We start from the raw sequence: 60,948 nt of genomic DNA on the forward strand, positions 1-60,948 counted from the left end.
AGGGACGGGGTCCCGGAGCCGAGGAATGCAGGCGCCTCCACAAGCCGGAAAAGGCAGAAAGGAAGGCAGCTTGCCAACGCCTTGATTTTTATCTTGAGACCTACCTGGACTTCTGACTTCTAGCACCATAAGTTAATAAGTATATGTTCTAAGACATTAAGTTTGTGGCAATGTGTTACAGCAACACTGGGGAACTAGTACACTGTGCCAAACCTTGGGCAAAGTGTTTTATGTCCAATTATCTCTAATTCTGACAAACAATGCAAGAAAAGCATAATCACCCCATTTATATAAAGGGAGAAACTGAGGTTCTAGATGGTAAGGGACTTGCTAAGGTGTCAGTTAGTAAAGTGAGGGGCTGAAATGCAGTCCAGGTCCGCTTGGCTCCCAAACCCCTATCTCTTCTCTAGTCAGGACTGACCACGTGACATCAAACCCCGAACAACCTCAGCTCCGTGTCCAGATAAGCTCAGACTCGGCTGTGAGACTGGCTCCACGGAAAGAGAGCAATACACACACAGTCAATTACCATTTAAAAATAGCTCCCTGTCCAAATGGCCAAATTAAAGTATTATTTTAGTCTAATTGGTCCCCATCTATTCACTACATAGGATTCTTCGGACAGACGTGTAGAGGGGCCAAAGGGTGACTTGTGAATGGGGCCTAAAAGCCTGACGGAAAGCACTGTGAATCAATGAGCAAGCTAGTGCTCTGGTCTGGCTTGCTATGGTTGAGTTGGAAATGCTCTTTGTTTTTACTTTTATCATTAATTACTGTGGATAATGCTTTTTCTTGTTATTTTCATAATTAATTACCAAATGTTGCTAGTAGCCAGCAACTTTTCATACATTGCTTAAACACACGGAGATAAGAAATCAGAACCATAACTGGAGTGTGCGTTCATGGATTACTAAAATACTCACATAAGAATTACACACTAATTCAACTACAACAAAAAAATTTACACTGAAGAGCTTATTATATACTATTCCTTCCCTTTTTGAGAAACACTTTAGCAGAAGCCTAGCATGGTTACCATGGCAACTATAATGCAAAATTGTCAGTAACTTTATGAATTGCAAATTCCTCTAAGGGTGTTGGGGATTTTTTTCCTACTTCCATTTTTAACCATCTCATATGCATTATTCCAGCAATATGTTAAACAAGGTTTTTGAGAACTCATGCATCATTCTGAAACAAGCCATGTTTTAAACTCTCAAATTCCATTATTCTAACAAGATCAGGCTAAACAGAGAACACCCGATTTACTGAATTTTAAATTGTCCATTGTTTTAAAGTGAGTTCTTAACACATTTACCACCTGCACCTTTTCCGAAGAGGAGCCAGTGAGACAAATAAATGAAATCACTGTTTTCTTCATCATTGTCTGAATCTCTCTGAGAATGGTCAAAGGGAGTAGCCCCAGGTTAAAATGAAAACCAGACAAAACCCCTCAATCCCACCAGGTGATGTTTTCTCCAAGTGACTTCCACTGCATTTTCATTAAGCCTTTAGTCGAATGAAGGGTCGATTTTCAGTGTTTTCCTTTCTCAATCCCATCTTCTCTCATGATCACATGACAATGAGCCAGAGAAGGTCCCTGCTAACCAGTTTCCCCAGCACAGATGGTATGCGTTGGGAGGCCAGGAACTTGCATGGTGGCCCAAACTATCCTACGACCATGTGAGTGCCTTTTAATTTACAAGTGCTTGTAAAGAGAGGTGGGTTTACCCTAATAACCACAACTGGTTCAGGGGCTAGCATGGCCATTTCCTAGCTAGGTGACTTTGGATATGTCACTTATGCTCCACGGGCTTCAACTTTCTCATCTATAACACAGGGATCTTTATTATTGCCCATCCATTTCACAAGTCTGTTGCAAGGGTCACATGAGACAATGCATTGGCAAAGTTACTTTGTCCTATTAACATAGTCCTATCGAGTCTTCTGAAAATTTCCTTCAGATTATCAATACTATGAATCTCCAAAATATGAATATTCTTTATTTTCGGGATTTGGTACCAAGAAGACAGGTGCTGATTCATGGTTGGTGTGTCTCGGGGTTTAGAAAATAAATTGAAATAAAGACAGGAACAGAGTAGAATTGAATCCTTATTTTATGAAGGAAGACCTAAACTATTGCCTCTTCTCAGTTTCTAGTTGGGGAGACCTATATACTTGCAAAACTGCACAGCAAACGACCGCATGCAAGGCGCATCTCTAAGGCCGGTGTCCACCCGTGTGTGCTTAACGAGCTCAGGGAGCAAGGGCATTTTGAGAAGACAAGAGAGTCTCCTGGTTTGCTCCTTTCTGTGCTGTTTCATAGCAAATTCCTGAGGTCAGGAGATCAATAGTTGTTTTTCTGTCCTTGGACAGTAGCCTCAACAAAGATGCAAGCATGGCAGGAAGCCCGAGAGACATAAAATTATCACATGCAGAGTAATCAGAGAAGTACGGTGGAGAAGCTCCGAAAGACTGAAACCCTGCTTTGTTTCCAAGTCCTTTCTGTTTATTCATTTATTCCTTTATTGGTGCACTCAGCAAACATTTACTGAAAGCCAACTCTACTGTGCTCAGAAAAATAAAGGAAAGCATCAGACATGTTTTCACTCATGAAGAGCTCTCTGATTTACTGGAGGGAGATTACACGCCCCTCCCTTCTAGTCCTGACTGCATCTAAGGGCTATGGGAACACAGAAATGGCAAAGACTAACCACAAATGGGGCAGCAACGTCCCAGGGAACGTGTGGTTGGAGCTGCACCGATTAGGAGATCTCCAGATGGAGACGAGGTGGCAGGGATTGTGCAGAGTAGAGAGCACAAGGAAAGGCTCCGAATGGTGAGACTGGAATGTCGGCAATGGGCTCCGAATGAGCAGAGCATGCCAAAAATGGGAACTAATGGCCAAAGAACCTTGAAAAATGGGTTCAGGGTTCAACTCACCAAGATGCTGTGTGTGTATAAGCAATGAGGAGACCTGAACATTTTAAATAAGGGAGAGGATCTGGGTTTTAGGCAGGCCCCTTAAAGAGTAGTGGAGTTGACCAAAACAAGTGCAAGTGGTCAAAGTCACTGACACGTCCAACACAGTGGACCTGAAACCCTGTGGCTTCAAGGGCACGGGACACCTGCAAGAGGAAGGCAGAATCCACCCGACTCCACAACTCCCTGAAGAGTGAGGAGAAGCTGGAAAACGATCAGCATTACCTCAGAAGGTGAGCGCACAGATTACACAGTATTCCTACCTTCCCCAGCTTGGCCATCATACAAAAATGTGGTCGATTCCCTTCACTCCGAGTAACTCACACCAGATGCTGAGGCCCTTGTACTCTTCCACAGCTTCAGCCCCCAGGATCATTTCTTTCCAGAGGTCAGGCATATGGAGTTCATTAAATCCCATACACCAACATCTCAACTGTGTAAAACTTTATGTTTGCAACACAATTTAACGTTGAACTTGATTTACAAAGCATCGCATATTTTTAGTCGTGGGATGACAGACTGTTCCTCCGTGAGCATAAAACATGGTTTGGGCCAATAAGGAGGACCTTTGACCAGAAGCTGGAATTGGAAATCTGGGCTTATGCTAATCATCTGTAAAAGGCCTCACGTCTTAGAGAAGGTCTAGCTGACCACCCTGTTCTGCAGATGAGGAAACCGAGACCCAGGGAGTTAAATGAGAGGCTGGGAACTGGGTCTCCTGGTGTTCAGTCCTATGACCTTTCTTCTCTTTCCCCTTTCTCCCTGAAGTTCAAAATACAAAAAAATAGAAAAGAAAAAAAGAGGAAGGGGCCTTTCTCAGACATGATGAAATTCCTTCAAATGTGAAAAAAATTACCCATGTATAATGTATTGGCACCTTTATCTCCTAGCACAAAAATGAGAGAAAAATCTATGACATTTGCTTGAAAATTATTTGCCTTCTGTTTGCTTAGCATAAAGTTATGTAGTATATCACACATGGCTCTGGAGTCAGATCTGGAAGATTAAACAATTTGTTCAAAGTCACTTGGCTGGTAAGGGTAAATCGAGGTTCCTTCATCTGTAAAATGGGCATAATAATATATAACTCAAAGTTGAGTGTTTTATTTAATTAACCGTTGAGAGAAATGCTTAAAAGACAGTGGCTATTATCATATTTTAGATATTTGGATTTGGAATCTATTAAAAATAGATTCCCTGGGAGACTCACCATGTATTGTTTCCCATGATGATGTCATTGTTCAAAATATGTAGCGCATTTTTCTTTTGGAACTGCCTTCAGAACTGGGTTTTGCATTTTAGGAGAAAATTATCCCTTTATGCCTCTATTTTGTCCAGAAGTGGTGTAACTGAGTGTTATCCATCTCACCACGGTTAGCTATGGAGCACCTTTGTCCATGTTTGAAAATAAAGACAAAAGCCCAAGTGTTGCCATGACTGAGGATATTTAAAAGAATTTGCTTCCTCTAGTGGGGGTGGGGTGAGGGGACACCTTTCCTACTTACTGGGGCAGGCCCAGAAACCTAGGGAAAGTCCTAAGTTACAGACCGGAACTCGGGTCCAGAGTTGAGAAGACAGAAAACAGGGGTGTTGATGACGGAAGGTCAGCCCTTGGGAGCCTAGAATTTTCTGGAACTTTTGAAAGAGAAATACTGCCTCTTGGAAGAAATTACACATGGATTCTCACGGGCAGAAAAGACCACTGTAGTGCCGGTGATGTTTGATTCTCACTCGGCGTGAGGGCTGGAGGGAGAAGGCTTGTGAGAGCCCTGAGCGTGTGTGCCCTTGAAAGCAAAGCAGCCTGCGGAAAATACAGGAGGAGCCTGGGCTATTCCCACCCTCACACGAAATGAGAATTAACTTACCCCCCCATCCCGTCCCCTTCCCCCTAAGCCACACACACACACACACACACACACACACACACACACACACAGTAGCCTCCCTGCCCCCCAAATTTTCAAAGTAGGGTTAGCATCTTGCCTCAAACAATGTGCACCTCAAATGTGTTCCCTCTTTGCGTTGTTATCATTATAACGCCATCATTACAATGCTGGTTAATCACGAATAAAACAATAAATGACAAACAAAAAGCCTCCTTTCCCTGGTGAGCATGAATAATTGCAGATGAATGCACCTTGTTTGGGCCCCTCACCATGTAACGTTATACGCTCTTATAAGCAGTACTGGAGGATGTTTTATTGCAAGAGATAATTTTTCTAATTGTCATGCTTAGTCCCTTCAGGCTCCAACCTCATCCTGAAGGCCCAACAAAGTCACCTAGAGGGAGCTGGCAGCTCTAGCTGGCAGTCATAACCCTAAAGTGAAAATGAGAAACCAAGCAGAAGAGGGCAGGGGTGTCTCTTTACCAGCTGCTGGGGGCAAAGGAGCGAGGAAAAGAAATCCCGGGGCTCCTCCGACAACGACAACGTAGCCTGCTCGTGGAAGGCTTTTCACAGGGGAAGTGCAGCAGGCTGGACGCAGCTGGATTCTGTTCCCTGCCTGCCCACCATCCCTCACGCAGCCAGGATCCCCCAGGCATATACTGGAGCATGTTTTGGCCCCACTGGGCTATGAGAATAGCCTTGTATCAGGGTATTAAAAAGTCTATCTACTGATATATTCCTGAAATAGTCATCTCTCACCCAGTTTAAGGGTCACTTCTTCCTCGGCTGTTGGTCTACCTTGTCCTTCTTATCACTCATTCCCTGTGCTGCGGCCTGGTGCTGTGGGGCCAGGATGGGGGCGCGGGGCAAGGGGTAAAGGGGCCAGGCCTGTTCACCGGTGACCTTGTCTTCTGTGAAGATGCCTTTTGTGTATGAGATGTTCAAATACTGGCTCCTTCTCCCATGAAGGACCTATGGGGGTTCATAAGAGACCCCCGCCTACTCACCCCCCTCCCACTAGCTGCAGCTCTGACACCACAGTGTCTCCGCCCCGGCCCTCCACAGTCCCCCCTCCACCCCCCCCAACCCCACACAACGCACTCTCAGGCTGCCTGAGCAGACCCCACATGGCCTCTTTTTGCAGGTTTGGTAGGAGCCAGTCCTCCAGGGCGGTGCCTTTCAGGATGGCTCAGACTTGCCACCTGCTTCGGCATCCGCTTAATCCATGAGAGACCTTGGGCGTCCGTGTCCTCTGCCTCCCTGGCAAAGCCCGGCAGCCTGGAGCCCTCTTGCTCTGCCCTCTACTTTTGCTCCGCGGTCAGAAGCAGCTCTAGGAGGCCACCTGCCTTTGGGCTGTTCCACGCAAGAGTCAGGATCCTGTCTCCAGGCCCCAAACGTTCAAACAGTTCACATCAAGCTCTTAAACACTTTTGAGTTGAGGTTTCTGAGTGTCTTTGCTCCGTGAATCGTGGTTCTATATCTCTGAGTGAACGATGACTCCAATCCAGCAGACCACCCTCCCCTCCCCCTCCCCCCAGGGATGGGGCTACCCCCTACCCTTCCTCCATACACTGGCTGCCCTGCATGGCAGGTGGCTCTAGCTAGAATTACATACAGATCATGTTTATCTTGAGACTATATCAGCCTTTGACTCAACTAAAAATTTCAAGCATAGCATCCTTCTCTGTCATCATTTTAGGCAATCTGTGGAGATAAATTTATGATTTCATATCTATAGCACATTCAGTATGGATTTTAAGGTTAATTTAAATATATAATTCTCACATGTACAAGTTTATACTCATAAACAGTATTTCCACAATACTCAAGTCAAAGATGGTTCCTATATATACAGCAAAATTCTTCTCTGATGAGTTCAATATAGTCCTAAAAACTTTATCAACCATGCATAGTGTATGGTACCGAATACATTCACAAATTCTTATGAAATGAATGAGTGGGTGGATGGATGGATAGATGGAGGGATGAGATATTTTTATTTTTTATTTTATTTTAATTTTTTTAATATATCTTTTTTTAAAGATTTTATTTATTTATTTTTAGAGAGGGAAGAGAGGGAGAAAGAGAGAGAGAGAGAAACATCAATGTATGGTTGCTGGGGGCTGTGGGCTGCAACCCAGGCATGTGCCCTGACTGGGAATCGAACATGCGATGCTTTGGTTTGCAGCCCGTGCTCAATCCACTGAGCTACGCCAGCCAGGCGGGATGAGATATTTTTAAAGCACCAAATCTAGGAAGGGGGCATGGAATTAGAGACGGATTTGGTTTCTTGTTCTTCAGTGTAATACTTGTGACCTTGAAAAATGCCGTTTAACCTCTCTGTATCTCAATTTCCTCATCTGTAAACAGATCTAATAATCCCTGAGACCTGCTGTGAGCATCAGATGAGATCATCTTGGAACTCTATCACTACCTGCTACCCTTAGCAGAGAGGTGTTAGTGGGGTGGGAGCAGAGGCGCTGCTGCCCTGAACAATTCCCACATTTCTGTGACTCCCATATACTACCTGCAAAATGGACATTGAAGGACTTTTCTCCAAGTTTCCTTGGAAGGCAGTGTATGCGGGGCAAAGAGGAGGTCATTTGATTTTAAGCAGCAGACCTAACCAGCTGCACAATCGTGGACCAGTCACAAAAATCTCTGTGCTACAAATGATCATGACTTCATAGGGTGGCTGTGAGAATCAAATGTCTTAAAGTAGGACACTGCCTAGTGCACAGACAACGGTACTCAGACTATACAATTATGAGAGTCAACAGTGTCCTGTGAGTTTCCAGGGGAAAGTACCATGGGGTTACCTCTCCCTTTATTGCCTAGATTCAGTCATTTCTGAATAAGCTTAGTTGCTATGGTTACCTTCCAAAGACACCACATTTGAAAATGTGTTGGGAGATGCGGATTGATGGCAGAAGGCTTTAGTGGAGGACACAAAGCAACTTCAGCAACTGAGACATTTTAATACATGTGAACTCTTTCCCTTGGAAACCAAAGCCACACTTTTGCCAAAATGGAAATGAACTCAGGACATGGAGTTTCAGAAGTTCCGTGTTTGGCCAGCCTCCTGCCCCCATCACTAGGACCTCAAAGACAGGTATACCTGGCCCTGCACCAACTCCTGAGCATCTCAGTTTCCTCCCGCAGGAGGATCTGGCCATCTGAAGGATGTCGGTTGCCAGACAGAATTCATCAGATTCACTTCCCAGATGCTATCGCTTCTGATGCCGAAAGAAAAATAGGTTGCCCAGAAATGGAGGTTGGAAAGGACGAGTATAGCTGAGAAATGCACAGTGACACGCAAAACAATAAAGGACTATTCTTGTTAAACTCATTAGCATATATATTTGACTATTCCAGGCGCCCTTACATCCCTCCAATCCCATTCTCAGTCCCTGGAGGGGCTAGCACTAATATCCCAGGCTAAACTGTCCCCCACAGCGGTGTTATAAATGGTATTCGATCTGTCAAAATCAGTCATGGCTCCAACAGCGAAGGAATAAAAGTTGGCCCGAACCTGCTTCCTGTTTCCAACTACAGCAAACCCAATACCCAATGGGGCCTCACGGGCAAGAGTATTGTATACTCAGTCGTATTCAAAAGGCTCTTTCTTCCTGGTCACTTTTTCCCAGACGTCCCAGGGAGCTGTCCTGCTCTTATTTGAAATTCAAACCAGAGGGAAGTCACCTCTAAAAATACCGGTTCCTACCTGTATTTTTACGATGATGCAGCGCCACCTAGGGGACATTTTTATTCATTTCTCACTATTCCTGCTATAAAATACCTTTTAAAATGTTGCAGTGTCCCACCCCCCCAAACCACCACCTCCCTGTATCAACCTGAGAAAGTTATAGAAGCATCTCTCCACACCCTTTTCAAGATTCCGCTCCAGACTGAAAACCCTGGCTGATTAGCTTATTACACAGTGTCCGCTGCCAAGCGGACATTGTGGTTCACATGTACAACCATCCCGGAAATCTTGCTTTACTATTATAAGAACTACCAATTACTAAGCACCTACTACACAACAAGGCATAAATACGCATTTCTAACATATGCAATAGTCATTTAAATGGGATAGTAGCACCCAGATTTTACAGACGAAGAAACCAAGGCTCTGGGACGTTGCGACTTACCCAAGATTTCAGAAGAGGGTTGTCTTAATTTTTCCACTGCAGAATGCTCTCTCTCTACCCTAGGTTGTGCCTCTATAGAAATGAGGCTACTCATTTTAATGACAGTAAGTCAGAAGATTCAAATAAGTATTGTCTTTCGAAGAAGCCACTTTGAAGTCTATACTGGCTTTCCAAGGACTAAGGCTCATAACAGTTCTGAGTGTTGGTTGTGGGCACTTCCTGCTGAGCCGTGAGCTCCACAACACTGCCCTGTACTTCAGGTGCACATGGCGTGTTCAACAGGAACGTGGTGGAGAGGCCACAGTGTCAAGCAGTGTGATTTCCTCAGGCTCCTTCTCTGCAGATTTTGATTCAGAATACCTGGGACTGGGCCAGGAATTTGTAGTTTTGAGCATGCAAGTGGCTCTAATCACAGGAAAGTTTCAGAAACACTGGTGTCATCATACACATGTGAGCGAGAGGGTCAGAAGGACTTAGGCTTCCTATCCAGCTCTGTCTTTTTTTTTTCTGATTGTGCCTCCCTAGCAAAGGCATTTAATGCCTCTGAATATGTTTCCTCCTCTATAAAATGGACATTAATATTTATTAATAACCACAAAACTGTTGTGGTGGGGACTGGATGAGATTATGGGTGTGAAATGCTAGTACAGTGCCTGGCACATAGTAATAAATGATCATTACTATTGTTACTTCATTGCTCCCTCAGTTCATCAGGTTTGCCCTCTGCTGGTTTTTGCTATTTCCAAAAATTAAATACATGATGAAAGGACCTGAGGACATGTAAATATACTACAGTAACATGTACTTATTTTAAAAATAAACAACTAGAGATTCTTAGGAGAAGAGAAGATAGATAACAGATAAATAGTTAGATACAGAGATAATCTTTAGGATAGAAAAATGCTCCAGAAATGAGAAACTAATATTTAAAACAGTTTGACACTTAAGAGAATAACAAGTTTCTTGGGAGAAAAAACACCCAGCACATTGACAGAAAAGGTGGAAGCAACCCAAATGCCTGTGGATGAATGAATGAATGAATGAATAGAAAAATGTGGTACACGCATTGAACAGGATATTATTCAGCTTTCAAAAAGGAGGAACTCCTGTCATGCACTACGACATGGATGAACCTGGGGGGTCATTATGCTAAGTGAGATAAGTCATCACACGAAAGGACGGTACTGTGTGATCCCGCCGACGCGAGGCCCCTAGAGCAGTGAAATTCGCGGAGACGGAAAGTCGGTGGTGGTTGCCGGCGCTGGCGGGAGCGGACAGGGAGCGGCTGTTTAATGCCTGCGATTTCGGGTTTGTAAGATGAACAGAGCTCTGGGAGTGGGCGCTGGCGTTGTCCGTGCGACAACGTGAGTGTGCTCCATACCCTGAACTGAAGACGGTGAATTTTATGTGTATTTTTGTCACGCCCTGTAATTTCTAAATAAAGAACTCCCACTGATATCAAAATCACAGGTAAAGGTGAGTTTGAGAGATGTCCCACTGGGTTTGTGCTCGGAGGACAGAGAGCCATGGGAGAGCCCGCGGCTTAGAAATCTGTGCAGTCCGCCCCTTTCAGAAATGAGCAAGTAAATTCAGAAGCATTTTCCAACCACCTTCCCCCAAATGTGACCAGCACTGCCTCGGTCGCCTCTGCTTTTCTTCAAAGCTATGTGTTTCCTGAAGATCACCCCAAAAATACTGGACAAAAGCGGGGCGGCGGGGCGGTACTGGAACCCCGTTCTGCTTGAACTCGCCTGGCCTGGGGCAGCGCGTGGGGAAAACGGGCTGCGACACGGAGCGCCCTCAGGAAACACGGAGGGAGAGGCCCGCGCACCCTCAAAACACTGCGCCCCGTGCAGAGTCCGGCACTGGGCAGCTGGGTGGACGGTGGCATCGAAGGCACTGCCTGTGGATGGGACTCGGTGGGACCCCGTCTCAACAACGGCCCACGGGGGCGGGGCAACAGCCGCACGTGCAGCTTTCCTTGAGCCTCCACCTGGTGTAGAGGGCATCGCCCCTCCGTTTCCACTCCCTTCCACTGACTTTCTTGGAGGCTGGCATTTGATAAGTGTAGTGAAATATTTTCCGATGAGTGTAAGCCACATCGAAGCACTTCAAAGTTTCCAAAATAGGAAAGCATTGGCTTTTCGTCCAACTTAAAAGTTATGATAAAATGGAAGTCTTTGTATATTTAATAAATTCCATGTATTTCTCCACTCGCTGCATTTTTTTCCTAGTAAAAATCAGAATAGATTTTCTGAGACAATTGGGCAAAGGTTTGATGCTATTCTCCTTTCTCTCTTCAGGACGATGTGGGTCTTGGTGTAAAGAAATTACGTGAGTTAGAACTGGCAGAGTTGCAAAATGGGGAAGTGCAGTGAAAATTGGGTGCAAGGAGATCAGGTAGAAAATAAAGGCAGGTGGGCTGGCTTTGTTCTTTACCTGCCAGAAAGGCTTTACTGCCGCCTGGAGAAACTTCCAGGGTGATGTTCGTGTAAAACCAGCTGATGGCGTGCGTGGCTGTGCCTCACGGTTCTTAGTAACATGATGTGAGTTTCTAGCCTTGAGCGCAACTCTTTTGAGATAAATTCAGAAAGTTTTAGAGAAAGTGATCCTATTTTTTGGCCTCACAACACGGGTAGATGATAGATAGATAGATGATAGATAGATAGATAGATAGATAAGAAGATAGGTAGACAAATGTAGGTTATCTTCAACAATCAGTGGTCAGACAACAGAAACCCTGTGGTTTAAACACAATGTGCTGGGGCGTTAACTTCTGGGCATCCACAGAAGCGCCTGCTCTCCCGGCCTTTGGAAGGACTGCAGAAGCAGCCTGTAGTCTGGCGTCCAGAGACGACTCTCAGACCACCAGCGCAGAACTGGCTGTCCAGCAGAGCAGCTATGTCTGCTAATACCCTGGAAACTGGAAAGTCATGACCATGCTGCCTGGCGGCTGGTTCCAGAGCCACATTGCCTTAGCCAGAATCGCCACTTGAAAAACAAGTGCCCCATGTCCTGCCACACCACACCAAGGGACTTCTGTTATTGCTCTTCCAGAAAAACCAAATGCCCCATGATAGATGGCAGAATACAAAAATATGGTCTCCATCTCAACTGGCCTTCTCAATCTCAAGCGCACACATCTGCTTGGAGGAAGCTAGGTCACATCTGGAATTCAAGCTGTAAGGGGGCTCGGGAAATGTAGAGGCTTCAATTTCCCAGCCCACCATTGAGCCAAAGCACAATCATGTGCCACAAATGGGTTGTGAGTGTGTCAAGAGATACCTATCTCCTCAGCCTTCTGGGTAGCCACAACGGGCTGGGCAGCCACAGCCCTCTTAGCCAGTAACCTCCTCACCTAGCAGTCCCCAGAAAGCAACCCAGAGTGGGATCTGATGGTTTACCCCTCAGCTCCTACTGAGAAGGACTATGGGAGGCATCTGACCTTTGCTGCTCTGCCGTGATGTGTTATGTGAAGCCAAGAAGGTACCCAGTCAGCTGGGCAGCTACTTAAGAAGCCTGCTACTGAGCGAGTCCCTGACCTTCAGGAACAGGGACAGTCTGGCTGCTGAATAATTTCATGATGAGGTGTGGTCAGCTGGGGCTTGGGGAAGGCCAGCTCCTCACACGTGGAGCTCCAGGTAGCAGCCCAGATCTCTGTCTTATGTTTGCTTGTGTCTGTTTACTCCGAGACAGCCACGCTCTTACAACACAACACACACACACACACACACACACACACACACACTATAAATTAGAACTTCATCATTATTTGAAAATATTTCCTTGATATGAAAAATTTCATTTGCCTTTGAGAAACCACTTGCGTTATCACAAACAATATCAACATCACATTTGTCAACAACAAAACAAGAAAGGTTGCAGGGCTCTAAATGCAATGTTCAATTTTTGAATGGTTTTAAAAGTAGCATAAAATTGTTTTATCAGCTACTAATGTGTCAGCTACCTGTCAATGGTGACTAGCAAGAATATGAGCCCTGACCAGTGCGGCTCAGTTGGTCGAGCATCGTCCTGCAAAGTGCAAGGTCGCTGGTTTGATTCCTGTTCAGGACACGTGTCTGGGTTGGGGCCAGTCTCCAGCTGAGGCCCAGGCAAGAGGTAACCAATCGGTGTGTCTCTCTCACACACTGATGTTTCTCTCTTTCTCCCTCCATACTCCTCTCTCTGAAAATAAACAAATAAAATCTTTTTAAAAAACTAAAAAAAATAATTTGGAGAACTCATCATTAAACTGTCTTGATCAAGAATTAGCCATTTCGAGCGTATCCCTTGATATTTAATACTTATGTCTAGAAAGCAAGATCAAGCTTCTCATTAAGGAATTTTTTAATGTATTTGGGAATTTTATGCAAAATTAATATTTAAGATATTCTCTTACACTTTGTATTTAGCTAATTTTAGCTATCATATCATATAAAGAAAATATAATGTGTTGTTCTACTAAGCTCCAAATTAATATTTAAAATACTCTCCAGCTTGGTGCCATGAAAACACCATCATTTTCTGTGGGCACCACGACACATAAGAAGTAGAGCTTGGGTGCAGAGGAGTGGACCAAGTTGCAAGACATAACACAGAATCACATACAAAACAAGATTTCATAGTAAATCTAAGCAAATTATTTACATCTCTACTTGTCCATTAATATTCTAAGCAGAGGATAAGGCTCTTGGCTCCTTTCCTTTTAAAATTAGGTTGTCAGCCCTGGCTGCTATGGTTCAGTGGATTGAGTGCTGGCCTGCAAACCAAAGGATCTCCAGTTCAATTCCCAGTCAGGGCACATGCCTGGGTTGCTAGCCAGGTGTCCAGCTGGGGGTGCAGGAGAGGTAACCACACACAGATGTTTTTCTCCCTCTCTTTCTCCCTTCCTTCCCCTCTCTAAAAATAAATAAAATCTTAAAAAAATTAAAATTATCAGAATTTAATTACATGCACCATCCACCACCACTATTGTTCCAGCTCATAAAAAACCCGAAGTAATTTTCAGATCACACATGTTCTCCCTTTGCATGTCGCCAAATCGTGTCTGTCCTTCTCTGCACAGCTCCAAAAACCCAACCCCACAGCCCTGCTTTCGCTGAACTCCTCTGATCTTCTGCTTTGGGCCTGGGCACACATCAGGCTGCCTTCTGACACACAATAATGACATCTCATCTTGTAAGCAACCGGAGAGGCTCTCTGGCTTAACTTCTTTACACCCGCCCCCCACCCCGCCCCGCAGTTGTGCCTGCTCATTAACCTCTTAGAGGTTTCCCCTAATTGCTAAAATGCTGTTCAGGGGATCAAATATTAGAAATGATTTGTTTTCCAATTTTAAGTGTAATATATAGTAGTCATTCTTGAAAATATGAAAAATAAAATGTAAAGAAAGTTAAAATCACTTGCAATTCCTTTTTCGGAAATCCCACTCTCTACATTTTCATCCTTTCCTTTTTATGCACCTCTATGCACTCTTTAAACTGCACTTTCTACAAACAAACTGTGAATCCTAGTAGTTAGTGTTTGCTTCTCCATTTGATATGACTGCAAAGTTTTCCTGTGTCATTAAGTAAATCATGGCACATCCAGATTATGTTTTACAAATATTAAAATTATTTCTTAGAACACTACTTCTCAAATTTTAATGAGCATACAAATCACCTGGGATATTATTAAAATACAGGTTCAGGATCAGCAGGTCTGACATGAGTCCCAAGATTCTGCATTGCTAGTGTCTGTCCAGGACGAGACACATACTGCTGGTCTGTGGACTACACTCTGCAGCGCGGGCTTAGAAGACAGACACATGCCATTAGTGATGAACAGTTAAATGGTTTTCAGTGTTTGGCTCTTACATGGTGAAATGCCATCAATGGAGTAGTAAGAACCCTTACACAGAATGTAGTAATAATACAAATATTTATCAGGTTATACTATGCATGCAAACAGGCACAAAGATGACTAAAAATCTCATTACTGGTCAATGTCAATAGATACCAATATTTTCAAGACACTGGATGCACACAGACAAAGGACATTCCATAGGGAGAGAAGGTAGATCGGTGGTTTCCGGGCAGCAAAAGGCAAAGAGGGAGGAAATTTTAGGAATGGTGTATTTGATTATTGTCTTGACTGTGGTGATCTCTCCATACACACACACACACACACACACACACACACACACACTGCTTGAGTGTGGTTGGTAGGGTAATAATATGGGTGTAATAATTTACAGTTTTAATTTGAACATTTCACCTAACATGTCATATAGTGTACATGAATGTAATATTGTTATGTTACAGAATTACATGCTTATGATTTTGTAATAAAGAGGGGTGTTATTTGTGCCACACCATCTATCTATCTATATATAAAATTGGTAAAAACTTATCAAACTGTATACTTTAAATACATGCAGTTGATGACTATATTTCAATAAAGCTGTTTTTTGAAAAGAGGACAAAAGCCACCGAGGGCACCCCAGCAGGGCCGTGCTAATTCACGTCCCGCCAGCGGCATGTGGGGGTGCCTGCCGCATCCCAACTCAGGTGGCACTGCCGTTTTTAAAGAAAAAAAAAACCCTGCTAATTTGAAAGGCAAAATAATCTCATGTTTGAATGTGCATGTCTTTGATTACTAATAGACTGGAAGTTTTTTCATGTTGATCAGCTCTTTGCTCATTTACCTTTTGCAATGTGTTTCTTATTGATTATAGGAGCTCTTTATTTAGACATGTCATGAATGTATCACTTGTTCCTCCCTTGACATTTACCTTTGTGTGTACTTGATGTAATTATAATATAAATTGACATTTTCAACAAGGTCAAGAATTCAAAAAATTCAACACTGCTCTAAATGTGTGTAAACAAAAAAAACTTATTAAAATAAAAAGATAGAATTACACCAAAAAAATGTAATTCTTCTCCAGTCACCTAATTTCTTTCACAAGGTGATGACAGTGCAAAACTACAAACAAGCATATACATAATCAATTAATATCTTTCATAGTCAGTCTTTTGGTTGTTTAACATAGTAAAACAAAAAGGATTCACCCTTTTGGAAACGGAGACAGTACTAAGATACAAAATATTTTGTAATTTCAACAAGAGCAGTCAGAACTTGGATTTCTAAACTCCCACTTTTTGCTTACTTATTGTCTCCTTGTGTGAGAAATGAACCCATAAAATCAAACTGGGTTTGTGTGGTTTGGGATTTTTTTTTAGTCAATTGAATAAATACCAGAAAAGGAGAATATTTACCTGTTCTCCTGAAGTGAGGAGTAAATCCTTACTTACATTAGTAATCCCAAGAAGACATGCATTGTTACCTGAACTGTGCTCCTGACCCTGCACCTGGAGTCTCCCGGGATGTTCTCAGACCGCAGAGCGATGGAGAATGCTAATACTAGTAATGCCAGTGCAAGAGGAATGCCTTGTCTGCCATTCCAGTTGGTACAAATTCAGGAAAACTACTCCCACAAAAGGTAGTTACGAGTATTCATAAATTGGTCCCATCCTTAAAATATGAGTCATAATTAGCCATTAGAAGAAACAGTTATAATTTAAAGAATGAATCTTAGTTTATTCACAGAATATTTTCAGCTCTTGTTCTGAAGGGTGTAAGGGTTAAATCACTTGGCCAGTCTAGATGATGTCCAGCCTGCAACCAGAATCCAGGCTTCCTGAGACACGAGCCAAAGAGCAGCAGAGGGGGAAGTGAAGTGGCCATGAGCGGCATGGCTGGGTTCTGGGGAAGTGAAATTTGAATTTCAACTTCTGCATCCACGAAGTGAGGGAGGGGCACTGAATGACTGCTGTTTCCTTTCAGCACTAACCTTTGCTAAATGCAGGCTGGATACACCACTAAGACCTCTGACAGGCACAGTCACATTGCTGGAGAGTTTTTAGTGGGGATCCTCAGCCACTTTTCTCTCTCATAAGCCCACGTCAACTCAGGGTCAAACGTTAGCCCTGCCCAACTATCTGTGTAGCATTGGCAAAGAATTTATCCACATATTAGAGATAAGGGAATGAGGGACCTAAGAGAATCATAAGAGCAGCTGCATCTAAATGAGAATCCATTAAGATCATGAAAAGAGAAAATACATGTGACTACTTAGCAGTCCAGTGATTGCAGTTATCCAATAACTGCATGTCTGCATGTTTGGGGCATTTTAGTCCATCTAGGCTGATATTAACAGAATACTGTAAGATTGGGTGGTTTATACACAACAGAAATTTATTTCTACAGCTATGGAAGTTAGAAAGTCCAAGGTCAAGGTTCTGGAAGATTTGGTGTCTGGTGACGGTGTTTGGTGTCTGGATTTGGTATTTGGTGTCCCCTTTCTGATTCATAGGTGGTCACCTTCTCACTCTGTCCTCACACAGCAGAAACAAGAGGAACTCCCTGACTTCTTTTAATCCAATGCGTGAGGGCTCCACCGCATGACCTAACCTTCTCCCAAAGCTCTCCCTCCAAATACCATCACACCGGGGGTTAGGTTTTAACATATGAATTCTGGGGGAGTGTAAATACTCCGTCTTCTTTTTTTTTTGCACAGGGATAAAATAATACTGACTTCATGGTGCCCAGGTTTCACAGGTGAAACTCGCTGTATCCCCAGTGAGTCAAACACAAGTTAGACAGTTGTACAACAAACTCAGACAAATATTTCCACGAGTGAGTGAACAAACATAATTCAGAGTCCTCAAGTCTGACACACAACACAGTTCAGCTATATATGTATTTTTTTAATTTTTATTTATTTTTAGAGAGAAGGGAAAGGAGGGAGAAACATCAATGTGTGGTTGCCTCCCACGTGCTCCCTACTGGGGACCTGGCCCACAGCCCAGGCGTGTGCCCTGACTGGAAATCGAATCAGTGACCCCTTGGTTTGCAGGCTGCACTCAATCCACTGAGCCCCACCAGCCAGAGCTATATATATAATTTAAAACAGGGGTCCCTGACCCCTGGGTGTGACCTGTATGGGTCTGTGGTCTGTTAGGAACAGCCTCCTGATCCCCTCACCCCCACCAGAGCTTGGCCTCCTGAACCACACCACAGCCCCCTACCCCCCATCCCGCGCCATGGAAACTGGTCCCTGGTGCCAGAAAGGTTGGGGACCCATTCTGGAATTTTCTCAGCATTTTCTAAAATGCCCATGATAACATTTCTTCCATTCTTAAAATTAATTTTAATAGTGAACTAACACTTTTTGTTATGGTGAGCAGTCAAGTAAACCCCATTTACAGTTGAGCTGTAGTCTTTATTAAAATTATTTTTACAACTTATGTCTGCCTCCTACCATGAAAACATTGTTTGTTACTTTAACAGCTACTTTGAAAATTAACGTCAGCAGTAGACGGGGCTTCAGTTGAATAGATTTCAGACTTCAAAAATGTTACGGCGTCCTTCATCTCTAGTTTTTCCATCTCCCAGTTGTTGACCTTACCAAAGAAAGAGGGAAATAATCAGTTTGCAAGAAAATGATGACACATAAAAGCTAGTTTCTAGATCCAAACATATTAAAGCAACATCAAGCTGACTGCTTTTTTAAAGCAAATGTTATAATTACTCACATCTTAAAGGTTCAGTTAATTGTACTAGGGTAGAAGAAGGCTCTAACGCTGAAAATTATAAAAACTTGAAAGGTCCTCTAAAGGGTACAAAAAATCCTTTCTTGGGATAATTATCCCTAGAATACATATTAACAGTCAATATGAAAAAAAGGTCTTAAATAATCACCCAATAAGAGAAAGGGGCAATCTTAACCTCAGGATGTACGTGTGCTCCCTTTCTGCATACTTAGGTACCATAATGAAGATTAGAATGTTTACACTTCACATTATGTACAGGACCAGATGGCCTTTGGACAGATCCCAACATTAACATAAATATAAATTTACTTGTAAAGTTCTTGCTCCATATACCTGGAGGCTGTTCAAGAAAAGCAAAAAGGGAGGACTCACGGACACAGAAAACAGCGTGGGGATTGTTGGGAGGACAGGGGATATAAGGAGACTAAATGGTAATGGTAAAAAAATACAATAAAGATTAAGTCAAGAAGAAAAGAAAGAGAAAAGCCATGATGCTCGGAATCAAAATGAAGCACTCAGGGAAGGGGGAGACCCACCCTCTTATACCCGCCCAGCTTCTTCTGGTGCTAAACACCCTAGGGCAGCCTCACACTGGCCCACGAAAACAAAACTTTAACAAAAAGGACTACAGTGACCAAGCGTAGCATTTATAAACCTTAGTAAATGACAGTAATCATTTAAGTAAAGGCCAATCATGTACCAGGAAATAATAATTAAAACACGTATTTCGATACTACTGACAATTCCTCTGTGATCCTGGTAACCAACTTCAACTACAACATCCGGGGCAGGATGCATGTCAGTCACTGAAGAATCTGTCCTTTGCATTTTTTTCTTACCAAGATCACATGAAAGCCCATTGCTTTCAAATGACGCATTTTCATAGCGAGGAATCCTCTGGGGTGGGTTAAATCCAAACAGTAAGTAGATCTAGGAACACAGAGTATAGCTAATCTGAAAATGAAAATACACAACAGGCGAATAGTTACTAACGAGATTACCATTAACGAGATTACCATGTATGATCTTGCCGTTTTGCTGTTCTTCAGAGATTTCAGAGTTTCGCTCCCCACTGACCGCTGTCCTCACCATTCCCCACTGTCTGAGTCCTTCACTCCCTTGCCACTGGGCTTCTGTAGATACTCCAGTATATGAAGGCTACCCTGGTAATCAAAAGCTTATAAAAATGCTTCACACACCTATCCCTCAATCATCTTTAAGGGTGTCTACGGTCCTAATAAGGAAAAATTTCCAGTATGAAAGCATGCGTTTTAAGGCTTTGCTAATCTCTGAGTAAACATAATTGTTTATGCCACTAGCAGAAGTACTGATGTAGATAATACCAAATGGTAAATGCCCTTCTTGCACAGACTGTCTCCCAGAGAGACAGCACTTAAAAAATGGAATAGGGAGACCAAATACACAAAAGAAAACACTAAAAGACAAGCCTGAAAGAGATATAATCTGCATGTGTAACAAAAATGTGGAATATGTAATGTGATGTCTTCATTGTTCTTGGCCTTTGGGGAACAGACAAGACATTTGTATCCCCACTGCCTTCTGTTATACTCTGGCTGTTATCTGAGATCACAGATAAGAGAAAAAAATTATATTTTTAAAGGGATGCTCAGATTCCTCACTTCTCAGTACCTTAGGCTGAAAGTACTACGTTATGTTATTATGCCAAAGCAGTGGAGAATCCGAAAGAGAAAAATGTCCTTCCCGCGGCATCAGAGAGAAAGCCTCTGTGTGCGGGGAGACGGGCACCACGCACGGGAGGGGGGTGGGTGTGCGAGACGGAGCACGCCGGGTGGGCGCAGAGAGAGAGGAGAGCTACAGAGCTGCGTGTGAGCGGAGAGGGGCGGGCAGAGGAGAGTGTGAATCCTTCTGGATTTCCTCTGTGCCTCTCCCTGCCGGGTTCAAGAGCATGTCCCACAAAGCCAGACAGGACATAAGTGTGCTGGGGTCAGGGCCCACGTCTGACCCACATTTGTTGACCCACGCATGTCCCATGGGGCCCAGCGGAACCTTTCCACAGAGGCTGCTGAACACCGGCCATGCGCAACACGAGCGGGTGCACCTGCTTCAAAGAATTCTCCCCGTTTCCCCCAGAGACACCCTGTCTGTAGTGTGTGGGTCGAGGACACGACTGAGGACCGACTTCGACGTGGCTTGACCCGTGTACGATATAGCCCAACAAAAAAGCTGAAGCTTCTCTATCTTTACAAAAGTCTTCACGGCAGAGAAAAATATTTACTGGGCACTTGATTTTTGTAGATGCCTGAATTCTTTATAATCACCATTGCATTATCTTGTCAAAAGTTTACACTGCACTGATAGTTCCAATTGTGTGAACACTTTTTTTGAACTGTTTGGCTTTGAAACTGAATTTATAAAACTTGCCTATTCCATTAAGTGGCCCAACTCCAGACCGCTGTCTCCAGCCACCGTGCCCACACCTAACACCCACGGAGCGGATCAGTGGTTGAGAGGTCTCTTGGTGCGTTACAAGCTCCACAGAAATATAAAGTCTTAGCATTGTTACGGCTATTTCATAGGAAGTCTTTGAGAATTAAGATTCAAAATAAGAAAGCTCAGCAAATGAATAGATGTACGCAACCTTTGCATATCTGTAGCAGGAGTTACCACAGTCACATCAGAAAGTGGAAGCACCTGGCTCCTGTTAGAATCCATTCTGATTTCAAAATCTGAAAGAAAACAATTGATATTAATTTTTCAAACACTGCTCCAAGTGATTTTCTGTTTCAAAAAACCCTCCTACTACCAATACCGAAAATGGCAGCCGCTAAAGTAGACTGAGCTCACCAAGCGCCAGACCCGGGCCTGGATTTTACATGTACCATCTCATGTACTGCTCACAGGAACCCCCGGAGGTGAGTACTAACGTTAGTGCCATTTCACACACCAGCAAAGGGAGGCTGGGAAGTGGCTGAAGCCACAGCACAAGCAGTGTGAGCACCCAAACCCCAGCAGTCCAGCTCCAGAGCCCGCCTGCACCACACTGAAACGCCACGAACAGCTGTCTTTTGTCAGAAAGAGAGGAAAACAAACAAAACGAAACAGATGGAAATCATATCAAGTCCCATACCAATATGATAGTTATGTGGCAACTGTACATTTTCTGAGAAGTACCCCTCTCCCAGGAGGCTACTCAGCACCTCAGCAACCTTTGCATTTGGGTACAGCAGTGGGGACGGCAACGATGGCAGTGCTAAGTCCACGGCCTTCTGGTAAGGAACGTCATCGAGTTTCAGACAGGCGGCCAAAATATGAAGCTTGCGAATGTTTCTCTCCTTGTTATCTACAAGAAAGAAGACGTGTACTTTAGAAAAAACAGCGATGCCACGATTAGGAAACGGCATCAATGCACCTGCGTTTCTGGTGACCTGTTTACCAGGAGGGATCGCCCTGTGCTCCCCTAGTTCTCCCGGATCAGTATCAGATCAGTACCCTGTATTGGTCATGGTTTAAGGTGTAACGAATCTTTCGAGGAGATTCGGTCTAAGCCCTTCACCGAGGAGATGAAGAAAGGCCCAGGAAGGTTAAGACAGCTCATGATCAACTAAAGGCAAAGTCCATACCAGAATCCAGGTCTCCTGGGTTCCACGCTGGGGCTCCCCTAACTTGATAACCTGAAAAATCTAAATGTGGTGTTCCTTCTGCTCAATTCAACTTTATAATTTCATACATTGTTTTTAGAAGAACTTAAACTACTTTATTCTCAGACACATAGAATTTTGTACTCCATGCTTGTTAGTGCTTTTCCTTGTTCAAAATCAACAATTTGGTTCCTGCAGTAAATAATTTGCTACTTTGGTAACTAGTTGGTTAACTGATCTAACAGGCTGTGCCTTCATTACAGGCCGTGAGAAACAACATAATTACAATTGTGGGAGTTGCCTTAGTTTGGCTTCAGAGGCGGCACCCAAGGGTGAGGAAGTCAAACACCTCGGCTCAAGGCATCAGGTGTCAAAGGTATCAGGAAAGGAGGGATGATGATGTGTTTCTTGCAGCTGCTTCTGCACAGCCTCTGCACCACCACGGCTCCTTCCCTCAGCAGACTCTGTTCTGTGTGTTCTAACACTGGGCCAACTCAGCCCCGTGCAGGGTCCACGGGAGATCGCCGCCGGGCATGCACACCCTACCTGACCTCAACAGCTCATCGATGAGGTCCTGTTGGAGAAGCTGATGGATCGGAGCCAAGGGAAAATGGTTCATCAAGCAAAATGAACACACAGCATCCAACAGGTTTTCCGAAGAGATGTGGTGGAGATAGCCAGTCAGAGTGCTGGCCATGACGTTGAGAAACCTTCGGGGCAACAAAGAGAAGTCAGCTTTCAAGTATAAAGAGGAGACAAGGTCATGGTAGAGCTGGTGAGGTGCCACAGCACCAATGGCTTTAAGGAGTCCAAAGAAAAAAGATTCAAAACCAGGCTTGAAATAACTATTCACACATTTGTCAGGTCAGGTGGCTATCTCGTAATATATGTGTCTCAATAAAAGTTAGCTACCATTGTCTTGCACAGGACAAATGTTTTACTCATTCAATTCCTATTAAAACTCTACAGGGTATATATTATCATCACCCTCCTAATAAAGATGAGAATACAGGCTCAGAGAGGTTGTGTAACTTCTCTGAGAAAACACAGCCAGGAAGTAGCGGGGACAGATTAGGACCCAGGTTGTCAGGCTCCAGAGCCTCTCTCTAACCATTACGCTAGACTTTTATCATGAGCACGTCCACAAGGCCTGGACCACCACTGCGGTTTTATAACCAGTTCATATCCTCCAGCTATCAATATTCTGATCTTCAAACACCCTAAGTCTAATCCCATCACCCAGTGTGACGAAGCCGTACGCATAGAAGAGCAAAATCAGGGAAGGTTACTCATCCGGTGACCACTGCTCATAAACGGCACCAATCCCCCTGGAAACCAGGCCCGTCTGACTCTCAGGGCAGAAGCCGCGTGTCCTCGGGGAAGAGAAACCTGAGCACACGCCAAGTGCTGAGACCGTGCAAGGGCAGGAAGCGAACAGCTAGCTTTGGGATAAGGAGGATTTCAGTAAGTGGCAAAGACGAGGAAAGGGAAAATCATTTGAAAGGAAGCAGAGAAACGGAGAGCTGAGAGTGCACACTGTCTGTCCTGCGGTAAGGAAACAGCTAGGCTGACGCGCAGACAAGTGACTCGACGGCAGGGCCAAGTGGGCCCTGCAGGCAGCCCTTACTGACAGGGAGGCTGTACAGGACGGTGTCTGAGGTCAACTGGCAGGTCCGTGGGTGGGAGCAATGGGTGAGGGAAGGGGCAGGGGCAGAGGTGGGCTAAGCAGGACTGCGGGGTTACAATGGGATGGGAACAATGTGATCGCTCTGGAGACATCAGAGAGGCAGCACCTACCAACTGAGGACGACTGAATTCACGCGAGAAAGGCTGCAGGTGGCTACGTCTGGAGCCCCCGTGGTGACCACCTCTCCAGGACCCTCTCGTCCTGCTCCTGATGCCTCAGCAACAACAAACCACGTGCTGTTCCCCGCACATGCTCTGCTGTCTCTTTCCCCCCTGACTTGAACATGGATCCTTCTACTTAGAAGTTCTTTTCTGCTTATCTTCCAGGATCTGCTCAGGTACCTTCTCCTCCAGGCAGCACTACTCGGCATCCACCTGGACCCTCCACTTTACCACGCTAGCTTCTGGGCACATCCCCCCTCTGTGTCCCCATGTCCGGTAGGAAACCCTACCACTCCAATTCACGTGTCTGCACTTCCAGTTACACAGGATCCTCGGGCGAGAAGGTTACGTCTTACTCGTCTTTGTACCTGAGTGCTTGGCACACGCTGTCTGACTAAATGAACAAATAAACTGAGATGAGGATAGGAGGAGAATGAGTCAAAAATAATGATCTAAAAACTCACCAAGTTGTACACATTAAATAAGTACAGCTTTTCACATATTAATAATACCTCAATAAAGTGGTTTTAAAAACTCACGTTGCATGGTGGTTAGTAAACAGTAAATAACTGACCAAGAAACAAAAAGAAGGAGCTGACTTCCAGGGTCACCGACCACGAGACACCTGTGGGGCCCGGAGCCCACTGCAACCCACAGGGGTGCGGGTCTGGTAACACACGAACAACTGGAGATAAGCACCGATCGAGGGAAACCAAAGGACTGACATAACGGAGTTGAAATGTTAAAGGCTTTCTCCCTTAGGTTTCAAACCCGGAAGATACTCCGGATTTAACACGCCTTCCTTCCCCGAGGCCATCACATAACTAAATGACTCATGCACAACATGTGGATATACAATGTGTTCCGCCGAATTTTCTACCAACCTTCTATCTACTGCATTCCAGCTAGACAACTCACTCCCCGAATGCTCTGAATCACCTGCCTCTAAACCCTTTGCCCTTCCAGCCTGAGGTGCCATCCTCCCTCCTCCCTCCTCCACAAGGCATCGGGCATGCCGCCTGCCATTTCCCGCCTTCCTCGGGATGTGCAACCCTTGCCTCCTTAACTGGACTGGATGCAGAGAGACACAAACTTCCTCTCTTCCAAGTTCCCAGAATACCAGATTCAAGCGACTGCATGTTCATGGGCATTCGGAAAATTCGGACTGATTAATCCTGACCTGTCAGCCACAACTCTCATTGCCCTCATTTCTCCAAAGAAGAGGGTTTCTCAACCTCAGCACCATGGACATTTGGTCTGGAGAATTCTTTGAGCGGGGCAATACTGTCTGTAGTGGGACATTAGCAGCATCCCCGTGCCTCTCCCCACTAGAGAACAGCAGCACCCTCCCCTCTACCCACCTTCCCCAACATGAAAACTAACGTCCCCAGATAGCAAAAAATGCCCCCTGGGAGGCAAAAATACACCCCCCCCCCACTGAAAACCAGTGGGTTAAATAAAAGCAGAGAAGACAAATAGAAGTACAATGTTCATGTTCTCCCTCTCTATGATCTGCTCCTGATGTGTTTTATTGTACTTCCCAACCTTTATGGGACAGCTTAGAGTTACCTTTGTCAGTCCCCCTCTATTTCCAGTATAACAATTTTACTGGACAAGGCTATTTCTTGAGATGTCTATAGTCAGCTGAAAAACTCCCTGACCACCTAGTGTTAGTTCTAATCCATGGAGTCTGTGGGTCTGTTTCTGAAGTTTTTATCAGAGGGAGGGGGCTTGGGGGACTGGATGAAAGAGTGTGAAGGAACAAAGCAAACAAACCATATATATATATATATATCTCACAAAGACACAGACAACATAGTGTGATCAGGAAAAGGGGATGGGGAATAGGTGGAGGGGGACAAAAGAGGGACAAATGGGGACAGAAAAAGACTTTGGGACGATGAGTGCATGATACCATGTGCGAATATTGTTTTATTGAGTTGCACACTTAAAACCTATATGGTTTCATAAATCACTGTCACCCCAATAAGTTCAACTTAAAAATAAAGAATAACGGGTTAATTACCACTCAGGTTGACGGTATTAGTCAAGAAAGTATCAGAGGAACATGGGAGGGCCCCGTAAGAACCAAGCTAGGGAGCAGAGGCAGGTCAAATTTGGGGACTCTTGTCCATCTGTACTACTGTACCCACCTATCCTGTGCCAGACTCCATGCGAAGTCCAGAAGAACAGAACCTGGGTCTGCCTCTATAGTCTTCCAGCTGAGGAGTGGAGGCAGACTTGTTGACAAAGGATTACAGCTAGAGGCCAAGGCTTCACTGGAGCCTTGGGTGTGACGAGCCCAGGGGCTCTCATGAGACATTTGGGGGGCACAGGAAATGCAGTATGAACTGAGTCTCTCAGTCCCATGGAGAGAGTTGACCTGCTGCACAGGGACAGGCCTGGGACCCAAACTCAGTCAGATTTTCTATTTGGGAAATCTGACTCTTGAGGGAAAACCATGGGGACAGGAAATAGCCGAAGCCAAGTCACGTGAGGTCAAAGAGAAGGCCGCTGTGGGGCTCTGGCCCTGGAGACTTTCAGGACTGCCACCGCTGGCCCCGCCCAGGCCTCTGCGGCCTACCCTCTTTATTTTTCTTTACATCTAACAATTACCGTGTGCCAGGAGTTGTTTTAAGAACCTGACACAGGGTAGCTCATTTAATCCTTGCAACAACCCAATGTGATCAGAAACAACTCTCATTTCTTATCCCCACCAAACAGATGAAGAAACCGAGACAGACATAACTTGCCAAAAGTGAAGTAGCTCAAGAACGGCAGAGCTAAGCAAAATGTCACCAATCTTCTAACAAATGACATTTCATACGCGTTTCTCATTTTTAACAAACCCTAACTGACCCAGGGAGGAAGGAAAGATGTACTGGGCGGTGTGTTTGAGGAACTGCTGCATTTAATAGTAGAAATGCATGGCTGTGGGTCAATATGAAAATAGAAAGCAATCGTTTGGCACTGAATGAACAGTTAAGTTCAAAACTGAACTATGAACTCAGGAACTGAGGGAATAAGCAGGGAAAGTTTGAAATGATGACTCCTATTTCATTATATCATAAATGTATCAGAAAGAACAAAGGAATAGGCAAGAGAAAGAACAAAAATAAAATAAAACTCTGTGTAACTTCATAAATAAAAAATACTATGTTCTCTTCCATGACATGGGTGATGGCCGTGGATGTATTTACTGTAATGACTCACTGACCTTGTGATGATTTGTAATCTTTTCCACAAACATGTTATGTGGCAACAAAAAAGTTAAAGGAGAGCAGTACATACTCTTGGGTGTGGGGCCCGCAGAGGTGATTCAGAGAGGAGTACACGTGAAGAACAGAGATGAGGCTCTTCATGTTCAGAAAGCCAGGCTCGTCCACTACTTTCTTCATAAATAAGTCCATCAAAGCAGCATGTCGAAAGGCAAGGTTTTCAAATAAAACGAGGAGAAAAAGAACCTTAAAAAAAAGGGAATTGAGGAACAACTTTTTAATAATTACAGTATGGTAGTAGTAATTTATTCAGATCTCAAAAAATTTAACCAGCAATAGAATTGTTCTGGTTAAGAGAATATTCCCTAAAAAAGGAACATACATCTTTTTCTCACAAAATCTGTTTCAGTCATTTTTGAGTGGGGTGTTAAGTTAATAAGCAACTTCTTTCTATAAGCAGAAAACCAGAGGATACAATGGCTTCTGTGTTTCCATTTCATTAAAAATAGATCCTATCCTACAGGCTTTTCATATAATACACCCGAAGACTACTTTAAATACACCTTTTCTGAAGTTTTTCAAAGTGAGCAGCTCAGTTGTGAACTGCTCCTCCTTCCAAACCTAGACACTTCCTAGGTTCTAACGTCTAAGTGGCAGCTGAAAATTTTCTGTATTCAATATGAATTTCTATAATTGAGAACAGAGATGAAATAGTATGATTAAATTGAAATTTCCAGTTCACTTCTCATTTCCCTCTTGGCCCTGCTCATGATTAGTACTTCTCTTTCCAAAATCATTGTCTATGGCAAACTCAGTATGTTTCTTACCCTCCACAGTAAACTAAACCTACTGACCTAACGGTTACCATGGCTTAATTGCAAAAAGAAGTTTTTACCAGCTGCTCCATTCATGTTTGTTACTAACACAGCACCTGAATTTAAAGGCCCTCCCTCTAGAGGACATAAGCAAACGTTCCACAAATTAAAAATGGACATGACCATTGAGTAATGGCATTTTATGCTTCAAAAAGCGTAAGTCTGTCACAGCACCCAGATTTATTATTCATCTCCCAGATTTATTATTCTAAATCTAGCAAAAAATAAACAAATAAATAAATAAGGAGAAAGAAAGAACTAATTCTAATTATGCAAAGTGCAATACAACCTTTTAAAGAACAAAGAGAAGAGCAAACATTAAACAATATAATTTTTATTTCAGACAGAAAGAGTCAAAAGATTGAGTGGTACATTAATGAGTAACTCTCCAAAATGATAAGGAGCTAATTTTTCAAAAGTCAACTTGGCAATGGAATATTCTGGTATCTTAACTGCTATAAAGCTGATAGAGAAATACCTAGAATGTTAAATAAATAGACATGCTTTTTGAATTCATTTCTGAGGCTTATTCTAACCTACTAACATACTTACATGTTTCAACTTGCAGATGTCAAAAGCTGCAGCCACATAATCTGCTATCCCATTGAAAAGATCCAAATTATGGTATCGGAGGTCTCTGCAAGACTGCACGATGTTGATCAAAACTTTAATAGGACACCCATGGATATTACCTTTAAGAATGAGTTAAATAAATAAACAAAAATACCAGGCAGTTTGTAATGCAAGATCCCAGATACTCAACACTCAATACTTGTGTTTCATTTTTTTTTTTTTTAAATAGCACAGTAGTAGAAAAGAAGAAAACTACAGGAAAAAATAAAATGTAGATTGAACCATATCATCAGGTATTTTTCACATGTAATAGCAAAGTTTCTGAAACAAGCAAAATAAATCTAGTCCAGAGCAGCAGGTGAGATGCAAAAACTCGCGAGAGAGGAGGTCCCCTTACCTACGACCGACTTACTGCACTCATTCAGAAGGGCAACGGAACGGTGATCCATCGCGGCCAGCACCTCAAACATGTGCTGGCTATTCAACACAGAAAATCTGTCTAATTCCCTCACAGCTTTCATCTGAAGAAAAACAAGATTAAATTGATCATTTGTGGTAAAAGAACTTAAACTTTTATATTTAAATAAAAAACATAAAGTTCAAGAAAAATGACTCAAATAGATATACAGATTAAATATATATTTATATACACAGATAAATGTAAATCTACTTTTATTATTTCACTTTAACAAAGTTATACAAAAGTATAACAATGTCCTAAAAACTGACAGTAGGAAGTAAAGGCAGATCACAAGAAATATTTTTTTCAAATTGCATCCACTAGAGAAAATTCAGGTCTTTACCTCCAGTTTCCTTTTAAGAGAAATTGGTGCATCTTTTCCAATACTTCTCATCACAGTTTGTAATGTGAAGACACGTTCTATTTTCCAAACTTGTTGATCAACTAGTATCCTGTAATCAAAGTAACCATCACAGACCTAGAATCTTAAAACCAGAAGAGAAATCTCTAAAGTCATTTGGTCTAGCTCCTACTTCTAGCACAAAATATGAAGCCCACAGACATGATGTACCTGCTCAAGACAGTAAGTAGTTAGTGAAAGATCCACTAGCACTATTTCCCCTTCCGCTATCATGATGAATGAACAAATCTCATCAGATTATAGTAAGATATCCCAATGCAGTCAATGAAAAAGGGAATTAAGTATTATTCTCGCTGGCCTGTGATGTTATATCAGTTGCATCAATTTTATAAATTCTAAAACTCAAGCTGCTTTCTGAGCCAGGCCAGTGTCATGGACCCCCACACAGTGCCCACATAACCATTAAGAACTGAATATGTATCAACTCTCTCCCAGCTCACACCAGTACCCTATCTTAAACTTAGATGTTACCCATACCTTTCTTTCTTATGGTGGACCCTAAAAGCAGCACTATTCCCACTTTTACCTAGTCCAGAGTTGGAATTTTAAGTTTAATAAGGTTTTAAAGAATGTAACTACCATCAAAGTTTCCCCCAAACCAAAAAAAAAAAAAAGCAGTTCACTTGCAGCTGGGTTTGTTTGAGAACTTAGAGACACAGAGATTGCCACACGAAGAAAGCACGAGGGAGTCCTCACCGCAGTCCTGCTCGGATAACATCCACATTCTTGCACGGCTCCATTGCCTCTAAAACAGTTGACAAAACTGAAAGACATTTCTCATCACACTCATTGATACGTTCCTATGGAGATACAATTACAGAAACACTACTGATGATGAACCCACAGTAGACTATTGTCCCCACGCAAAACCACCAAACTGACGCTTTCCATTAAGGGGTCAAATATGAAACCAATAATTCATACAGAGTCAGTCCTCAATAAATAGCATCTTTGGAAAATAAAACGTCAGACAGAGTGAATTTTCCAAATAATTAATACATACTCTTTTACACATCAAAACTCTTTACATTCACCATCATCACTGAAAATCCATTTGATATTGATTATATTCCTCTGCTTCTGAAATAACTTTCATCAAACATTATTTTTTATCTCTTCTTAGGACTCCAGGTCATCATGAAGACAAGTGCTTAAAAATAAACTATTTACTTATTATCATTGAGTTTAGAAGTCTGAGATGCTCACTCTCAAAAGGTAAATGATCACTTTCATAAGCGACCCCTCCCTCATCACACCTCGTGTAGTCTCGGTGACATCAAACAGGACACTGACTCCCTTGTTTAAAGCAAAAAGTGGCTCCCCACCAATTTTACCCTCCTCCCGATCCACTCTCCCTTCATACAGTGATCTACAACACGAATATGAGCATCCCAACCCTTTGCTTAAAATACTTCAATGGATCCTCATTGCCTATAGGATAAATCCAAACTCCTTAGCGAAACATGAAAGGCTCTTTGATTCTCCCCCTTTTTCTAGCCTCATATCTTGCCTCCTCCCCCCACCCCCTCCTCCATGACCACCACATTCACAATTTCCCCCCATCCCCTCAAACACACAACCCCAACATTCTGTGCTTTGGCTACACTGAGCTACTTTCCGCTCCCCAAACTTGCCAAGCTTTTGTTCTGGGATGAACATGCAGTCTCCTCTGCTTGAAAAACCATCCCATTCACTCCCAACCTCTCACAAACTGCAGTGCGTTCCTGGGATTCGGCTTAGGCATCATCCCCCTACTGGACTAGCATCCTAGTTCTACAGTGGACTAGGTGTTTGTTCACTCGTTCAGGATACGCTTATCAAGTACCTATGAACAGCGGCATTAACAAATATGTGACCTTGGGCAAGTTTTTTAACCTCTCTAAGCCTCTGTTTCCTTACTCATTGGTAAGATGAGAGTAACAGCACCTACTTTAAAAGGCTACACTGAGGATTACATGAGGCAATTCTGTTTTCAAACACATCTCTGCCTCAAACATTAGTCCTGTATCCTTCTCCCCTCTTGCCGTCCTGAAGGTCTCCCCTGACTAGACTGGAAGCCCATTCTACACTCTCGTAAGACTCCATGTTTTCGTTGCATTGCGCCAAAAGGTCTATGTGGCCATGACTTTGTTCACAACCATAATCCCTCATGCTCAGTACAATGCCTATAACATGGTTAATATATGACTCAAATGAATGTTGGTTATTTTTTGTAATTGCCTACAAAACATCCATATTCCCTCTAGATTATAAGGGCAAGAATCATGTCTTCTCTATCTTCCTACCCCTTAGAGGCAAGTACAGTAAGTAACTGACATATAGTTGACACCCTACAAGTGTTTACGGCATGAATAAATCCACTAGTTTTATGATGTTAGCAAATTTGCTTAACATCACCAAGTCTGTTTTCCCACCTGCAAAACTTAGGTAACATCAACTTTGCAAAGCTGGTGAAAGGGTTAAATACAATTATATAAGTAAAAGGCATAATAACTCAGTAAATATTACTTCCCTTCCTTTTTTTCCTTCCGTCAACTGAACAACCTTCCCTACATACTTTGTATCTCTTCTCATTTTAGCTTATTACTCACTATTACTCAACTCTGGAAAAGAAAAATGGGACAAGCTTTCATAAATTTCCATAGCAAAAGGGAAGGAAGACAGAGCTCATTGAAGGACTCTAAATCATATACAGAGAAACAAATATAAAGGAAACCACCATTCCCCTGACAGTCTCTATTTCCCCTCATTATTTCAACATATGCCAAGACTACATTTCTATTTCCCTCCCTTCTTTCAAGATATGCAAACCAAGTAAAAGGATATTTAAGTCTCCTTCTGACCTTACCTGGACTACCCTCAGCAAAGTCTGCACCAACAGCGTGTTCTGGGGAATACCAAGCTTCACTATGGCATGAAGACCGAACAGCACGTGGTCATAGTACATGATCTTGGCTTCCCTCATCATGTGTTCACACAGCTGGGTAAACGCAGGGTGGTTAAACATCAATTGTTTCTCAAAGCGTTTCTGGTCTTCGGACATCCTTTTGGCAATTGTCCACATTGCTGAGAAATAGTTACTACTAGGAAATGTTGGTGCTTCTGAAAATGTATCTAACACATCACTCAGGGAATTGCACTCCTGAGACAGTTTCCTCCAGCTGACAGGGGTGGGTTTTGTTTCCTTGGTGGGAACAACTTCATTGGAGGCCTCATGATGAAAGTTTATTTTCTTCAGTCCATCATCACAGACAGGAGACTGTTTTGAGTCAAAGGATAGTCTTCTAGGACAAAGCAGCCTGCTGAGTCTAAGGGCTGTTACAGCACCTACACCCTTTGTTTGAGAGTCATTTCCTGACTTAAAGAACAGGGCATCCTGAAAGAGACTTCTAATAGATGACTGCATTTGATCATCAAAGTGATTTAAGAGGTTTCTTGGGCTCCCGTTTGAATAAACAATTTTTGGTCTGCACAATTCCAAAGGATACAGCCTCACAGTTCTGCTTGTTGGAGCTAAAGCACTGAATTGCCTGAGGTTCCATATAAAGGAACCCGCTCGGTTATTCATTTTGCTATCCACTGAAACCCGTTCCGATGGCTTTAAAGTTGTCAATATGATACAAACGTCGCTTCCATCAGTGGATGAGAACACATGCCGCTGGGGTTTTTTTTTTTTCCCCCTGTAGAAGGAGGGGTTATGAAAAGAATAAAAATTGAAGCAAAACTTTTACCTAAACAAATGAAATGCATTCAAGAGACTAAGTGGGAACCTATGGAGACATGAAAGATTTCACTAAAATGGTGAAACTCTTCTACTACTATGGGCTTCCCCCACTTCTACCACAATGTATGTGCACATTCTCTAAGGGGCCGGGTTACTTGGTAAGTAGTCGTTGTATATACGAGCTTAACTTTTTTTTTCTTTTTTAAGAAGAAGTGGATTTCTGGTGGAAAAAGTACCCCACAAAGCTTCCTCTGCACGGAAGGGTTTTATGTTACCATTGCCTTCGGACGTGTCTTCAAAGAAAGTTAAGGGTTTAACGTTGATGGATACTTTTTAACATGAGGATTTAGCAACGACAGATGCTGGACAGTCAAGAAGAATATGAACAAAGTAAACCGACTCGGGAGGAAGCGGCAAACCAAAATGATGTTTCCATGTGGCCTGCCTTTGGGAGGGAGACACAACCAGTCTCACCAGGTTTCAGAAAGTGACAGGAGTCCGTCCTCTCGGAACTAGGCCATCCAGTACTACCCCACCTCCCTAAATCTAATGCCCGGCTCATTCCTGAGACTGTCTCCGAAAAGCAGTTAAGTCTGAAATGTAGCACCGCCAAGGGCTCCAGGCTACGAACGTCCCCCACTGACCTTAGATCTGGACCCCGTGGTTACAACATTCTGATACCGCCGGGACAGCGTCTCGGCGAGCTGCTCGTATCGCGAGATGTGAAGGATCCTTCGTAGGTCCAAAATTGCTCGTTCGCAGCGATCTGCAGATTCACTTAGTGATACGAAAGCCTACCGAAGAGAATGACTAGTTTTCTTACCTACGGAGTTAGGACGGGGGGAGCCCGCAGAGGTTTTAAAGGCAATGTATGATCGTGTACCCCAAAGTTTAACTTTTCCTGCTGGGGCACCAGATCCCGCGCTCAGCTACAGAGTGCGCCTGCGCCTTGCCCTTGGCGGTGTGGTTGCCAGGAAACCGCGAAGACGCGGTTCCTGCCTGGGAATCACACAGCCTCAACATGGCCAAATTCGTGCTTGCGGGTGAGTGATCGCTGCGTGAGCCGGCAGATCGCTCAAAATAGCGAAAACTGCTCGCCTCCTCTGGCCGCTTGGCAGTGATCTTCTTAACTGGCTTCTGTTGTAGCAACTTCAGCCTCTACATGGACCACTTCAGGCTTTCTCATGCATGCATTTAAAGATGTTTATTGGGCGGTGACCCTGTGTCAAGCACTACCGGACACTGGAGATAGAGTTGGGAAACATATGTCCCTGCCTCGTGGGGCTTTCGGTCTAATGGGATACAGAAGCATGTGAACAAGTAATTTTGGTACAGTGTGATTAATGCAGTGAGGGAGAGGTACACAGGACTTGGGGGTAGGGGCGTGACAGGAATCAATTTGTCAAAGTTTAGAACAGGGTGTCCATGCCAGATAAAGACTCAGAGGCTGCAAATCTCATGCCCTAATAGATGATATGGATATGGAGGAAGTGAGTGGACCTGGGGCTAGAACGGGAGCTGCAGCAGGATCTCCAAGTGCCTTAAGCAAATGTGTTTGAACTGTATCATGAACGCAATGAGGAGCTGTCGAAAAATTTTAAACAGGAGAATTTCCTTGTCAGCAATGCAGGGAAAGGATTGGAAATGATGACTGGCATCAAGAAAAGCACTGAAGAGGCTTTTACTACAGTTCTATCGTACCTGCCTCCTTCCCTTCTCAGCAAGTTTCTTAAGAGAGTAGACTGTTCATCTATCTCCAGGTCCTTCTTGCACTCAATCTGGCTTGCACATCTGCCTCCTTTCCAAACTAATCCTCACGAAAGTCACCAATGACTTTAGAGAAGCTGTCCTGTCCTTGTCTTATTTGACCTCTTTGATGAAGTAACACAGTTGGCATCTCCCTGAAAATCTATTTTGTTTCCTTCTTTGTTCATTCAGAGGAGTATTTCTGAACACCGACTGACTGTATGCTGGGCAGACTGTGGAAAGCATGCACGGACTGCAGCATGTGTGGCAGCATCTAGGCAGGGTTTGATAGCGGCCTGGCGGAGGGCCTTATTTCATCAGGGGGCTTCCTAGAGGGAGTGATGTTTTAAGCAAAGACCTGAAAGATGAGAAAGAGTTACTTAGCAGAGAGGAGGTAAGAAGTATGAGAGTAATTTAGGCATGGGTAGCCGGAAGTGAGATTGGAAGGAAGAAAGTTTGATGATAATAGAGTATATGAGCCGTAGGAAATTGAAATAGATTTAGTAGGATTGGAGCAAAGAGTACAAGGAAAAGAGTATCATAGCCTGAGGCCAGAGTTAGGTAATGTAGATTCTTGTGAGCCATGTTCATTACTTTAAATTTTATCCAAAGTACATGGAAGGTTTTTGGAAGGGGAGATATAATCAAATTTGTATTTTATCTGAGTGTTATCTCTGCAGTGTGGGAAGAGAAAGACTGGATGCCAAGAGTCCAGGTAGGTGCTATAGTGCAGTGAGGGGATAATGGTGGCCCAACCCAGGCTGGTAGACAATAGAAATGGAAAGAAGGGAGTGGATTGAAAAGGTGTTAGGAAGGTAGATTCCATAGAACTAGTTGTCTAATTGGGTGGAGGAAGGCAGGTAAGGGAAAAGAAAGAGTTAAAATTATTCCCAAGCAGTGGTTTGGATAACTGGGTAGTTGAGAGCTTATTGCAAAAAGTAGATGAGCACATTTAATATTTCAGATACTCTTAATACTCTTAGATAACTGGGTAAATGGACAGAAAGCACTTAAGAGAAAGAGCAGATTTAGTGGGGAAGTGGTGGCAAAATTTGTCATAGATATGCTGAATGTCTATGGGACATTCAGAAGGAGAAGAACAGATACAGGAAGGTATAGATGGGATAAGGAGATAGGTCTGAATTGGAAATACAGATTGCTGCTTGAGACCAGGAGAGTGGAGGAGATTGACCAGCGAGAACGGGTAGGGTATGAAGATAAGATAAGAAGCCTTGCCAAATGCTTACCTTTTAGTGGATTGATAAAGGAATAAGAACCTACAAAGTGTAGTGAGGTGTGGCCAGAGATGTAGAAAGAAATCCTGGAGAACGCCCAAGTATAATGGGTGCTTCAAATGTGTAGGAGGGGGCCAAATTCTGCCACAGGTCAATAAGGATCAAAAAGTACCCATTGGCCCTGGCTGGTATGGCTCAGTGGATTGGTGTGTGGGTGTGGGTCTGTTGACCAAAGGGTTGCCAGTTGGATTCCCAGTCAGGGCACATGCCTGGGTTGCAGACCAGGTCAGGTCTCCCAGTAGTGGGCATGCGAGAGGCATCCACACATTGATGTTTCTCTCCCTCTCTTTCTCCCTCCTTTACCCTCTTTCTAAAATAAGTAGAAATCTTTTTTTTTCTTTAAGTATCCATTGGAGCTCTGGCTGGTGTGGCTCAGTTGGTTAGAGCGTCATCCCATAGACCAAAAGGTCATGGGTTTGATCCCCTGTCAGGACACATATCCCAGTTGCAGGTTTGATTCCTACCTCGGCACATACCAGAAGGCAAGGCAATCAGTCAATGTCCCTCTCTCTCTCTCTCTCTCTCTCTCTCTCTCTCTCTCTCTCTCTCTCTCTCTCTCTCCAATGAAAAATAACCCTCAGGTGAGGATTAGAAAAGAAGAAAAGAAAGTATCCATTAGATTTAGTGACATGGAGGTCCTTGGTGACCTTCTAGAGAATTATGGGAAAAGCCAGGTTGCTGCAGGATGAGGAATAAATGGAAGTTAAGAACTGAGGATGGCAAGTTACAAAACTCTTCCAATTTTTAAATAAAAAAAGAAAAGTTAATAGAAAAGTCAAGTAAATTTTAATAGAAAAGGTCAGATGGGGGACAACAGAATAGCTACAGGGGGGCATGGGCTTTTTGTTTTTTAGCAGAAAAGAAACTTCAATATAATTAGTATATTTAAACACAAAGGAAAACAGTCATTAGAAACAGAGATAAGATGCCAGAAAGAAGGTATAACCAACTGAGCAGAATCAGTGGAAACTCTGAAGGCAGAAGAGGGTGGTATTCAGAGCAGAAGTGGTAAGACTGGACCTGGACCAAGGAGGCAGGATTCCTCTCCCATTGAAGAGGAGAAAGAAGGAAAGGATGAGTCCAAACGCAGACAGGCTCGTACATGTGATGGCCGGAGGTTGGGGGATTTCCCAGCTGATGCCTTCTTCAATGAGTTGCCTTTATTTTTGTAAAGTAGAGGGCAAGGTTGTCTCTTGGAGAGAAGGACGAGTTTTGAAGGAAGTGGACAAAGTGGAACAGCAATTGTGGAGAAGAGAAGAGAGTGTTGCTAAGGGAAGTTGGTCTCTAGGCAGATTTGAGGGTCAGTTGAGGTTGGTGACCATGAATTTAATGGCACCTCTCTGCTCGGTTCTGCCACATTCCTCCAGGGTGCCTAGCGGACCTCAGCACAGGAAAAGCAGGTGAAGGGCTCCTAGTCAGGCTGGTTTGTCAGAGCGGAGTGGCACAAGATAATTTAAGACACTAGCCAGAGAGTGGTTTGGATTTGTGAACCATGGATTTGAACTAGACAGGGAGGCTACTAGACCAGAGGACGTTGAGAGGGGTTGATGACTGAGAATTCCCTGTGAGGTTGAAGGACTGGTCACTGGGGAAGAGTGCTATGGAGAGACTTCTGCACTTGGCTCCTGCCTATTAGACACCCACTTCCACGCACATTGGTAGCTTTAATTTCCTGTGTCTTGATGGCTGCAAAAATCTACATCTTAAGCTCTTACATGGGACTTGCACTTCACCCTTATACATGCAGCTACATGCTGGGCACATCCACGAAGATACACTACAGATACCTCCAACTGCATGTGTCTATAATTAATCTCACCTGTGGTTTCTCTCTACCGAGCCCCAGGTCATCCACACAAGCCAGAAAGTAGAAGTTATTCCAGACTCTTCTCTCTCCCTCGGCTTCTCTTTCCCCCAGGGAGTACATGTACTCCCTGCCACGTACATCAAATCCACATGTGATCCTACCACTCCTCACCTCACACTTTGCCTATTCATGGCTATCAATGAATAGTTCACAGTTGGCAGTTCACGCTTAATTAGTAGCATGGAAGCCCCTGAGAGGAAGCGAATTCTAACAGTACTGGAGGAGAGTGAATATTTAATAGTCTTTTTTTTTCTTTCCACATTTTATTACTTAAGATTCTGACCTCCTTTTTTGCCAATACCATAAAAATCAAAAGTTTATGTGGTGGCAACTTACACTATAACTCTGTTATAAAATATAACTATATGATTAACTCTGTAATGACATAGCATATATTTATAATCACATGGTTATTTTTGTATGATAGAAGAAAGCATTCCTAATTTGAACTCTTCCAGGTAGAGCGGATTGCCCATATTATGCTAAAGCAGAACTTCTGGCAGACTATTTACAGAAGAATCTTCCTGATTTTCGGATATATAAAATTACACAGCATCCTAATGTTTGGGAGGTAAGAAGCCTTTATAATTTGTTAAATTGTCTCTCTCACACACATAAATGTGTTCCAATGTGATTTATATTAGCTAATGTATCAGATAGGCTTCCAGTAACTAATGCACATGGACTACTGATGTTTTACTACTAAAAATATAAATCTTCACTTATCAGTCTCAACACATTATTTTCCCCCTAACATCTAGTAGAACAAACAAGGCCCTAACCAATAAGTAGAATAAGTTTGGCTATTTTCTCCCCAAGAATCCAGATAACTTATATTTGCACTTTTAAACATTTCATCTGTATTCATATTAGTTTCTCATGTGATGAGGTGTTTGTTATTTGAAATACCCTTCTTTGGGACTGGGTTTCCTCAGAAACAGACTGAGATGGAGATGTAGGTGAAGGAATTTCCTTTACTGGTTGGTGGGGGGGCGCTCTTGGGAACAACATCCTGGGAAGGAATAAGGGTGGCGGCAGCAGCAAGTAATAGGGGGCATTGAATTGCCATCCAACAGCAACAGAGGGCTCAGCCTGCCATACAGGGGAATCTGAGTCTGGGCTGGCCCTTCAGAGATATCCCCCAAACAGGCGAGAGGGCTGGGCCTTTGTACTCCCCCAGCTAGCAGTCAGTGGATGCTGGTTGCCTGGGGAAGGGATTTCACTTAAGGCAAGGGACCTTCCTTGGGCTAAGATCAGTTCCTGGAGGGAGACTCAGCTGAGGCATTCAGTGTCTTGATCACGAAGGGGAAATCTGGGCTGCAAGGACAGGACCTGGTGCACTTCACCAGTCAGGCCTTTGGGATCCATGTGCTCTGTGTCATAGGTTCTCATAACCCGCTGCGAACAGCCCTTTGAGGATTCTGGCTGGCCGCTCTCCCCAGGGAAACTTTATAAGGAAGTTAGTCAAGTGAACTGTAGCCTCCACTGCACATCCTCAGGGCTGTAACCAGCACTCGTCACCTTTCTTCCCTACTCTCCATTACAGATTCCCCTCACCCTCTAATGGTCTCTGAGTGTCGTGGTGCCTTATTATCTGTGATGACCTATACCTGTATCCCTAAGGGCCCCCAGCCTTAGTCTCCATTCCCTTTTCACATGGGACTGCTGCATGTGTCCGTTTGCTCTAAGAATTGAGCAAGATAGTGACAAAGATGCCCCTATAAATCATCTAGATAACAAATATTCTTTCCTGCCTGCATTGGGTAATAGCTGCCCTCCATGCTCCCAGTCTCCAGGGCCAGTTATCTCTTCTGGGATGCTGACTCCGTTCCTGGCCTGCTGGTCTCATTGGCACAGGTGCTCAAGGTGACCAAGTGGCAGCCATAGCTTAAAGTTCCCTAATAGAAGCATCCCCTACCTCGAGATTTAGAACCTGCTGACCCAAAGTCCAGGGGAAGTGCAGTTTCAGAAACACAAATACCCCACGTGGGTGACTGGAAGTGATGGTAAGTAGGGTCACTCGTAACTTCACCCTTTGGTTCCTAGATTCACACATTCTACCTTTTGGGGCAAAACTTTATATTATTGCATACTGAAAGATCGTGCCCCATCCTTGCAAGGCATCAGTCTCTAAGCTGGTGCCTGTCCCTTCAGTGGGCGGTTCCATCCCTCTGTCAGGTGGCTAGGTGGGGTGATGTGTAACAGGGCTAGTGGACACCTTGGTTGTGTGGCCAGCACCACACATCTTTTACACTGACGTGGGCCCCTTAGTTCGAAGTGATGTTATACAGGATCCCATGTTTGGTAGGTAAAGTATTGTGTGAGCTCTTGAACAGGGCACTGGGCAAAGCCCTACAAGCAGGAAAGACAATTCTCTACCCAGAATATGTGTTGATTCAAATCCAGATGAATTGCTGTCATGTCCAAGGTGGAAGGGGTCCAATATAATCAACTTTCTACCAAAGGGCTGGTTCATGTCTTTGAGGGATAATGCCATTATGAGGGGGTCAGCATTGGTCTCAGCTGCCACACATTGGACATTTAGTAGCAGCAGGACCTACATGAGCTTTGGTGAGTGGCAGCTTGGTCTCCAGGGTCACTGCATAACCACTCTGTCTTCATGAGCCCACTGTGCCTTCAGCTGTTTAAGTTAGCTTCCTGCTGGCTCATTTAGTGCTTCTTCCACAACAGATATGCTCTGGTGGGCACTGCCCCCTGGTCTCCTTTTCAAGAGTCTATCATCCCAACGGCCTGGAGTCCAGTTCTGTAAAAGCATGCCCTTTAACAGAGCCGCCCTGGCCTGGAATGAACAGCCACACAGGGCTTCTCAGCAGTACTGAGACCCCCTTTGCCATGCATTCCGTATCACTTTGGTGAATACAGTAACCCATAGCCCCTCCAGAGTACATTTTTTTCTAAGCTTTTTGATCCCTCCTTTCACTGTCTTGCAAGGTAGTTCTGGCATTTTTATTTCATTTCACATGAGCCACCACCTTCTCCGAGCTTAGGAAAACCAGGGTGTGCCCTCTTGAATTGAAGAGGAGTGATTCATATTGATACCTTCTCCCTTGTCCAACTCTGTGTCTCACTTTTGATTCAGCACCCCAGGGGCCGATCCTAGACATACTCTCGCGGCTCTGCCAGGATATCAACATGCCCTTGATGCTGAAGGTACTTTGAGGTCAAGTCCCTTTCTTCGCTAGACTCAGCATGTCACTGGTCAGGCTGTGTTGTGAATAGAGGGATGACGGTGGAATCTTCACAGCAGCACTGTTTGCTTTAAGGTGGGATAAAGGCAGAGAGATGTCAACATCAGAAGGGAAATTCGTTCCTAAGATATTATTAGAAAGGTAGCCTCATTACCCATGACTCCAAGGACCAGCCTGCTACCGTGTGCGTCACCCCTAAGAATGTTGCTGTCTATCGCCACTCAGCTCTTGTGTTTGGAAGGTCTGATCTACGCAAACCAGATGATGATTTAAGATTTTTCTAATAAACATTATCAGAAATTCCCAGGTAACTTTTAGCTCGTTAATTTAATTTGAATAATATAAACTATACTCAAAGATTTGGAAAGCAATATCTAATTTATATGGCCCTAAGACTGGAAATAGCTCATATAGACGAACAAGGGAGAAATCCGTTGAATTTTTTTTTGCAATCAGTTTAGTTGGAACAGTTGGCTCCTCTTTAACATGAACTCTCCAGGTCTTCTCAGCAAAGAGAGCAACTTTCTGTACTTTTATTTGGTCGGTGAATTTGAAGGATATTTTTTCTTATTTGATTAATTTGTCACTTAACTCATCACCATTTTCTATACTTACATTTTTACAGTTTAATATATCTAAATTTTATGCACAAATAGTAAAAGTAAAAGCCAACCTAGTATTTTAGTATGTGAATTCTAAAATATTGAATATTGAGGCAGATTTACTGTGTGACTTCACTTGGAATATCGTTCAATAGGAGTGGCTGAAAGATCTGTGTGAAAAGAATAAATGGGACCACAAAAATTCCCCCATTATCTGGAGAGAGCTGTTGGATCGTGGAGGAAAGGGTTTGCTGTTGGGAGGATATAATGAGTTTCTGGAGCATGCCCAGGTATATCAATAATTCAAAACATTATCACTCTCTCACATTGTTTTCTTTTTCCAATGTCTTGCTTTCTAAAGTATTCTCTCAGCTGTCCATTCTGGCTTTAAACAAGGACTTTCCATGATAGGCATTGTCAGCTGATTGTCTTTTCTCTGCTGTTGACTTTTTCTTCTGCAATGTTTAGCTTTACTACGGTGTCACCTCTAGCATGACGACTGAGATGATGAAGGTAATTGCTCAAGAGAACCTGGAGGCACATATAAAAGAAGAGCTGGAGAAAGAACCGCAGAAAGACCTCATTGAACCCTTGCAGGTCTGGATCACCAGGTGGGACAGTCCAACCCCAGGATTTGTGAGATAGGCTTGTTATATTTAGAAAGGAGAACGATATGGAATTACATGATAGAGGAATATCTGAATGTCAAGTTTGAGATTTGCATATATATATGCATGTGTATCTCCCAATATAGCCCATGTATGATCTTTAGATGATATATGTATTGAATATGTATACATACATATTCAATATGTATACACACATATTAAATCTAAGAGCAACTTTATAGCAAAGGTATTTATTCTGATAACACTGTCTCCAGCTCTTATCCCCTCATTCTGTGTCTCTCTTGCTGTCTCCTGCTCATTCTTGCTCTTATCTTGCCCTTGGCCTTGGTGTCTTTCCTTCCTCTCTCCTGCTTACTTTCCCCCCTACCTGCTCCCCATCTCACTGACTCTTGCCCTCCACCTTCCCACCTGTCAGAGCCGTCCCCACTTTCATTATACACTCATCCTCTGTGTCCTCGACCCCTCCCTCTTGCTCCCCCTTTCTTTTTCTCCTTCTCACCTTTGCTCCTCGTTGTTCCCAGTCTTGGGCACTGGTAGCCTTTGTCGTTGCTTCTTCCGCCCTATATCTCTGCACCCTGTCTCCCTGTCTCTGTCTCTCTGGCTGTCCATCGTGGTCTGTCTCTCCCTTCCAGTTTCCTCTCTCCACCCCCTCAATCTCTGCCTCACACTGTCCTTCTGACCGCATGTGCCTCTACCCTGATGGAGACATTCATTTAAAAAATTAGGTTGTTAGGAAATATTTCAAATACAGGAAAGAATTGAGAATGATGTACTGAACCCTCAGGAACCTAGCACCTAGATTTCACAAATACTATATCTGCCTTAGGATTTTTTTAAAGGATTGAAATGGTACAGCTACTCTCGAAACCCCATTGTACCCCTCCTCAAACCCGCTATGAAAACCAAAAACGCCCAGATGCATTTCCAAACTCCCCTCTAGAGTCATCACGGCTCTCAGTGGCTGGCAAACCACAGAGAGAGAGAGTGCCAGAATATTTCCTGAGTTACAGGCACAGATCCTGGGACCGAGACTGTGTAAATCCCAGGCTTCTTTGTGAGGCTTTAGAAAAGAGTCATCCTTTCCCAAAATCGCCATTGCTTTGTAGATAAGGGTATGCCAGACCAAAGAGCTATGGTTAAAAGAAACTTGTTAGTTCTTTATCTCTCTAAGAGAAAATGTAAACATGTAGTTAGAGTAGTGTGACTCAGCTCTCTGAAATTTTACTTTCTGCATATCCTATTTTAATTTGAAAAGCCTTATGAACAGATACATTTCTTATTTGGGTATTGTTTTCAGACGGTCAGGACAAGGGGTTGGTAGTGAGAATTTGTTGTGCTGCTTTTGAATTTTAGCCTTCAAATTTGAGTGTTCTCATCAGAAAACGGGGGTGTGTGAATATGTGAGGTAATGAACATGTTCATTAACCTGATGGGAAGGGAAGAATGATGGGAAGAATCCTTTCACAATATATACATATACAAAATTATACACTTTAAATACCTTACAATTTTATTTGTCAATTATACCTCAATAATGATAATTTTTTAAAAAGAAGCAGTAGCGTGTACAAAATATGGAGAAATGTTCATACAGCTGTGTATGCCTATTTAAAATTTTAAATTACCCTATTAACGCATCTGCAGAAATATCCATTATGGATAAAGGCTTAAAGGGACAAAAGATGTAACCATTCCTAATCAGGCTTTGCATTGTTTGTAGTGCGTCTACCTCTGCCTGCTGCCACCTCATACCCATCCTGACCAGCGGTGAAGTGTTTGGAATGCACATGCCAATTAGCATAACTCTATTTGACAGTAAGCAAGCAGAAGAAACTCTCCAAATCCTTGCAGAAGAGTCGCGGCACATGGCGTCGCCCTTACTGCGGAGCGTGGCTGTCTGCACAAGGGCAGAGGAGGCCTTCCACCAGGCCCACGTGGTCATCATCCTGGACGACCCCGAGGACAAGGAGGTGCGCACGCAGGAGGAGTACACCCGCAGCAGGGTGCCGCTGTGCAGGCTCTTCGGGCACCTGATCGAGAAGAACGCTCACGAATCTGTCCGAGTGATCGTAGGAGGGAAAACTTTCATCAACCTTAAAACGGTTTTGCTGATTAAATACGCCCCGAAGGTGGCGCCCAATATTATCGCTGTGGCGCTGGGGGTGGAAGGGCAAGCCAAAGCCGCGGTGGCCCGAAAACTGAAAACGACGACCTCGTGTGAGTGAACTCCTGTGTCTGATTTTGTTTCTGAACAACATGATTTCAAGTCAGCTAGGAAGAACACTGTCCCTTGTGGGATCCTTCTGGAATCTGGATTAGAAAGCCCGAGGCAGATACAAAGAACTTACTGTGTGATTTGACTACTGTGCAAGCATTTTTTAACTGACTTTCATGACTACCTGGTTTTGTCCATCATTATAAAAATTAATAAGCAAATATCATATAAGATTCCTTTATACTTTTCCAGTAATAATTTGAAGCCTAATTTCCATTTTCTCCATGATAATAGTTAACTAAGGTAATCAGTGTTTTTTAAAAAATAATTGAGATCAGTGTACCAGCTGGTATTGTTGTGAGAGGAAAAAAATAATTAAAAAATATTTACAATGAAGCCCTATATTAAAGTGGCTGTGCTCCACTTCCTAATTGTGTGACTTTGGGCAATTAGTTAACCTGGCTGTGCCTCAGTTTCCTCACCTGTAAGGTGAGAATGTTAGTAGCACCTAGAACTGATGTGAGGATTCAATGCGATAATATTTCTAAAGTTTTAGAAGAACACCTGGCATGTGGTAAACATATGCGAGGGCATTACACTTGCCCATGGGGTTATGATACCTGATCAGTTTCTGCTCCTGTTAACCTTTGAACTAATAGACATCAGAATCATATGAGGATGAGACTGGAACAGAAAATGCATTGTTGTATCTAAAAGGAGGTTGTTATATTTAAAAAAATATTTGTCATACTTGACAAGTCTTAGCTATCTGTGGCCTTAGATGGAGCAGGCACAGCAGAGTCCTTTGAGAATTCGAGGAAGTACAAGGCGTTCCCTCCAGCAATTGGGAAGTTACTGAGATATGAGCCCGGAGTGCTCTGAATGGGCTATAACAGACTTCAGTGAGTCCCTAATGCATTGTAGCGAGAGCTGAATTGTCCATTTCTTTACAATGAAGCCCTGGAACTGTAACTTCTGGTATTCTTGCACAAACACAGATCTTTAGTGTCTTACCCCCAGGGTCAGTGCTCACCTCAGCCAAATTGATACTAGAATTAGTCAGTAGGAGAGGAAAGCATTTTCTAGTCATTTTATCTCTCTTGCCAACCCACCTTGCATGCATACATGCAGATAGTGATTTATCAGAAAAGATCTATGATCCGCTGATGAAAATGTCAAGAAAAGGCAGTGACACAAAATGTAAAACGAGGTGAAGTGTGCGATTGCAGGGTCTTTCAGTCAGAAGGCTGCTGTCTTGTGTGTCTGCTGGTGCCATGTTCTAAGCTCTGCTGGACTCAAAGACAAGCATGCGAGAAGTATAAAAGAGAAAAACAAACACAAGCTGGGAAGAAGAAAGAGAGACATGAAAGGGCCAGTAGTCCAAGTAGAATTGTCAGTGGAGCAGCACAGCAAGGAGAAGCTCAGCAATGACAGAGATGGCGTTGATCAAAATGACTTGAAACACAAAAACCGTCAAGGAGAATCGTTCAGGGAAAACCACGGATGCCAAGAGGATAACAGACCTTTTCAGGATATCCCCTGAGGTCACTTCACACAGAATTTGGTCTCTCAGACTATGTGCTTTTGCTTAATTGGGACTCTTTCTGTTACAGGTAACAGAACGTCCACCCAAGGTGACTAAAGTCAGACAGAGAACTATTTCACCTAACTGAAAAATGCAGGAGGCAGTTCTGATTTCAGGCACAGCTGGATGCTGTGGCTCAAATGATGGTGTCAGGACTGGCTTGTGCTGTCTCCTGGCCTATCACTCAGCTCTGCTTTCCTCAGCATTGGCCTGACTCACAGGCAGGCTCTCTAAGGAGCAGCAGAGCGGTCCCTGGCATCCCTGCTCTCACAAGTTTACAGCTTAGCTGCCCCAGTGGGAACACGGCGCTCTCTCACTCTCTCTCGATTCTTTGAAGTAGCAGGATAATACCGCATGGGCCAAGGCTGGACCACAGGCCCACCATCTTTGAGATCAGTCATTGTGAGGAAGAATCTGGAATTTTGGTTTCATGCTTATTGATAGACCTAAGAGGTGGGGACAGCATCACTCAAACAACGTGGACTGGAATTGGGGAACAGTGATTATTTAAAGAAAAACCAGGATTATTTAAAGGAAAAAAGTAAGAAGAGAAGCTGGGAGGAAAAAAAGCAGATGTCTAGTATGATTTAGGGCACCAGAGTTATAAAGGGCCTACGAGCTGATAAGAAAAACAATACCCATTGAGATTTAAAGGTTTTTTTAGACTCTAGAAACAAACTATTCTTACTTTGTGAGTCATTTTGATGAGAGAATCTCAGAGGAGCCTGGTAGACAAGATCCATTTCTCCCCCTCTTCTCTCCCTGCCCTGTCTCTTGCTATAAAGTTTCAAAAAGACATTCATTTTTTCAGCTTCTCTTGCATTTGGGAGTGGTCAAGTGATGTAGTCTACTTAAAGTCACTTGGATAGGATATTTCACTCCCTGAGAAGGCAAAAGAGGGAGCCTCTATCTTGTCCTCTCCCCAGTTGCCTGCCTCTGAACACAACTGTGAGAGTGTGACACTTGAGCTGCTGCAGCCATTTTAGCACCATGAGGGGAAGGCCAAGAGAATAGCGGCTGTGAGGTGCTGAACAAGCACTAGTGTCACTGCCTATCTTGACATTTTATTATCTGAGAAAAGAAAATCTTTTTTACTTAAGCCAAGTCAGCAAGATATCCTGTTACTTAAAGCAAACAGCAATCTTACCTCATGCAGAAGAATAGGAAAGAATCTCAACTTTAGTATAGGAAATGGTGTGGCCTTATAAGAGAATTGAATTTTTAAGCAAAATATACAAGTTAATAATCAGTAAAAGTACTTATTTTCACTTTGGATACAGTAGTCCTAGAAAATTTACAATTATAGAATCATAATACCAATCCTTATTTCTCTCTAACTCCATCCTCTTATTTTTCTTTAAAGTCTGCACCACTTTGTACAGCAGTTGCTTTCATGCCCATTCCCTTCCACCCCGAGAACGCTGCAGGGATCTGGGCTGATGGACTTTCCTCTGAGCCTACCACCTAGAAGTGCCTCACACACAGAAGCCAATTCGCTAACTGTGCATTGATTAAAATGTTCCTCAGGGTCCTCTTATTATAACACCCTCATTCTACAGCAAACAAAACCCACCCAGAGAGTTAAGTGATTTGCCCAGATTTTTATTCCAGTCTAGAATCAAGGACTTTTTTGTCAGAATCAAAGCAGATCAAAAGTTCTGTTAGAGCAAGTTCTGTTAAAGCAGAGTGAGGAAATTAGGAGCAATGCCAGTGGTATTTTCAGTAGCCGTTTCTTCAGGGAGCATTCAGTGTTCCTTGATATCAACTGTACGCCCACACCATTCGTCCAGCACGAAGGATTGCCAGCCCCTGATTAAGGAGATGATCGGTCCGCATCCTGTGCACACTGTCAGGCAGCGTACACTTCAATCTGTTTTACAGCAAAAGGACCAATCCTAAAACTAACACAGAAACAAAACATAGGCTGCAGCTATGTTTTTATATTAACACTCATTATTATGTTAATTTTTACTTCTTCTCTTCACAGGCATCAGAGATGTGATAGTTTGGGGTAACATTAGTGGATGTGGCTACGTCGATCTGAGAAAAGCCAAGGTTTACAGACACGACAGTGCCATTTGGGGACCTCCTTACTTCTCTCGCCCCGTTTTAAGTTTGATTTTTGATAGGTACTGTGTGTTTCTAAGTGAAGTATACTAATGACATTGAATAAACATTTAATAGTCATAATCTTTTAAATGATCTGGGAAGTCTTTGAGAAAAAATAACTTGACATTGTTCACACTCACATTTGTTCATGCTCTCTGCTGAACAAACATAGAAGTTTCCACAGGATTTCAACTAGTCCGTCCCCACCCCCAGTTTATTTGCTTTTGAGATGAATTTTTACGTTTCAGATTATCCTTAAAGTGGCTCCCATATTCCATTAAAGATATCGCTAAAGCAAGCGTACGTAAAGTGACTCTTACTCACTTAAAGAGAGAGATGTGTATCCCGGCTGAAATTAGTCGAACATTTTCAAGAACGAGGAGCGAGAGCGAGCCTCGCGGGGTGCTCTGTCCCAGGAGAGGCGGAATGGAGAAGTGGGAGCCGCGCAGCCTGAGAACCAAGCCTCCTGAGCTGAAATTCTCACCGAGCCAATGCGACTCAAAACACCATACTTCCCCTCTCTATTGCTCCGTGTTTTCACCTACAAAGTGGGGATGGTAACAGAGTAGGGCCCTTCTAGGGCCCCTGGGAAGGCTAAATGCATTAATGTTACAGGCCGAGCACTGAGAACGGTGCCCACCCCACCACTGTCCACACTACCCCTGTGCGCAGGGCAAGGAGAGAAAGGGGCAGGGGAGCCTCTGAAGCGCTTTCCAAACTTGGCAGCACCTCCCTTTCCAATGCCCCTCCCTTCCCTCCCTCAGACCTTCGGAACTAGGTCCATCCCTACAAAGCACACGTCTCCAGGTGTACGCCCTCCGAGCATGGCTCCCCTGCACCAGCCGCCTGGGTAGGCGTGGCACCCAGTGGAGCTGTGTCAGGATGGCTGCACAGGGCTTGCCGTCCAGAGCTCACTCTAGTCCAGCTGGACACGTCCCTGACTCTGCACTTCTGATTACAAAAACATCATTTCCCAGCATCTCACTATGGATAACTCAATGTTTTATAATGTTATTTTAGTGATGAAGTATATATACCACTGGTTCCAAGACAGTACCTACATAGCACACATACTCTGTAAGGGAGGCATTCCCTCTGGCAGCCTTTGACCACTGCGCTGGGTTCTGCGTGTGTATCGTCATGTTTTCAGTTTGAAACTTGAGGATTTCTTTCTGCTCTGTGGTATCACTTCTCAATCGACTTTTCATGGGATTGAAGAAGCTTGAAGAAAGGACACAGGAAGTCACATCTCTACTCTGATTTCTTGTGCTCAGATTCCCTGACCCAGAAAACAGTCTTTTTTCATTTCCATTGCTCCCTCCGTTGAAAATTTTTTTCCTTCTCTCCTTATAGCGAGTGGGTGAACAGAGAATTTGTGGCAGCTCTTAATGAGTGGGTCGCCACAGGAAAACAGTTTCGACGCATCTTAGCTGCACACAGCATAGCCACTACGCTGAAATACTGGTACCACGGCTCACCGCCCGGGGAGATCGTGTCGCTAGGAGTGATGAGTGGAGGTAAACCCGGTCTTTCACACCTTGTAACAGGGAAAAACCTGCGTGCGTGCCTTGCACTCCTACTTCTGTGTCCCCACCTGTTATCTCTTAACACGACCTGTAAGTTGTCTGGATTTTCCCAATTTCATAATCGTGTTCCTTGTATTTCTTGTTTAGTAGTGGAACCACCATCCTCCCCAGATCAAGGAAGTCTCCCCAGTTCCCCCAAGCCAGATTCATTGCTGCCTGTCCTCCGCACCCCGACAGCAGTGCCCCCCTCCGTCCGTCAGAAAGCACAGCAAAGCCTGCCTTCCTCTTCTAGGGTGTGGTTAGTGGCGGGTGTTCCCTCCGTACGTACGTAAGGGCTCGTACACCCCGAGGGCAGGGCTTTGCCTGGCTCTTCTCGAGGCTCCTCCCCGGGCAGATGCACAGAGAATCTTGTGTGAATTCAAATCAGCATGCTACCCTTTTAGTGAAACAGGCATTTGAAACCTGATCTTTATTTGTAAAAAACTTAACTAATCTCTTTAGGAATTCATCAATAAACAACGCACTATTGGGGAAAAGGAGGCAGTGCTCCTTGTCTCCCTGAAGCTGCTCTGGGTAAATTCTCACGTGTTGTCCACCGGTGACGCGGGCTCCTTACAGAGGAAATACATAGAAAGTGAACAAATAGGGGGCCTGGGATCCCCTCTGAGGACAAGTTTTTAGATCCTAGTTTCTGACAACCTGCACTGTGTGTGCGAGAGTGCCCTGGTGGCAACATTTGGATGGCTAGCACGACAAGCATAATTTTCTTATTTGATAGAGACACAAAAGGGGGCAATTTTGTCTGAACGTTGCTCAGTCGGTAACAAATGTTGCCAATGTTTTTATCTGGAGCACACCCAAACTGGGGACTGGGAGCTGGGAAGAAATCGCCAACTTTCCTGCTCCCTCTCTTCCCCTTCCCAGTCCTCATACTTTAGCTCGATGACTGCCGTAGTCCCCGGAAGAGCAGAAGGACAGATTGGACAAAGGTCTGGGGCTCATGGGCTACATAGGGGCACGAGGAAAAGCCTTGGACAGTAGACAAAAGAAATCAAACAAGACGGAGGAGGAGAAAGAACGCAGCAGCCCTCCAGGCAGAAGTGGGGAGTCTGAACCCCGGGAAAAGGGGATGAAGAAGAGGGAACAGTGGTGCTCCCTCCCGAGGGCAACACAGAAGGGGGACTGTCAGCTTGGACAGATGCCCAGTCAGTGCTTCTAGAATGTTTCAGTTCTTCCTGGGGAGGAGTCACCAGAAGTTTATTTCCACTGTTATCACTACAAATCACACACTGAGTCTGCTCCACAATGCTCACTAGGCACGCGTGACTCTTTCCCTAAGTGTTTTTGTTTTGCTTTGCTTTGTGTTTGCGCTGCAGGCCAGTTTGGTATTGCTGAAGGGGTCGTCTTCTCCATGCCCACCAAGTGTGAGAATGGAACGTGGGTGGTTCTCACAGACCTCGAAGACATTGAACTAGAAAAACAAATGCTGACCAGAATAACAAGTGACCTGATTCAGGTAATATCAGAACAGGGACAAGGCAACTGACTTGGATGATCATCTTAAACCCATTCATTCCCTTGTGCCCAGGCAGACATTTGTGTTTTTTTTTTTGGGGGGGGGGGGTTCAGTTTGACTCTTATTCCTAAAAACAATAAGGAACCAACCCAAATTTGAAAAAAATCAGCAGACATACACTACTCATTTGGTAACATAATTTCTACTGTATTAAAAACATTTGTTGGTTATTTAAAAATCAAGAATCAAAGTGTTTTTCTATTAAAAATGATTAAGTTTATAATTATGGTCATTTACTTCTCTGATCATCAAATTTTTCAACAGGAGATACTCATTGCATTTGGAGACTTGAGATCTTTTCAGCCATGTCGACCAGGTAATTTTTTAGACGTGATGTTTTATTGGGCTGCTCTTAAAAGAGTATTAAAATATTTGTTGAAACTGAGTCACTTTAATATAGATAAACATAATCCATATCTTATCTTTAAACCAGATTATTGATAAAACTGCCAAGTTTATTGTGTCCTTTGAAATAAAACATCTGGTAAGAATGCTATAGAAATCATATCTTGAAAACACTATGACCGTATAAATTTTGTGCATACGATACATATTAGTTTCCTAGGGCTGCTATAGCAAATTACAACTGACTGGATGGCTTAAAACAGCAGACATTTATCGCTCATGCCCCTAGAGACTGAAAGACCTAAATCGAGGTGTGGCCAGGGGTGTGCTTCCTCTGAAGGCTCTAGGGGAGACGCCTTCCTTTCCTCTTCCAGCATCCAGTGGCCGTGCTTGGCGTCCCTGGCTCGTGGCTGCATCACTCAAACTTCAGCCTCTGTTTTTGCATGTCTGTCTTCCCCTGTGTGTGTCTGTGTTTCCAAATTCAAGGACGCCAGTCATAGCATATAGGGCCCACCCTAACCCAGCATGACCCCATCTTAACTTGATTGTATCTGCTTAAACCCTGTGTCCAAAGAAGATCACATTCACAAGTACCAGGGATTAGGACTTTAACATATCTTTTGAGGAACACAATTGAACCCCACAACACTACTTTTATTGTGGAGAGCTTTTAAAAAGAAAAATAATTGCAATGGGCTTATTTTTCTTACTTGGATTTTCTCTAACTATAAACTCACAAGGAAATGCTATTAGCTTTCTTTCTTTGCCTTAAGGAACATATTACCTTAAATATGGAAATAGGAACATAAAAATAAATTAATTTATGCAAAGAGCTTTAATTAAATGCATTTGAAAGCCCAGCATTCTTTCCTTCTACTAACATTTATGATATGACAACGACAAGCCAGTTCCAGGTGCTACGGACATGGGGTGAGTAAGGTAAACCCCTGCCTGCCCTTTTGGAGCCCACAGTCCATCAAGCATCACAAATTATACAGTGACCAAGCCCTGGCTGGTGTAGGTCAGTGGATTGAGCGCGGGCTGTGAACCAAAGTGTCGCAGGTTCGATTCTCAGTCAGGGTACATGCCTGGGTTGCAGGCCATAACCCCCGGCAACTGCACATTGATATTTCTCTCTCTCTCTATCTCCCTCCCTTTCCTCTCTAAAAATAAATAAATAAAAATCTAAAATAAAAACAAGATAAAAAAACAAAAGTTTAAAAAAATACAAATTATACAGTGACCGCACATGTCGTGAGTTTTAGGCATGAGAAGTACAGGGTGCTGTGTTGTGAGAGCTTATGCCTGAGAACATAAGGAGAGAACTTGAGGTGGGAAAGCATCTATCAACTTATTCGAAAAACTAAGGTAAAGCTTGTGTGGCCAAAGCCTGAGGACATGAAGCTGAGAGACAGAGCCTCGAAGAGCAGATTCAGGAGTGACAGAGGCTGCTGCATGGAGAGTGACGTGGTCAGGTCTGCGATCAGTTTGGGAAACAGGTTGCAATGAGGCTAGACTGTTTGCAGGAAGGCCAGGAGGAGGCGGCTGTGGAGGGACACCAGGAAGAGACGATGGCAGCCGAGGCTAGAGGCCGTAGAAGTTGGAGAGGTAGTTGGGAGGTGGAATCATCCAGACTTGATGGCAGATTGACTCTGGGGATGAACAGAGCACTCAGGCTTCTTCTGGCTGAGCGATGGATGGATTTGCTGATGTGGGGGTGGGGGCGGGGGATAGCAATAGAACGTTATTTGAGAAAGAGAGAATATATGTGTGTATTGGGTGGCAGAGGAGGACACAGTGTCAGAGTACAGGGAGAATGCATTTAATTTCTTACATTATGATTCTGAATCATCCTTGGGATATCTAAAATGGAAATACATGGTAGAGAATGGCATACTTTCTGCAGCTCAGAAAGCTCTGGACTGCTCGTGTCAAACTGAGAGTTGTTACCTTGTGAATGGAAACGAAGCCGTGAGCATGGTGGATGTTGTCTAGAGAGAGTGTGTGAGGGGAAGGCCTGGAGGGACTTAGTCTTTAGTGACCAAGTAGAAAGGTGGACTGGGAGAAAGGGGTGGTCACAGAGAAAGGACAATCCCCCGGAATCTGATGTCTTAGGAGACCTAGGGGCAGAGAGTGTTTCAGCAACAAGGATCAGTCTATACTGTCAGGCCTGAAAATTAGCCCGTGGATACATGGCACAGAGGTCACGTGTGACTTTGAGGAGATCAACTGTGGGAATGGAGAGGGTAGAGATGAGACCACAGTGGGAGGGGAGGGCCCTAGCCTCAGGGGCCACAGTCTGGCTGTGGAGCTGATGCACTCAGTGCTGTGGGCCAGAGGGGTGTGCTGGGTGCTGAGAACACGGGGAAGGCCAGTGGCATGGACTTTGTGGAGGAGACGACATCTGAACCCAGTCACAGGAGGAAAGGAGGCATTGGCTAAGCTAAATGGGAGGGGATTCCATTCCGAGGGAGCAACACGTACAAAGGCAGAGAAATAAGAACTTTTTACAAACTGTCCATTTATTTTATCTGGAAAATAAATTGAGTGTAGAAATGTCAGGAGCCAGAGAGGTCACTTGCCTTGGTGAAACCAATGCAACATTTTAGGCAGTGAAGGGACAAGGGCAGATTCTAACTTCAGAATGATCCCTCTGTTCATAATGGCAAGAACGAACTGGAGGGGAGAAACCAAAAGCAGTTAAGGGCAGTTCTTTTGCAGGGAGAGAAATAATAAGGGCCTTACTTAACCAAGAAGCAGCCATGGGAACGTAAAGGAGGGGCCGGATTTAAAAGCAGTAATATTGTAAGAATCTGAAGAGGATGTGTGAGCTCCAGGGGGGCAGGAATGCCCTGATGTTTCCGTCATCTGGACACATGGTGGTGTCATTCCCTGAGACGGATCTTCCCAAGCTGTCAGCCACCGATGGGTGGGGCGTGTGGAGCCATTCATCTCCTGGGCCCCAGAGTCTGAGTCTGGGGCAGCTGGAGTGCCCAGGTTGGTTGTCTCTATTGTCCTTGTCATTAGCCATGCATGCCAAGTCATGAAAAAGATTAGAAAGCTGTGATTAAGATAAGGAATATAGAAGGAGCAGATATTCAAGAGGCATCTAAGAGAAAACGTCTGGTGAGTGACAAATATCTGGTGGGTGATGGGCACATGCCCCTGGTGAATGTTCAACAACCTTTGGAGAGGGAGAGGGTGAAGCCAGAGTGGGTGAGGAGAAAGATCCTTAGCACAGCATTAGACAACAAGCTCCAGGACAGGAGATCAGCTTCAAACAGCAAGTGCCTCACTGTGAAGGCCCAAGCAAAGGGAAGAGGTGGTGGCTGTGCACGCAGGAAAGTATGTTGGATTGGGCGAGGGGGTGTTCCTCCAATCCAACACCCCCTCGCCCAATCCAACCGAGCAACCAAGATTAGGTCCCCAAGACTAGGGGGAAGGCTAGCATTAGAAGGGAAGAGGTGAAGGTTTGAAATAACTGTTCAAAGGAAAGGAAAAGAGGACAATGGAAAAACACAGATTGGTTTTTGAGCTGAGAGCTCAGTAGAAGTTAGAAACCATGGATTTGTAGTAACTCTAGTGTAGGGCTGTGTGATTTCCTACTAAGATGCTCATCTACCTGGATGCAGGTGTGGAAACCCAGATGCAGGATTTGCAGTAAGATCTGAATTATTAGAGTGTGCTGCTGCCCCTGCAATCAGAATAATGCAATTAAAATGAAAAGAGCACTATACTGTATCCCAACAAAATTCTGAATGTTTCCATGATGCCTCTATTTGGAATATCAAATCATTTCACAAAAGTTTTTATTTTTCTCATACATTTATCTCAACTTTCTCTTGTTTTGTTTTGGTTTTTTGGCACCAAATGGGTGCCAAAATGGGCACCCATTTGGCACTAAATGGGTGCTAAGCTAATGTGGTCATTGGCATTGGATATAGAAATGGAAAATTGGCAGTTTTGATATTTTACTTACCATTTTGGAAGGAAGGAGGTGAGTCAAAGAAGTTCAGGATAATTGCAAGAGAGCCATGAAATGATGAACTATAGGGGTCTATACTGGATAAGAAGGAAGTAATAAACAGAAATAAAATTAAAAGCCCCAGGTGGGGGTGGTATTGAAAATATTTAACAACCTGTATGATATAGATTTCAACCAATTAAAACAGTTACTCCCTTTCAGAATGGATTAACAGGTTAGAAAAAATACTGGCAAGGGACAGGACAACTGCTGCCCCGGGTCCGGACCACAGAGAGTTCAGGGAGGCCAGTGGTCAGAGTACTGGAAGTGGGAGGAAGGGCAGAGAGACTGCAGGGAAGAGAGGTTATGGCAGAGGGTGGGCTTCGAGGACTCAGTCTCAGCCTGGCTGGTGGCCAGGCCACCAGGAGTGGGCTGAACCAAACAAAGCCCAGAGGCAGTACAGAGGCCGAGGGTGCAGACATGAAAGTCTGATGAGCAGTTGATTTTAAGGCCAAAGCTTTTATTCTCAGAATTTAGAGGTCCTCTGTGTGGCTTCCTTCATTAGGCTGACTTCTAAAGCTGTAATTTCCTTTCATGATAATGGGCTATAAAGCAGTCATTCTAAATTTGACTCCATTGACTGGTAGTTAGTCCTAAATTTCCCATCATGCTTGCATTACAGAGGGTTTTGTGAAAGAGAATGACCTAATTTTATGCTATTTTTATTAACAAAGGTTAAGGTGTCTATGGAGTTGATTGATCTCGACTCAGTCACCATTGGACTTTGCCCAAAACATGGTTCCAGAGATTCCAAGGTTAGAGCTCTGAAAATAATCAGAACTTTGCAGAGTTGGGGCAACTCTGCTTATTAACATGTCAATGAGATGATTCATTCAGGAGAATTGTTTAATCTTTTCAATTAAGTTAATACTTAATATTCTGACTTTCAGAACCTGAAAAGACCACCTTCGATGACAAGAAAGACAACGAGGAAAATCAGCAAATCTCAGATGGTAGGTATATCAACTGGAATCGTATTTGAAATTTATTAAAGTCTTTGGAGGAAATTGCTAGACATTCACTGAGCACCTCCTATGTGCTAGTCACTGTGAGAGACAGTGGGGGACACAGTCAGGGGGTGGTGGCCACACAATGACATCTGGGGGACAGGAGCCATGAGAACATGAAAAGGTAAATGCTAAGATATGCAATGAATTAAAAAGTTCAATGAACCTAAGGTCAAGACAGGTCAAAATAAAAGAACATCTATAATAAGTCATCTAGAAACTTATAAGGAAAGGAAAGATTCTTCTGCTGTGTGAAGGAGGAGATTTAATAATGTCTTGAAATATAGTTGTGACTTGAGATGGCTAAAAACAGTCAAAGGGGCTTTTATTCAGAAACCGTACTAGTTAATTCACACGAGATGAAAAACTTCTAGAGACCTACTGTACCACAATGTGCATATAGTTAAAAATACTACATTGTACACTTAAAATTTTGTTAACAGGTAGAATTCATGATACATGTTTTTACCACAATAGAAACAAAACAAAACAAAACTGTGCTAGGTGCCAGGGACACAAACATAAATCAAACATCGCTCTTATCCTCCAAGTGCTCACCATCTAACGTGGGAAATAGCAAACCACCTTTCCGAGCAGTGTCACGATACAGAGAGGCCCCGTGTGTGAGGGGGTCACAGGGGGGGCCTCCCGGTGTGGACTGGGAGCAGGGTGGAAGGCTGCCAGGAAGAAGTGAAAGGGGAGCTGAGACTGGAAGAATGAGTAGGGATTCCTCATGTAATTTAGTGAAAAGGAAGTATGCAAGTGGAGGGTTGGCTCCGGAAGAGGCTGTGAAAGTTATCCCACCAGAGGAGAAAACATGGGCAAAGGAGACCTTTCAGGTGATCAAGGCCAGGCCAGATATATGAACCCGAGACGGTGTAAAATTGTATTCAGAAGACAGTGAGCTGGGTAGCTGAGCAAGAGCAGAGGATCCAAACAGGATGAGTGCAGCTGGTAGGGGGCATCTGCTGTTGGGTTGTGTGGCTGGTTGGGAGCTCAGCAATATGGTGGGTGGGTGGCAGGACAAAGCATAAAATAGAGGGGGATCAGGCTTAGAGGACTAACCTGCTTTATCACTAGCCCTCCAGAGCATGCTCATGCAGCCCAAACCACTGTCCAGAGGGGTGTGGTGAACTCGGTCTCAGACAGACTAGCGATCTGAAGAGCCCACTCAGATAGACGGCATCTCTAGGCATCAGGGTGGCAGCTCTGTTGTGCCGGCTGGCCTCACTGGTGTTCTACTCAGTAGACGGGTGCATCCTCAGGGGCAGGACGGAGGGCACTAAGGCTCTGGTGGGAGATCCAAGAGCACTGTAAGGTCTGTCAGGAAGAGGGCGACTGGCAGCTTCCCAGGACACAGGGGGACAACCAAATTGTAGAATATATGTTCCCTAGTCTCTGCATGGGGACAATTTAAGTCATTAATTAACATTTTGGGTTCTTAGACCCTCTGATAAATGATCATCTTATGCAGATGAAAGAAATTTAGTGGTGATAAAGTGGAGATGATGGGGTTGGTTTCAGTTTGTTTGGGGGCTATTGGTTGATGAGCATGAGAATCAAAGATAGCATTATACTTCCCATACTGTGGGTTAAGTGGGTTGTGAAGAAACTTAAGTGGGTCATGAAATAAGTTAAATAGCTAGCATTTGTTTTGAACTAGAATAAAATTGATAATAAAATGATAAGAAGACCAGAACGTTTTCCCAATGAGTTAGAATTAAATAGAAAAAGGTAAGTGGAGAATATAAGAAAAGGGTGAGAAATTGGAAAAGGGAAAATCTTGTGTCACATAGGTTTTTGTTTTATTCTATGCATCCAAGTGCACGTAGTAGACTACGGACATGTAAAATGCATTTTTTACTGTGAGTCATGGTCAACAAAGTTTGAAAATACTGACTTAAAACATCTCCCAGGTTGTTGATTATATTCAAACCCAACATGTTTTATCTTGTTTTGGTTAGAACACAGAACTAGCACGCATTCTGATCTAACCCAAGAGGATGAAAGAGTTTTCGTTATGCTGCATGGTAAGTCCATCGGGTCAGAAGCCGTCTCTGTAGTGCTCAGAGTCACGCCTCAAGCGGCTCAGTCTTAGAGAATGATGTCGTGGTCAGAAGAACATAGTTGAGTGACTGAAGGAATTTTGTAATAAATTCATTTCTTTTCTTACACTTCTCAAACACTTTGAAGGATTGATAAAAATATCAACAATTTTTTCAGTTTAACTGGTTTAAAATATTTTTCTTTTATTGGTTCTAGAGAGAAGGGAAGGGAGGGAGAAAGAGGGAGGGAAACATGGATGTGAGAGAGAAACATCAATCCGTCACCTTGGATGAGTCACTGTCGTGGGTTGAGACTCCACATCAAAGTGACCTGGCTGCTTGCAACTCCCAAAGAGAGCCAGGCATTCAGAGGAACTTGGACGGGAAGGAACAACATCAGGAAAACTGGGAATAATGGCAAAAAATCAATGTGCTTTAAATACTACAAACTCTGTTCTTTTAATTCTTTATTTACCACAGTGGATTTTTCAGAGCTGATTCCTAAAATCAACTCTGAAAACCCTTCACTCAAGTTCCCGTAAATGGTAGGTAGTAGACAAAACATTCAATAGTCTTTTCTTATCCCATAAATGGAACTGTTTAGAAGAGACCAGGTCCCCGTGACAGAGTTCTTTCCAAACCCTCCCGCCTCCCACATGCCCGGGGTCAGCCTTGCTGAACCCAGCTCTCCTGGAACCCAGCTTCCCGCTTTTATAACCAAGACTACGAAAGTGACAACCCCATCCTTCCCTTAGAGCGAATGAGTAAGGAAATGAACAGAGAAACATTTGTGAGTCCAGAGTTTCAAAGTAGTTAACTGAGCTGTCTCCATACTTAAGGAAAGTAAGGTTGATGTAGGTTTCTTTGTGGTCAACTAATCAGGATATTCACTTACATCTGATTTTTATTTGAATATCAAATAAAATGAACTAATCTAGAGCCCCTTTCGTTCGGAAAATGAACAGTATAAAGGGCTTTGGAGGGGGGCTCGCCGTGGGGAGTTAGAATTCATGCACGGAGGAGAAGCAGGACGGAGAGAGGAAGCGAAACTGACTGGGTAACTGTGAACAAAATCCAGAAAGAGAGGCGCAGGAGCCGAGAAAGGCTGAACATAACGGAAATAGATTGAGGTCGGCAAAGAGGGCAGCATTTAATTTTGTTAGATGCAAATATCTAGTGATGGTCTTAGGGTTTGATTCCCTCTTAGGGTCCCCCGCACACACACACACACCCTCAGCTGTTGACTCAGATTGAATACGGAAATCCGGAAAACAGAAGGAAAGGGGAGCACAGAAAAGGTTATAAAAACAAATGTTACTAGTGTATTTATTAAATTGTTACATCTTTTCCTTTTTTCTTCCTTTTTCAGACTATGAAGACAGAACTGTGAAACAGTAACAGATCAAACTAGACCAACTATGAAAGCATTTGGTGTCGTCATAAATACAGAAAGACCCGTGATGTCTGTACTTAGGGAAGAATAGTTTGGAAGATCTACTTCAGTCTTAGATAATATTATGCTCGACAATTAAATCACAGTTTGACAGCACACACGCAGAAAGGTCAGAGTTCAATTATTCTGCCAATCCACTCATAGGTTTACTATTAATTTCTCACAAATAGTTTGGTGTCCATTGTTTTCTGAACTACAATAAAATAATTTGTCACTCGTTGAGCCCTTGCCTGTACGTCCTTCAGCGAGAACTGCTTTCTCCTGCAGGCTGGACCCAAGACACAGGCCAGGCCTAGGTGGCCACCTTTGCTCAGATTTTCTTACCATCTTCGCCTCAACTGATTGGGCCCAAATAGACACA

General features: G+C 43.7%; 2 protein-coding genes across 4 annotated transcripts; one reads left to right on the forward strand and one right to left on the reverse strand.

The window, feature by feature from the left end:
* Positions 1-18,263: 18,263 nt before the first annotated feature.
* Positions 18,264-34,262, reverse strand: FASTKD2 (FAST kinase domains 2). 3 transcript variants are annotated; one of them, XM_045855732.1, is made up of 12 exons: positions 33,999-34,262; positions 32,479-33,310; positions 30,327-30,430; positions 29,553-29,661; positions 29,147-29,270; positions 28,729-28,868; positions 27,375-27,547; positions 22,782-22,945; positions 21,725-21,937; positions 21,236-21,323; positions 19,455-19,569; positions 18,264-18,465 (listed from the first exon to the last, which is right to left on the reverse strand). In XM_045855732.1, exons 2-12 carry the CDS (start codon positions 33,196-33,198, stop codon positions 18,346-18,348), a joined length of 2,070 nt encoding a protein of 689 aa, XP_045711688.1. In that variant the 5' UTR covers positions 33,199-33,310; positions 33,999-34,262; the 3' UTR covers positions 18,264-18,345. The 3 variants fall into 3 exon arrangements, with proteins under 3 accessions (XP_045711688.1, XP_045711698.1, XP_045711706.1); XM_045855742.1 differs by lacking the exon at positions 33,999-34,262 and adding an exon at positions 33,829-33,986; XM_045855750.1 differs by lacking the exon at positions 33,999-34,262 and having other exon boundaries at positions 32,479-32,889; positions 33,119-33,306.
* A 113-nt stretch (positions 34,263-34,375) lies between these two features.
* Positions 34,376-60,532, forward strand: MDH1B (malate dehydrogenase 1B). The gene is given in 14 exon segments (XM_045852382.1): positions 34,376-34,397; positions 38,721-38,833; positions 42,229-42,363; positions 42,542-42,684; positions 44,423-44,919; positions 48,490-48,631; positions 49,965-50,128; positions 51,514-51,653; positions 51,978-52,029; positions 56,973-57,035; positions 59,054-59,119; positions 59,615-59,647; positions 59,650-59,679; positions 60,504-60,532. Coding segments are annotated over 14 exon segments (1,629 nt in total).
* The last annotated feature ends 416 nt before the right edge of the window (positions 60,533-60,948 follow it).

This window comes from Phyllostomus hastatus, unplaced genomic scaffold (assembly GCF_019186645.2).
Source record: "Phyllostomus hastatus isolate PE091 unplaced genomic scaffold, TTU_PhHast_1.1 phas_contig_137, whole genome shotgun sequence".
In the NCBI taxonomy this organism is placed as follows: Eukaryota; Metazoa; Chordata; class Mammalia; order Chiroptera; family Phyllostomidae; genus Phyllostomus; species Phyllostomus hastatus.

Coding starts and splice junctions, on each gene's coding strand:
- FASTKD2 (XM_045855732.1), bottom strand. CDS start 33,198: ATGAATAACCGAGCGGGTTCCTTTATATGGAACCTCAGGCAATTCAGT. Junction 21,938..22,781: donor CGATGAGCTGTTGAGGTCAG/GTAGGGTGTGCA, acceptor TCTTTCTTGTAG/ATAACAAGGAGAGAAACATT. Junction 19,570..21,235: donor CCTGCTACAGATATGCAAAG/GTTGCGTACATC, acceptor TTTCATTTTCAG/ATTAGCTATACTCTGTGTTC.